General features: G+C 42.4%; 2 protein-coding genes and 1 long non-coding RNA gene across 3 annotated transcripts; all 3 read right to left on the bottom strand.

The window, feature by feature from the left end:
- Positions 1–16,698: 16,698 nt before the first annotated feature.
- LOC123429221 (probable protein phosphatase 2C 60) lies at positions 16,699–17,517 on the bottom strand. Its single transcript, XM_045113277.1, is given in 3 exon segments — positions 16,699–16,811; positions 16,814–16,987; positions 17,199–17,517. Coding segments are annotated over 3 exon segments (606 nt in total).
- Positions 17,518–25,026: 7,509 nt separating this feature from the next.
- Positions 25,027–25,521, bottom strand: LOC123429220. Its single transcript, XR_006622631.1, has 2 exons — positions 25,429–25,521; positions 25,027–25,315 (listed from the first exon to the last, which is right to left on the bottom strand). It is a non-coding gene; the product is annotated as an uncharacterized LOC123429220 (long non-coding RNA).
- A 25,431-nt stretch (positions 25,522–50,952) lies between these two features.
- Positions 50,953–51,771, bottom strand: LOC123429219 (probable protein phosphatase 2C 60). The gene is given in 3 exon segments (XM_045113276.1): positions 50,953–51,059; positions 51,062–51,241; positions 51,453–51,771. Coding segments are annotated over 3 exon segments (606 nt in total).
- Positions 51,772–71,801: the final 20,030 nt, after the last annotated feature.

Here is a 71,801-nt window from a genome sequence, read left to right as displayed (position 1 = left end):
TATGAACAAGTTCCCAGCAAGTTCTCCCATCACCGCAAACTAACTACAAGTTCATCCTAACATGTTCAGAGGGCGAAAGAAAGGTCACCGATGTAGATGTGCCTGCTGTAACACACCTTGCACCCGATGAAGCCGTCGTGGTTGTATATTTGAACCTTGAGTCCGAGGCCGAAAATTCGCAGCATGATGAGGTCACCGGGGACGATCCTATGGTGATGGCAGAAGTACTGCCGGCCCGGCCAAGCACCATTTGACCGTCGAAGTTCTGGACCTAAACCGAGAACTCGCACCACTTGTTTGCCGAGAGCTTGCCCACACGCGGGAGCCTGACCGTTAGCCACTCCTTCATCACCTCCACGAACATGGGAGGGATGACGAGCATGGCAGGATCCTCTTCGTCTCTGATTTGCATGTAGAATCGAAGGTGCTCTCGGGACCCCTCCTCATGGCCAGTCCTAGGAGCTCGTCCCCTTGAATGTGACATGCTCATGAAGGCGACCCTGCCATAGAGGTTCACCCTCTTTAGCCAGCATTTCGTGGGGATGAAGTCCAAGATGGCCTCGACGCCGGCGATGACATGGGCTCCTCCTCTGGCCATGTCCCACTCCATCTTCATCACTTTATCAGGTAATATGACATCGATTAGTAACAGGGCATTGACATGCTACATTTGTACTAATACTACCTAAAGTAGCAAACACATTAGTCCTACCGACCTTGAAAACCATGCACGTAACAAAATCATGCAACATAGCATGCCCATTCTAGCACCAATCTAGCTAGCATGCACATGAACACTAAGCATGAATATCGGAGACATCGCCAATATAGCTAACTAGCACATGAACCCTAAGCATGAACATCAAACACAATACTTTTCTAGCTAACTAGCATCATGAACCCTAAGCATGAACATCAAACACAACACCTATCTAGCTAACCAACACGATGCACACATTGTTGCGCCTGACCACTAAACATGAACATCAAACCCAACACATATCTACCATGCCCATGAACACAATGCACATCATGAGCACTAAGCACTAAGCCCTAAGTAGTATGCACTACACATGAACATGTAACACACAACAATCTTGCATGCCTATGAACAATGCTCTCGTGCTGATACGTCTCCAACGTATCTATAATTCTTGATTGTTCCATGCCATTATATTATAAATCTTACATGCATTATATGTATTTATATGCTGTTTTATATAATTTTTGAGAACTAAACTATTAACTCAGTGCCAAGTGTCAGTTGTTGTTTTCTGCGTGTTTTTGGCTTTTCAAGAAACCAGTACTAAACGGAGTCCAAACGCTATGATTTTTTGGCGATATTTTCTTGAGAAAGGAGGACCTGGAAGCTTCGGAAGGAGGCCAGAAGCTGCACGAGGAGACGACAAGGCAACAGGCCGCACCTTGTTACCTTGTGGGCCCCTCGTGGCTCCGTCTGACCTAATTCCCCGTCTATAAATTCTCAAATATTGGGAAACCAATAGAGAGCCACCCGAAACACTTTTTTCGCCGCCGCAAGCCTACATTCCATCGTGATCCCATGTGGAGCCCTATTCTGGTGTCCTACTGAAGGGGGGGGGACAATCACGGAGGGCATCTACATCAACCTTGCTGCTCCCATGATGTTACGTGAGTAGTCAACCACAGACCTACGGGTTCATAACTAGTACCTAGATGGCTTATTCTCTCTCATTGATCTTCAATACAACGTTCACCGTGATTCCCACGGTGATCTATTCGATGTAATCTTCTTTGTAGTGTGTTTGTTGGGATCCGTTGAATTGTGGGTTTATTATCGTATTATTCATGAATATTAACCGAGTCTTCTCTAAATTCTTATATGCATGATTATTATAGCTTTATATTTCTCTCTGATCTATCGGTTTGGTTTGGCCAACTAGATTGATTTGTCTTTAGTGGGAGTGATGGGTTGTGATGTGTTCAATCTTGCAGTGCTCAATCCTAGTGACAAAAAGGGACATGACATGTATTTGTATTGCTGACATTAAGGATAAAACGATGGGGTTTATTCATATTACTTGAGTTTACTTTGTCTACATGGCGTCATCTTTCCCCAAGCATTACTTTGTTTCATACTCAATACCCTAGATGCTTGCTGGATAGCGGTCGATGAGTGGAGTAATAGTAGCAGATGCAGGCAGTAGTCGGTCTACTTTCATATAGGCGTGATGCCTATATACATGATCATTGCCTTGGAATAAGATGTCATAACTATGCGCTATTTTGTCAATTGCCCAAGAGTAATCTGTCTATCCATCGTATGCTATCTTCAAGAGGTAAATACTTATATCTACTATGGTGCATCTCGTTTCCTCTTCGGAAAAAATCTAACGCAGTTTACAAGTAGCCGGAAGAATTTTGAGCACTGTTAGTAGGGAGTATCATCAAATTCTTATCAGGTTCCTTCACACACATTATCATTCAATTGTTCTAATTTTTATTTGCCTATATATTTGCTTGCTTAAAATTATCAAAAACACAAAAATATTTATCTTTGCTAGTTTACTTGCTTGCTTGTTATTATGGCTAGTTCTTTTCTTGTTGTGTGTACTACCGAGAATGAGGTGTTTAATTTTTTAAAGAAGGGAGGAGAAAGTTTAAAGATGCTTGGAATAGGATTCGCGATGCTCAAAATAGATCAACTCGCAAGCAATCCACCAACATCTTGCTTTGTAATTTCTATGCGGTATTACTACTTGGTATTATTATCGGTGGTCATTTCTTAATGAGTTGTACTTCACATGCTCTCAATGCCATGGAAAATTTAGTGTGATCACTACCTATTACTATTAATGAAACATAGTTAACTTTGGAGCATGTTATGCAAAGGCTAGAAATTACTGAAAATAAAATGCCTACCATAGAACACACCGAGGATTTAGATAAAAAGATCCAAAACATATTACTCAATTTGGATCAAAGGTAGGGATTAATTTGAATACACTAAAAGAGAAAGATACAATAATTAATGAGAGGGTGGAGCAAAGTCTTGATAGAATTGATAAAATGGAGAAAGTTATTGATAAAATGGGTTTCCCTTTCACTCCCGCTAAAACTAATGCTAGGACTTCTCCCAAGAAAAATCATAAAGTTATGTATGTCCTTAAGAATACTAGTATCACACCTATCAAAAGAAACGAAGATCTTAAAATGATTGTGCATCCCAATTTTATAAACATGATACGAGATCCTATCATCAAGTGTAATGCCCCAAGTGTAAAACCTACCCTTTTTGGACCTACTTCATGTGGGACCACCTTGTCAGAGATTATGATGTTTAAGTTGATACCATGATTTCATGTGTGTTCCTTACTATTTCCTTACAATTTCCTTCTCATGCATGCATGCATAGCATATCCTTGCATGCCCTTATCTTGTGTTGTTGCACTATGATTTCTTGTGATGTTAGTAATAAATGTAGGTGTTGATCTTGTGGTTAGCTACCTTGTGATTTCATGTGTTGATACCATGTGATGATGGTGTGTGGAGTGTAGGAGTGGTTGCTTGGGATTTTCAAAGCTCATTGCTAATTTCAAACCCTTTCCCTTTCCTATTATCTCTTGTTCAAAATTCCATCTTCCCAACAGCAACTCTAAAATGTCTTGTGTTTAGAGGTTATTGTGGGGATGATGATGTGATGATGTGGAGTTTTATTTTGGGTCTTGAGGGTGTATATAAATCACAAAACAGTATAATTAATTGTTGTTTTGTATTTATTTAAAAGCCCCATAAAAATTCCTTTTGCATTTTATTTTAAAAGCTTAGGTGTTTTTAGGCCCAGGGACATTTTTGTTTTGATTTTTATTATCAGCAGTAGTCCTGAGGGTTTCTTTTCTTTCTCTGTTTTTTTACCTAATTAGAAATATCTCCAGGGCTGTTTTCTTTTTTTCCTTCTCTGGTGGGCTCCCTCCCACCCAGAGAGGCCCAGTATCTCCTCCCAGGCCCATACCCCTTCGCGCAGCATGCAGCCCAGGAGACGATCGTCTTCCTCCTGGCGACGTCACCTCTGTACGAACGCAGCTCCACCTTCCGATCGCCTCCCCTTGATCCTGTGGCTCCAGCGTCTCCCCCGAGGTGATATAAGGTGGAGGGTACTTTCCTCCTCCCCTAGGGTTCCCTCTCCTTCTCCCCAGCGCCGCCACCTCCCTCCTTTTCTCTTCCCTCTCCCTGGTAAGCTCTCTGTAGGGTGAGCAGAGAGAGAGAGAGTTCGGCCGCCGCGTCTACCCCGTCTACTCCGTTGAGCAGCACCGGCGGCCATGTCCAGGGGCACGGGGACGGTGCCCGCGCCCCATTTTCGTCCTCGGTGAGGTCGAGGGTCGTCTACCACGTCGACCAGGAGCACGTCAAGGAGCCGGCTCCGGTGGTCTACCCCGTCTACCTACGTCGACATCAGCTGGCAGCAGGGCCTTCTCCCGCGCGCCTCCCTCCTCTTCGGCCGGCCTCCTCCACCGAGGTGAGCCGGCCCTCTCGTCCCTTCTCCCTCGTTGGTTCCGACGAGCCGGTTGCAGGTAGCCGTGCCATGCGGTTGCAGCAAGTGTACGTGCAGGGCGATAGTGGTGCATGCAGTAGCAGTAGCAGTAGGACGTCTCCCACCTCGTGGTGCAGCAGCTTAGCGTCTGGATCTTCTCGTCGCGCAGCAGCAGTAGAGAAGCTAGTGCCCTTCCCTGTCGTCGGCGCGTCCCTGGCGTGCAGGTGCAGAGCAGAAACCGAGAGGATGTGGTGGTATTCCTAGAATACCCCCCCCCCCTCGCGAAGTGGTGTTGTCTCTGTTTGTTTGCCGGCAGGTGCAGGGTTCGAGTCCCATTCGGCGCACCACCCCCCTTTTGCAGTATTTTTTTCCCATCGAATTGATAGTGGTGGCTCCAGCAGGTATCCTTAACTCGCCTGTTTCCCTCTGTTCTGTCGACTATATGGCAATAGCAGAGTGGTAAGGGTAGGTTGTTGCACCAGAGGGTACCGTGTTCGATTCCCACCAACACCCTGATGCATATTTTTGTTCTTTTTGCTGTCCTTTTATTTTTGTTCTTCCTCTTTCTTATGCATAGACAGCAAGGTGTCCTATGTATTTTTTCCTGCTAGTGTAGATGGGTGCAGAGTGTATTGTGTGTGTGTTTGCACACACTAGTATAGTGATAGTTGGTGTTGGTGGATTAAGTGATATATGTATGCATGTGGTCTTGTTAGTTTATGTTGATGGTGTGATTGCAAATAGGCATGGGTGCATAGGGGTTGTAAGTGTAGTTTATAGTGTAGGCATGGAGATGTGTTTGTTGTGAGTGCACACCACTTGTGGTACCTACTAAAAATGTTTGAGAGGTGATGCTTCCAAGTTACTTGCTTAGTAGTTATCCCCCTCATGTTGTTCTTGGTTTTAGGAGTTGATGTTGTGGTGAACGATGTGGAGTATGTGTGTGTGTGTGGAACTTCCCCACCTTTGCAAAATTATGCACCTTCACATGTCTATATGTGAGAGGGCATGGTGTTTGTGTGTGGGGATAGTTTGGTAGATGTGTTGGTGTTGTTGATGTGCATGACACAAACATGGGGTTCAAACCCCCATGTCACTTTTGTCATTGTGCACATGAACCCAAACTTTGTAGTTGTTGTCCTAGTAGGGTACCTTATGGAGTTGCATATTCAGTTTTGTTGCAAGTTTGATCTTTGATTCCATGGAATAGGTGGAGCCCAAGGGCATGAGTTTTTGTGTGTTAGTAGTAGGGGTTTTGCTCTACACCATAGTGGTGTCAATTACCTCTTGGTGTTATGTGTGTGCAAACTATGCCTAGACAAAGTGGGCATGTGGCTGAAAAATTCCAGATTAGTGAACTCTGAAATTTCACCAAGTGTGGGATGCTGGAAACATTTTCTTCTCTTATAGATGAGGATGTGCTGGTCATTCTGTTGAGAACTAGCCTTAGTTCAGTGCTAGGATTTTGAACCTGGTATGTTTGTGAAGCTCCCTGTCAAATTTCAAATCATTTGGAGTCCATTAGATTGTGTTTTGATTGCTGTCAAGAAGCTTCAGAACAGAGACAGAAATTCAGGTGCAGGAATTTTCACTATGTCCCTGAGATCTGATGGTTTTGGGAAAGTTTGTGGCCTTGTATCTTCTAGAGTTTTATTCCTTTTTCTGTGATTCTTGCTGGTGCTTGTAGTGTTCTTGGTTGGCAACAGCCACATATATTATTTGTCATATTTGAAGACCTGTAGCTATGTTGCATGTAGCTCCCAAATAACTAAGATGCAGTTTATGGCAGATTATGTAGTTTTGTCATTTTGATCAAAGTGTGTGCTTAATTGTTGTTGTGGTGTTCTTTCTTGCTCCAATACATTCATGTTGGGTTGATACATCTCTTGGCAACCTGGGAATACCAGATTTGTGCCAATTGTGAGTGTGGTGTTGATTCTTCCACGTAGAGCTTCATATCTTGTTCCGCTGATTCTCGTTGATCCGTAGCTCCGTTTGCAATGTTCTTTAGATGGTTTTGCATCGTTTTCACGAGCCGCATATGTTCATGCCATCCTCATGCATGGCAAAGTAGCTTAGTGTACAGTTCTGTCCAGAAACTTGCAGTAGTTTATTTTGCTTGTGCTAGTGATAGAAATAGTGGTGCATGCTCAAATTTCATCTCATGCATCATGTGATTGTTGCATCTTGTGGTGCTGCTGTTCATTGGCTGTTATTCTTATGTTGGGTAGCACCGCGATCGGAGAACGAATACGTGGAGTCAGGAGAGTACGTGCAGGACGATCCAGAACCATTCCAAGCTGAGGATATCACATGCAAGATGATATGACCTTGATTCCATCTCTAGACTTGTTATGTTAGTTTCGTTTCCATGTCCTATTGCTCGCTGCCTACCACTGAAATTAAATTGCCTCTTCATATGCCATGAGCCCAAACACCGTATTCCTTCCTAGCAAACTTGCATGGCTAAGTAGGCTTGCTCAGTTACTGTTGTTAGTGTTGCCAGTTGCAGGTGTTTTGACTCATGTGATAACATGAGCTTGATATCATTATATTAAATTCTGTTATTTATTTAATGCACCTACATACTTGGTAAATGATGGGAGGCCTAGCCTTTTGCCGGGTGCTTTGTTCCGTTATTGCCGCCTTAGTTACCGGTTACCCGTGTTTGATTCCATAATGATCGCTCCTAACACGTTCGGGGTTGTTATGGGGACCCCCTTGATAAATCGCGTAGTGCTAAGGCTTGTCCGGCAGGACCCAACATTGGTGTTAATTTGCTAATAACTTAATATTAATCTGCATAGGGAGTAGCTACCCCGAGGATCTTTAATCAACAAACCCGGGCCAGTGCTCCTCATGATTGTTGGTCCAAACTGGTCTGCCTGCAGGGCCACCACAAGGAAACTTGAGGTTTGGTACCTGTAGCTAGTTCCATCCAGCGTGTCCTGAGACTAAGATACGCGGCTCTTATCGGGGTCGTCGACACGTCGGGAGATCCTGCTAGCCTTGTCTTACCTAAGCGGTATATCTTGCGTATAGGAATCCCAGTGAAGCTTTGGTTTTCCCGAGAGTTGAGGTTTTCCTCTAAGCAATCCGACGAGATCACGAGATTTGTGATAGAGGATGCCTTTGCGGCCTGTGTTCATTTGTGATGGACTAGTTGGAGGACCCCTGCAGGGTTTAATCTTTCGAAAAGCCGTGCCCGCAGTTATGTGGCAACTTGGAATGTTTTGATGACATCCGGTATTAGAGAACTTAAACATAAATAAGTAAAACTGCCAACTGTGTGCGTAACCGTGACTGTCCCTTCGAAGACCCCTCTTCGATCGGGAACACGGTGGGGTTATGAATGCCGTAGGTAGGTGTTCAGGATCACTTACTGATCAAGTAGCTCCGACCGTTAGCGTAGACCATCTTCCCTTCTACTTTGCGTAAGTTATCCACTTAATCAAGCATAGGATGCTGCAGCCTCATACACTTTACCCCTACCTTACCCAATAACATGACTAGTTCTGGCACCAAGGTCTTAGATTGCTGAGTCCCCATGGCTCACGGATTCCTCCGAAACTCCCAGCAGGTTCAGGTACCCCAGAGACAGATGATCCCGACGACACCCAGCTGGCGTGGCAGTACGACGAGGAGACAGACCGCCTCTACGTGAACTATCCAGAGGACTGAGCCGTGGTCGTGATCGTGGGCCTGCAGCAGGGTAGCATAGCATTTTCCATGTTTTGTAATCCGTACCGGAACTACCTTGTTTGTATCTGTGTTGTACTCTGAGTTATTAATAAGAAGACAGTTGAATCCCGAATTGTCTACTATTATTATTATTGTTCTATGTTACTTGCTTGCGAAACGCTTAGATGCGCTTCTTTCCTATTCGGGGGCCTCGACCCCCAGATCGAAAAGGACCGCATCTTGGTCGTTACATCAAGCCTCCTCCCTTAATTCCTAGAAAGCATGGTTGTGTGATTTAGGAGCTTGATAAGAGGGATGACAACACTTGATGCTATGCATTATGCTTAGCTAGGGGCATAAAACGTTAGTGCTTGTTAGGAGGCAACCCAATAGTTATCTTAATATTTTTGTTCTGCATTCTATTATTTTGAGTTGACATGATTATTGCTACTATAATGATTGTGTTTTTTTGTTTTATTTAGTGTTTGGGCCAAATAAAGCCTTTGGGATGATTTGGATAATAGTAGATTTTGAACCTGTGCAAAAACATAAACGTTTACGTCGAGTGCAGAATTTCTCTGATTTTATCAGAACGCCTTTTTAATCTGAATATTTTACACAACATTTATATAAAAATTTCCCATTTTTTCATATTTTTCAGAAATTTTGGACTTACATAAGTATGGTTATAGTGCTTATCATTATAGAACGTTCTATTTTAGACATATTTTATTTTTTCTTGCATAGTTTGCTTGTTTTGATGATGCTATGAATTATATCGGGGGGTATAAGTCATAGAGATGTTAGAATACAATACTTTATGTAATAATTAAATATGAATTATTTTATAAAATTACCTAAATTTCATGATTTTCCTATTATACTAACAGATCCCATGAGGTTTCTGTTGAGTTTTGTGTGCTGAATTTTTGATGTTTTTGGTGAGACAACGATGTAAGAAGGAATAAGGAGTGGCAATACCCACCCCAAGGTAATATCCAAGGAACACTCAAGCGTCTAAGCTTGGAGATGCCCCGGAATGCATCCTCTCTTTCGTCTCCATTCTATCGGTATGTAACTCGGAGCTATATTTTTATTCATCACATGATATGTGTTTTGTTTGGAGCATTGTGTATTATAGTTTTCTTTTATTTTAGTTTACCACAATCATTGTTTACTGGACACACCTATTTGAGAGAGTCACATGATCACCATAATTTGTTAGAATACTCTATGTGCTTCACTTATATCTTTTGAGCTAGGCACTTGCTCTAGTGTTTCACTTACATCTTTTAGAGCATGGTGGCATGTAAATTTTGTATAAACAATTGTACTATCATGCTTCACTTAAATGTTTTTGAGAGGCTAAAGAATAGTAATGGCAATAAGTACGGGTTATAAGACTATTCCAAGAAGGTTAGGTATTCAAGGAGAATATAATAAACTCTTTCGTGTAGCTCACTAAAAGAGAACTATGGGTTAATTATATTGATTTAGTAATATGAAAGGACACAAATACATGATTAGTTGTTAGTAGAGGTATCGGTATTAAAGAATGTTATTAGTCACTAATCTAAATAGTGGTTATGGCATGATGATGATATGTGAGCATTCTTATGTGTGAATGAAATACTATGTGTTGTTTGGGTTGGAGGCACACGATTGTTAACTCCTAGGAACATTCTCCATAGAGCTATGCGGTAGTACTTTGCTTCGAGAGAGCTAATAGGCTTTGCAATAAGTATATGAGTTCTTTATGATTAATGTGAATGCATGAATATGTGCACTCTCACCTTCCATATTTTCTAGCCTTTTCAATATCGTGCATTACCCATGCTCACCTCGAGGATTGGCGCAACCTTCGCCGGTGCATCCAAACCCCGTGATATGATAATGTCTATCACACATAAGCCACCTTATATGTTCCTCAAAACAACCACCATACCTACCTATCATGACATTTCCATAGCCATTTCGAGATATATTTCCATGCAACTTCCACCATTCCGTCACATGACTTGTGTGTTCGTCATCATATTGCTTTGCATGGTCATGTAGCTGACATAATATTTATGGAAAAACAACCGCTCATCGTTAAATACATGTTACACTAGATCATTGCACATCCTGGTACACTGCCAGCGGCATTCATATAGAGCCATTTCATACCGTCATTGAGTTGTTATATCGAGTTGTATGTAAATAAAAGTGTGATGATCATCATTATTAGAGCATTGTTTGAGCGAGGAAAGGATGATGGAGACTATGATTCCCCTATGAGTCGGGATGAGACTCCGAATTAAAAAGTAAGAAAGAAAAGAAGGAAAAAGAAAGAAGAGAGAGAGAGAGAGAGAGAGAGAAAAGAGAGAAGGGGCAGTGCTACTATCTTCTTTTTCAACACTTGTGCTTAGAGAGAGCACCATGTTCTTCATATAGAGAATCTCCCGAGTTGTCATTTTCGTATGCTAGTGGAAATTTCTCATTATAAAACTTGGCTTGTATATTCCGATGACGGGCTTCCTCAAATGCCATATATCTTCATGAGCATGCAAGTTGGATGCACACCCACTTAGCTTCTGTTGAGCTTTCATACACTTATAGCTCTAGTGCATCCGTTGCATGGCAATCCCTACTCCTCACATCAATATTGATTGATGGGCATCTCGATACCCTGTTGGTACGCCTAGTTGATGTGAGAGTTTCTTTCCACTTTGACTCCTTTTTATCCCTATCACCATATTCTATTCCACCCATATGCCATATCCATGGTTCACAGTCATGTATTGATTGAGGTTGAAAATGATGAAGCGCGTTAGAAGTATGATCCAATTACCTAACTTCACACCGAGGTGCTCATGATTTATATTTACTCGGTGAGGACAGAGTCATGCCATGCTAATATGATAAAATGAGTAGGGAATAACATTCATTAAGGATAATATAGTTCGAATATGAATGATTATGTTGTTTTTGTTTATGGATATTATTATGTTGATATCAATTAGTTCATCGTTTCTCAATATCATACCTAAAATAGATTACATGTTGGGTAGCATGTCGCATCAAAAATTCTATTTTTATCATTTACCTACTTGAGGACAAGCATGAATTAAGCTTGCGAATGCTGATACGTCTCCATCGTATGTATATTTTTTGATTGTTACATGCTATTATATTATCAATCTTGGATGCTTTATATGCATTTATATGTCATTTTATATCATTTTTGAGAACTAACCTATTAACCCAGTGCCAAGTGACAGTTGTCGTTTTCAGCGTGTTTTTGCCTTTTGAGGAAACTAGTACCAAATGGAGTCCAAATGCTACGAAACGTTTTGACATTTTTTTCTCAACAAAGAGGACCTGGAAGCTTCGGAAGGAGGCTAGAAGCAGCACAAGGAGATGACAAGGTAAGAGGGCACGCCCAGGGGGGTAAGCGCGCCCTGTTACCTTGTGGGCCCCTAGTGGCTCCGTCTGACCCAATTCCACCCTTATAAATTCCCAAATATTGGGAAACCAACAGATAAGCACCCAAAACACTTTTTTCGTCACCGCAAGTCTCTGCTTCGGTGCCCTGTCAGAGGGAGGGGGATCAATAGTGGAGGACATCTACATCAACCTTGCTGCTCCCATGATGTTGTGTGAGCAGTCTACAAAAGACTTACAGTCCATAGCAAGTATCTAGATGGATTCTTCTCTCTCTATTTGATCTTCCATACAAAGTTCACCGTGATTCCCGCGGTGATCTATTTGATGTAATCATATTTGTGGTATGTTTGTTGGGATCCGATGAATTGTTGGTTTATGATCAGATTATTCATGAATATCATCTGAGTCTTCTATGAACTCTTTTATGCATGATTATTATAGCTTCGTATTTCTCTCTCATCTACCGGGTTGGTATGGCCAAATAGATTGATTTATCTTTAGTGGGAGTGGTGCGCTGTGATGGGTTCAATCTTGCGGTGCTCAATTCCAGTGATAGAAAGGGACATGACATGTATTTGTATTGCTGGCATTAAGTATAAAATGATGGGTTTTATTTATATTGCTTGATTTTACTTTTGTCTACATCATGTCATCTTGCCCCAAGCATTACTCTGTTTTCGACTTAATACTCTAGATGCATGCTGGATAGCGGTCGATGAGTGGAGTAATAGTAGTAGATGCAGGGAGGAGTCAATCTACTTACTTATGGAAGTAATGCCTATATACATGATCATTGCCATGAATAAGATGTCGTAACTATGCGCTATTTTGTCAATTGTCCAACAATATTTTGTCTACCCACCGTATGGTATTTAAGCGAGAAGCCTCTAGCGAAAACTATGCCCCCAGGTCTACTCAAATTATATTATAAAAACTACAAAAATATTGATGTCATTTTTCTATTTACTTTTATATTATATTATCTATCTACCAATATTCAATCCTTGCAAGTAACGAGTTCAAGGCGGCTTGACAACCCTCTTGCCCATGTTGGGTGCAAGTGTTTGGTTCTATGTGTGCAGGTGCTGACGATCAGAGTTTGCTTAACACTCCTATTGGTTCGATAACCTTAGTTCTTACTAAAGGAAATTCTTATCTCTACTATGTTGGATCTCCTCTCCTCTTCAGGGAATATCCGAGTTTACAAGTAGCACCTGCCTATGAACATTACTAAGCATGCACATCAAACACCTAACAAGCATGCACACTACTATCCTTCCTATGAACAGTACTGCACAAGAAGGGATCCAATCCAATCAATTCGATTTGATTGGAATCGAATCAAATCAAATCGAGTCGAATCCAACCAATGCTAATGCTAAAAACCCTAATCTACACATCTACGAACAGAGAGGGGATTTCATTTTTCCCGGAGTAGATGGAGCGTACGCCGACCAAGGAGAAACCCCCGACAGGAAGGAGATGGCTAGTGAATAGGAGGAGGAGCCTCCAGTGCTGACGGTCATTGACATTGGTGCTATGCTCGTGGCCACGCGCACTATCGAGGTGTAGGGCGCAGATGTCCATGGAGCAAAACCCCGGATGAGGGTAAAAAACCCCACCAATAGGGTTCCGACCAACGGCGCAGTGGCCGCTCCCTTGGGTGGCGCCACCGAACCTAGTACCACGAGATCCGAAAACGGGGGTGTAGTCGGAGTGTCCATCACCGCATTGGCCGGACGTGGTGGATTGGTGTAGAGCGGATACGACGCCCGCAGAGCCCGCATCAGGTCCACCCTAGAGTTCGCCAAGCCGGCAACCCACCGCTCATGGATGCGGTTCTAGTCGACACTGATGGGGGTCAACGAACGACACGATGACGGATGACTCATCGGAGGAGAGGAGAGCAACAAGCGGTGAGAAGAGTGAGAGGGAGTGGTGTGAATGGAGGAGTGGACACTGACACGATAGGGAGATGGAGTTATGAAATGCCCCGTCCGTCTCCTGCGATCCCTGAGGTATGCAACAAAGTGCCACACGCGACCGCGCTTAGCCTGGCTGGGAAAAAACTACCGATTCAGCAATAGATCGCGGGCGAAACTCGGGACTGCTTTAAGTTCCGTGCGGGCCGATACGAGGATGCAACTGTGGTACCAAACATCTTATATTTGTCCCGTGGGGGTCTGGTTGGTCTAAATGCGAGCAACTAAACACGTCCTGATTGTCCGGAGCCGCACATTCATGATTCACATATACAATCTAGTTACCATCGAGGAAAAAAACATACACATATTTACATGTTCGATGGAAATGGACAACTACATTTACGTCATTTGTTTCTTGTCTCAATTATAAAATCGACAAATAAATTCATGTATTAGGAAACAATCTAGAGGAAAAAGTTAAAAATGTTAATAAAACAATATAAAAAATAATGCTGGCATCACTTGACTTAGACATAACCAAGTCTGAGTTGACCGGGATATTAGCCACACCAAATTTCAAAAGCATGCGAAATATGCACAAATTATCAAATCTCATGAATAAGATTATCCCCTCATTTCGCTCATTCGTGGGAACATTTGAATGCAAAAAAATAATCCTTGCCTTGACTAGGAATGATGATCATGATTAACTTTTTGGGATCATGTGAAAGAAATCCAAATTACCTACTAAATCTACATATCAGTTGCTAGAATGATATTGTTGGGGGAATTACAATTGGATTTGTAAAGTTAACCTTCCTCTTAAGAGCATATCCACATGCAATGGACAAATCAATGATTCAAACATGATTCACGATAAGTAGTTCAATAATCCATACATAGTTGATAAAACGAACGAATCCAACATTTTCGTGCACATGTTGATGTCTTTGAGCATTCCTATGGTCCATTCCTTGACATTGTCATCTATGAGGCTAGTGTCGTCCAACATGATCTAGGAATCCTCAATGATCCTCGACAGCCTCATCTTCTTTCTTTGAATCTCAATGCTCTCCACACCTTCATCTTCTCAAGCTACACCCCACCTCTCAAATATCAACCTCTCCCTACCCTCTATTCTCAAACTCCATCCACTCCATTTAGACATTAGAGTAGGGCTTGTATGTTTTCCCCTTCTCCTCCTCCTTGATGACACTACAAGAAATATGCTAACTTGTGACCATCAATATTGGTCACCGAATGATCATTGTTTTTCATATATGACCTTTTTATGACCAAAAAAAGTTTGTCAAAAGCTGAGCGTCTTTAATGGAAATTAACGATCTTTCTTCTGGATTGGTCGTAGACGTTTACGAACAAAAAAGGTTGTAGGTTCTACGACCAATCATTTTGGTCGTTGTAAGTCTGCCCACACCATGTCAAATCCAAGGCAAGCCGACCTCGCAAAATTACTACCAATTGGATTGGTCGTTGATAAGAATCGGCCCGGTCCAATTCGACAATTTAGTTGTGCCAAGCCCAACAGTTCATCCTTTTTACATTTTTTCTGTCAATTTTTTGTGAGCTTCATGGGCCAAGCCCAACATTATAGCCTTTTGTATTGTTGGGATGTGGCCTCTTTGTCTAAACAATTTCATTTTCTTTTTTAATTAAATGGGTCCCAGTTGTCAGGTTCTGCTAACTGGGTCCCATTTGTCATGTTCTGGTAAGTGGGTCCCATCTATCAGGCTCATATTCTTCATGTTTCAACCAGTATTTAAATTAGCACAGACAAAAAACACTATCAATGGAAACCAAATAAACCAGGACTTCAAATAAGAGCAACCACATCATGTAATACAATGGAAATCACAGTAACGAGCTCACCTCTACAAGTGTAATACAATACTGCTTTACAAGTTCTACAAGCTCCTTCCATAGCGATCACAAACTAGGCAGCTGCTACTGTCATGAACAACATGACGGACTCGCTGCACTACCATAGTGAGGGCTGGGAACAAACAAAACAACAACATGTTGCACGACCATAGTTCGAGGAACAACATGCTAGACTCACTTGACAACCATAGTCAGGGCCGGGAACAAACAAAACAACAACAGGGCTTCCTCTGTCACCTGGTTACCTGAATCAGAGAAGAATAAAAAAAACTGGAGCAAATATATTATGAACAGACCATTCAAGAAAAGGACATTTATTCTACCTTCACCTACAAGACATCCAAGGCAGTTATAGAAGTGCTAATAGGAGCTGTCTAGAAAGCTGTGTAACATAATATTACAGGAACAGAAGTAGGAATACATCAAAACCACTATATAAATATTAAATGTAGCTTTCATTCTTACAAAGGTTAAGAAACATAGGTATGCAATCATGACAAGTAAAGGAAACAAACAAATGATGAACTAGTTAATTGACACACAGTGGCAACAGGGATTTGCTACAATGTAAAAAAAAGATATTTATAATGATCTACATAATCAAAGAGAAGCATGGCAAAATCGATAGAGAATAGAAAGCTTCAGGAGGTGCTCCAGTATCTGTAGTACACCGCCATGTATCGGGCCCCTTCGAGTTGATCGCTCGATCGAAATGTTAGGGGCAGAGAGTTGCACTTTGGAGGAGACGGCGGGTGCGCTTGAGTATATATAAATATACCGCTAGCTACAACACCTCCTAAACCTCCTAAGATATAAATTCTGGAGTATAATTAGTCCAACCTGAACTCAGACACAAAAACAAAACGGTATATTACTTGAACTTTTACATGGACGTGGACTAGTACTCGTACACGGTTGGCTACAACTTCTAGGCGGACCATACAAAACAAAAGCTAGTGAACACAATTCAGGTAAAAAACTAAAAACTAAACCTCAAACTATCTAAGATTATTTCAGAAAATTCTGTACGAAGAAAATGCAAACAAGCAAACTTAATATCTTTTTGGTATTTTCGCTTTATTGGAGGAATTTAAGCACTCACACAAGCAGGAGTCAGTGACACAATAACTAGCCATCATGTAAGATAATAAACAAATAATAAATACACAAAGGTGGACAAACATATATGCTAGCAGACCATTAATTCACAGATGAAATCAAACATATCAACTATTTTCCAAAGCAAGTAGATCCTTAATCCCTTACAGCCTCGACGCTCGCGTTATGCTCGGACGAGAGCTGAACGGCCTTAATGTCTTTGATGCCCCTTTCGAGTCTCCGGAGGATAGCACGAGAATCATGGGTTTCGCTATGTATAGGACCCCTTAGTTGATGATTCCAACCAAACAACATGTACCGACCAAGGCAATCTGCGGTTTGATGAGCCGCTGCTTCCTCACAAGGTTGAGAAACCCTTCCTCTATGGCAGCGTAGGATCTGTCTATCACGTCGGATGAGATGGTTTGTCGTTCCATCGCAAACTCTGCATCGAAGCAATCATCAATCAGGTGTGAGTACCAATCAAACTAACTAATTGACAGTACGAGTCCATGAAACTAGAGTCGAGGGAACCAACAAATAGGATGAGCTACCATCACATTTGAAGCTAGGGCGATTTCATCATGTAACTACTGACTCAGCAACATAAGATCTTTATGTGAATCCCCTTGAGCATGGTGATGAACACTACTTACTCTTTAGGTGGTGGAAGAGGTTGTCGGCGATGAAGCGGGCGGTCTCGGGCCCGCCGTGTCCATTGTAGATGTCGACGAAGGTGCTGTAAGGCCCGTCGGTGGCGATGAGGGGGCCGGCCTCGAGCGGGCTGGCATCCTCGAGCAGCTGGTTGGCCTGCACGACGACCATGGAGAAGTTGCCGCATGGGTGCCTCCCAGCATCCCTGTACCAGAGGAGGCCCTCCCTGGTGCCACCCCCGGCGGAGACAACCTGCGTGTCGTCGGGCAGCGAGGGCTTGAAGTAGGGGCGCACGATGCGCATCATGGTCTGGCCCATCATGCTATGGATCGATGTCGGGGATCGGGAGGGGGCCGACGAGATCTAGCAAGAAGGGATGGGTTTGACCCGAGCGAGAATCAACCTAGTGCTTGTTGGAAATATGCCCTAGAGGCAATAATAAATTGGTTATTTTTATATTTCCTTGTTCATGATAATCGTTTATTATCCACGCTAGAATTGTATTGATTCGAAACTCAAATACATTTGTGGATACATAGACAACACAATGTCCCTAGTGAGCCTCTAGTTGACTAGCTCGTTGATCAAAGATGGTCAAGGTTTCCTGGTCATAGGCAAGTGTTGTCACTAGATAATGGGATCACATCATTAGGAGAATGATGTGATGGACAAGATCCAAACTATACACGTAGCATATGATCGTGTTAGTTTATTGCTACTGTTTTTTGCATGTCAATGTATCTGTTCCTATGACCATGAGATCATGCAACTCTCGGACACCGGAGGAATACCTTGTGTGTATCAAACGTCGTGATGTTGAAAGAAACAAGCATGTTCTAGCACATATGACATACTACTCCCTCCGTAAACTAATATAAGAGCATTTAAAACACTAGTTTAGTAATCTAAATGCTCTTATATTTGTTTACAGAGGGAGTATAACAGAAAGAGAATTCAACGTAAATACAAGGCATACCAAACTTTGACGTCTTAACGAGATCTCACTGTCGGTGTCAAAACCGGCGGATCTCGGGTAGGGGGTCCCGAACTATGGACCTTGGATCGATGGATTATAGAGTTGATCTACTTCGAGATCCTATGATCTAAACCCTAGATGATTCAACTTGTCTATGGGGATGTGATACATCCAAAACGTATCTATAATTTTTGATGGTTTCATGCTACTTTTACGCTTTTGATAATTGTTTTTATATTAAGTTTATGATTTATTTGGACTAACCTATTAATAGTTAAAAAGTGCACAATGTTCTTGTTTTACACTTTGATGTGTAGGAACTATCAAAAATAGAAGAGGAAAACTTGTTGGAGTGGGACTCTGACTTTCATGAAATCTGTTCCCCCTACGGATTTTAGAGATCATCTGTTTCCGCTTCGAAGATGACATCAGATGGAAAAATAATAGATGCAAAGTTGTGGGGAATTTTATGCTGATAATTCTAGACATAAAATTCGGCCCATTTGGAGTTCGGACGCGCGAGGAAAGTCCGTTTTACTGGAGGACACATATCTGATTACAGGATTACGGGAATCGGTGACGTGATTGAGTCCAACTCTTCTCATATTAGATGGATTCGGGAGAGGGGTTCCTAGGAAAGTTCTAGAGGTGCCCAAGAGCCCTTGGATCAAAGGGGCATCCATCGGAGGGCCAAGGATGATCGTCCCGACTAATATAAGGAGAGGTAAAACCTGATTTCTGGAGGGCCACCAAGAGATATGAGATTTCCTCCTCCCAGACATCCGCCTTGGGATGGAGAACCACCTCCATACCAGCACAATATCGAAGGAAGAAGGGGGCCAAGGGCCGCTGGCCCCAAGGGTCGTGGCTGCCGTCGACCGCCGTCTCCTCTCCGGGCTGCACCTCTCCATCAACCTCTTGCTCACCATGGCCATGTGTGAGTAGTCCCCCTCGGGGCTGAGGTCTTCTACATGTAGCTATGTGGTCATCTCTCTCTCCCATGATGTGATCTTGATTGTGATCATAGGCTATGTTAATCTAGGGTGATCCCATGATGTTTCCCCTTCTTCTATGTATTGGATTGATGTACTTACTTGATCTTTATTTAGTATAATCCCCGAGACCATGGTGACAGCGGTCTATTGGACATGGATTAGAAGAACAATTTCATGAGTGATTTCCTCTTTTGTGAATTGATTGAAGATTGAGAGTCTCTTGGTGCCTGTCTTTGACTATCCTTCAGATATGTTATGGTAATTGTGGTACTCTCTTTGGGTGGCCGCGGTGACATTGGGAAATCCATAGATGAGAACTATGAGCTTCAAGGTGTGCTTTTGTAGCCCTACATAATTCTCGTCCTCTCTTGATCACAAAGGAATGATCTCCAAGTACGTCTCTATATCATGTTTTAGTGGAAATATCATGTGATTAGATTATGTTAATGTTGTTGGGAGTTGCCACTAGTGAAAGTATGAAGCCTAGGCCTTGTTTTCCACCACTGAACACCGTTTACTTTCAGTTTTGTTTCATGTTTTCTTGCTGCCATTTTTATTTAAGATTTATATTACCTTGTTTTACCATCCATATCACTTGTCTTTTAACATATCTTCGTCGAACTAGTGCACCTATACAACTGACAATTGTATTAGGTGTGTTGGAGACACAAGAGACTTCTTGTATCTTAATTGCAGGGTTGCTTGAGAGAGATCATCTTCAACCTCTACTTTCCTGAGTTCGATAAACCTTAGGTCACCCACTTGAGAGAAATTGCTGCTGTCCTACAACCCTCTGCGCTTGGAGGCCCAACATAGTCTACAAGAATAGAAGCGTCCGTAGACATCAGGATGAAACCCTCTGATTTATATAGACACCAGGGGTCCCTGGTTACATACAACCGACCTTAGCCGGGGTAATTGTGCCAGTCTAGCCTACACAACTTGGATGACATGTGAGTCTTTGGAGCTTTCCTACTTGTTTACGATATCGTCATGTAGTCCGATCTTAAATAATGCGGCCCATTAGGTCGGCCCACGAACAACAGCCCGACCGCCCGAGGACCCCTTAATCCCGGATTCCCTCACTCACGAAGGCAGCTGTTCGTCCATCCCCACTATAAACCAAGGCCCGGGTACCTATAAAAAACAAATCTGTTTGTCTAAGGGTTATATAATTCAAGAACGGCTATAAATTGGAAAATGTTAATTCAAAATAAATCAAAGTTCCTCTTTCCTAAAAAACAGCTTTGCAATATCAAATTAATTACAGTTTTCATGAACATGACTCAACTTGCGAACAGATCACTTGTTCCTCTGTCATCAAGATGTCACTTGTTTGTGTACATTATAATTATTATTTGACTCTTTACTGTCATCTTCTATAATCTGCAAATGATGTATCAGTAACGAAACAATTCGAGGTTGTACTGCTGTTGTAACTAGTAGATGTTTCTGGGTAGTGAACTAAACTAAATTGTTGCATTTCACTTCTTAGACTTATCTCACTTGTTATTGAATTTCCAACTAGTAAATTTGCATGCTAGCCTCATCAAAGACACATGAATTGTTTGTAAAACGTAGTGTTACTGTACTTATGTTGTAATTTAGTATATCAGATGTTATGTAAAATAGCTCTTGTGATATCAAGGTTCAAAGAGAGATGCAGTTTAAGTTGTCTGGTGAGCACACACACACACAACAACCCATAGAAAACCTGTAGTGGTGCATTTTAATCAATCTAATCAGACGCCATTTTCTTTTCTACTTTTCTACTAAGATCATTGTTGTCGAAAGGAAAAATTGAACACACAACCATGAGTACGTGTCCTAAAAATAAGAATACAACAATTATAAGTCATGAGGAGAAAAATCCATCAATGTGTACACGAAAACTGTTGTCTCCGTTACATGATTAAGCAAATCAGAAACTCTCTCCAACCCCCAATCAACCAAAGACCGAGGATGATTTGCATGCGTTCAACTTACTGTTTACAATGCACAACCATATTAGACTACAAGCTGCAGACCAGATCTTGTTATCATGTAAACAACTCACATCTGCATAGCCCCAAGCAAGCATATTAGCAAGAACTCTGTCCAAGCAAGCACACCCATGATCAGACCGACGACTAAAACCCTAGACAAAGGGTAGGGGGGATGAGGTGGAACCAGTCCTTACGGGCGAAAATTCCAGGCTGCCGAAAGGATTTGGACGTCCGAGGCATCAGGGGCTGAGGCGGCGTGTACGGCGGAGGCAATGACGTGGATGGCAGGTGGCAAGAGCCAAGAAGCCCCGGGACCGGAGGCAGGACCGACAGATGGTCTGGCTCGGTTTGGACGGGAGTCGACGAAGACGGCGAGCCGCCGACGAACTTCTGGCCAAAGGGCGGAGGGCGGAGGAGGCTACGTCGTCATAGTCGAGGAGAAATTTCGCGCAGGAAGGGGAGTGTCTCCTCACACGCGAATATTAGGAGGGTTCGGGTTGTAATTTTTGGGATGAAGGGTTCGGGATGTAATTTTTGGGATGGACCGGTCCAATACGGGGATACCGAATGGGCCAGGAATTTTCGGAATTTCTATACCGGGTGGTAAAATACTCGTTGAAACACGCAAATACTGAACGAGGCCTCAATGTGCAGCAAATTAACGTTGGCCTGCCACCGAGTGCCCCAAACAAACAAGAGCCCGCACGCTCTGCTTCCCCCTTCCATCTCTCGACAAGTGTCTACCTAGGGTTTCATCGCCGTCTCCTCCCGCCGCCGCCGCCTCCTCCCGCGGCCGTATCCTTCCTTGGATCGACATGCAGGGCGACGATGGAACAAACAAGGCGTGGACAGGGGAGAAGAGGCGCCGCAAGCACCTGCCCCCATCTCCTGCAACTGCCGTTCGTGATCATAACCATGGGTGTTTCGTTATCATAACCATGGGTGTTCACAAACCATTTCGAAACACACCGTGAAAACCGACAATCAGTGAGGTAGTTCATTTTGCTTCAGTGGCTCCAACAACAGCTGCAACGTTAGTATAGAATATTGAGCCATGGGTTTATGGTATGAGTTAAAATTGTTTTCGACAGCTTATTCTTAATAGAGGATGATGATGATGATGATGATTGAGCCCTTGCTTCGTGGCTACTGATGGATGCTTAGTACTTGTGGTGTTGGATTCGAAAAGGTGGCCAGTTTTTTGGGCAAGCCTTCCTCCTGATTTTAATGAGTGATCCCTTAAAATCGGTCGGTTCTTAGCCGTTTCATATGTAACCTTAACTCGGGGCGAAATGCTAGGAAGGGTATCCCACTTAGTTCTTGAACCTCCTTGATTGCCTTAGTTTTAAAGCTGAGGTTTAGCATTAGAAGATAAAAATATCATGATTTCTGTGACTGCGGGGAGCAGTCCAAGGTTCAAAGCTATGTTACCTTATATGTTTTGACAAACATTACTATTTTCAAATTTCTTATCTGTTTGATTTTGTGCCGTTAAATTTGGCTGCTGAAGTTAGTTGACGTTTGAATTGCTTCTGAATTATATCACGACCGTGTCTGAGTGGATTAACTTGTTAAAGGTCATTTAGTTATACATTACTATTTTTTAGCAAGCTAGACTATACTAGAAGGAAAAAATGTGGATCTTTAGTCAGTTACTTCTATAGACAGTATCTGCACTTTTGTGCCTTTTCAGACGTGTCATCTGATTCTTGTCCCTTTCTTTTTCGTAGCTGCCTGGTACGAGTGGAAGCCTGTACGGCTATCACGATGAGTATCGCTCGCGTTATCATACATATAAAATTGATGATGCTTATGTCAAGTACTATGCAGAAATTTCAAAGAAAATCAAGGTATGCATTATGTGATCAAGCTGTTGGAATGAAAAATACTACGAGTGGCTGGAATGTTTTTAAAGTGATAGATTTATTCTTGTAACAGTGGATTGCAGATTATTTGCATCTGGATCGCAGGACTAAGGATGTAAGTATGCCCCACAGAAAATTACAAAATTAGTCATATACATACACATGATCATTAACTTCTTTTCACTTCAGTGGATAAAATGGGATACTAGAGCATGGAGGCAAGCATTGAGGATTGCAACCGGCATTCCTCATATGACTGAAGATTTAGCTGGTTATGCTTATGGTGTAGGATATGTTGTCTTCTGCTAATTGAGGTGGTGTTATTTGCTGGTGGTACTCACAATCTGGTCCATTTGATTCAGGAGTACATTACGGAGCTGAAAATGGATGCGTCCCTCAAGGACATAGATCTCCTCTATTTTGAGATCTGTAGGCTTGTCACTAAAGGAAATGTTAGCAGCCTACTACATCAAAACGTTTGTGCAATAGAGCACGGCTGACATGCTTTTGTGATTTTCCGTGTTTCTTACGGTTTCACAAATATTTCAGAGAACTTACAAAGATGCTGTGAGGGAAGTATATGAGTCTGACAATTTCCATGTGCACAAACCAATACTACGTGCTGAACTCAATGGGGGCGCATGCTATATCTTTGTAACAATGCAACAAACTGTATAGCCACTAACTGTGATTTTATGTTGTGAAAATGGAATGTGCAACATATAGCCAAATGTTTAATTTCATCTGTTTTCCTTTGTAGATTTACTCTATTGTCCTGGACGGTGGCATTAAGCCGACTGTAAGTAGGATATTGTACATGTATGTTTGACATGGTGATACATACCTAACTGCAATAGGTTGTTGACATTGATAAGACCTTAGTGTAGGATGAAGAGGAAAAGGCTCGGGCTGTGTTTAATGAGTTATCTTTCACTAGGGTATTGTCTCAATGAATCATCTATGATTTTGTTTTATTTTCGTTTTGAAAAAAATTCTCTATGAATTTATATGTGGTCATGATTGTTGTTGTTATATAATTGGATCGCTTGTTTCAGCATAAATCAATGAACAGGGCTCACTATGCTAAGAAGAAGGTGGAGATAGCAGATCAGTTGAAGTTGGACAAAAAGATATGCTAATAAATGTATTTATTGTTAAAGTAAGGTTAATTCTCTCCCGAGATAAAGAAACCCAGTAACTTATGTGCGTGCCACTTTGCAGGGTGGATTTGTTCCCTTTAGACCCTACGATTGAGCAAGGAAAAAACTAGATTTGTCCCTTTTGGCCTGAAATGAGCCGTTGTTTTCTCATATAACAGCAAGACGGAAGTATTAGGAAGATTGTATTACATACATAACTAGCCCAGCTCAGCAGTCTCACATTGTGGATGATGATTGATTCATGTTTTTAAATTAGTGGACATCCCCTGTTGTAATGTTATTCACTAGTACGTATGCGTGATGCTTGGTTTGTTTTCTGTACTTGCCATCAATAATAGTAAGATAGTGGTCACATAATGAGCAGGTCTTTTTCGGACCTGTCTGAGTAGCAATATACTAGTATTATGCAATGGATGTATGTTGGAGTGAAAGACTATATTTTGATTGTGGTAAAAAATATGCTTAGCTGCAAACATGATTCATGATGTTTGACTCGACAGAGTGAAAGGATCAATCACTTGATTCATGTTGAAAAGTCACTTGCTGTCCCAAACAGCAAGCCAGCCAGGCAAGTACCAAAATAGTACTTCCTCCGTCCCAAAATTCTTGTCTTAGATTTGTCTAGATATGAATGTATCTAGTCACGTTTTAGTATTTTGGTACATCCATTTCTAAACAAACCTAAGACAAGAATTTTGGGACGGAGGTGTTTGCGACAGACAGTTGTAGGTTGATTCAAACTGAGACACGAAACAAACACAATTCCTGGTTTCATTTTCAACCCCCGAACACCAATACATTCATTCATCGTTGCTTAGAAGATGCCCCGGTACGATGTCGCACCATCAATCAAGGAAAGATTGCCAGGAGATGGAGATATCCCAGTACAAGACATTGGTGTTGGTCGCGTCAAGCTGGGCAGCAGAATCCTCCTCTAGTTTGTTTGTTTGTTTGGCCGTTTGTGTGTTTGTCTGTTTACCAACCCGCCAAATAAAGAAAAAGTACTAGATCTATTGATAGATAGATAGATAGGATTACAATAACTAGTGCGATCTAGTCTATATAATTAGTTAAGCTACTCTTAATTTCATCTCCATTCCATGCACCAACCCGGCTTCTTGGTCAGCAACCACACATCCTGTGTATATGGATAAAAACAGAGTGAGTACATACATTTCAGGGCTTGTGATCAGATAGATACAGAAATTTTTAGTACAGTATGTTGTATGATATTCATGGTCTTCTACTTACAGCGAGCTCAGGGCATGTGAAGTGCCACATACAGGACGTGCCAGATACGAGGCGACCACTCTTCGATCTGACGTAGGAGTCCATCCGTATTGCCTCCAAGCAATTCCTGCAACAAAACAACATTCAGCTGAATTTCTAATATCCAATCTCTTGTCACTCAAGCTCCTCCTCCAACTTAGGATGACTCCGTTTCACCATTTGGATGCTACAATTAACACTATAAATACTACTCTACTTCAGCTGAAATGAAGGCAATTTAAATCACGCACCTTAATATGTTTTGGCAGCGCGTTGAAGTGCTTGTAGCTGTTCCTCAGCAAGCAGCCTCACGTAGTCATTTGCATATTCCTTGTTGTACATCCCGTATTTCTTTCCATGAAAAAGTAAATCCGACAGCAACCGTGGAGTAGTTACTCCATCTGCTCCCAGAGGCCACTTCAGTTTTGATGAATTGATCCTACGAGACACTTGCTGGGAGTACGAGTAATTTTCCGCGAGAAATACGCCTTTTTTCATGTTATCCCACTCCACCGGGTGGTCCTCCAAGAGAGCTTGTGTGTTTCTTGTCAGAATCCTAATACATGAGATGAAGTCTTCACTGCTTGAGCTTGGATCGACTTCATGCCTGAGAAACCACTCTTTAACAATCCCCCTTACATTTTTCCAAGCCTGCTCCTCGGCTATAGTGCTCAAGTTTTCAACTACGATAAACCAAAAACATCAAGAAGCAAAAATTATGAATTTTACTAGTACATGTATCATCGTAGAATACCAAAAGAAAAAGAACATACTAAAACGGCACTTGAACAAACACCACACCCACATGATTTTCCTTTTCTTCTTTTGCATCGTAACAAAACCTCACAATCGTCGAGCTAGTTTGGGTGCTATGCGCATTACTCGTTTTTGTGCAAATATCTGCATTATGTTGTGTGCAAACGAACTGAGAGTTATTATTTTTATCTGTTCATCCTTGTCTTTTTCTGCACAGGACAACATTTATCTGTACAAACCCAATGCAAGTGCATATAGTACTTGCACATGGCAAATGCACATCTGCATTTATTTGGATATACTCCAATAATCTTTACCCCCCCTCCCTCTCTTTTCCACTACAAGAAATGTGCAGGAACTGTAAAAAAACAAATATGGATTGTGGCAATGCTACAAAATGTAATGTACTCGTACACGGTTTGGTGCTAAAACATGTAAATGCCCAAAGCTGTGTTACAGAGCCTGCTGCAAGCCAGGCTACCATCAAAATGACCATATGTGTCCTAACAAAAAGACCAAAATGCACATGTTTTGAATAGCTAGCACAATATTCATCGTTTAGGTTGAACCAATTTAATTATTTTGCGTAGCACAAAATATTAAGGCATACATCTTATAGTTTTTCTTAACAACCATGCTTGTTTCAAACATAAATTCATGACCTTTTATAACAAGGTGCACATGATTAAATTGTTTCATCATATATCTGTTCAAAAACTGAAAACCAACTTTTTATGTTAATTTTAATGTGTAGTGAAATCAGTGCCAAACATCCACCCATATAAATTTTTCCTGTTTTAAGAAGAAACCTACCATTAAGTATCAACACCTGTAGCTTAGGTATATCACCAGAAAGCCGCTTGATATATAAGTCTTCCATTGAAAGATCCGTGGGACACTTTTTCTGGGCAATTATGCTTTGCACAAGACCTACAAGTTGGCTACATAGGGCAACAACAAGAAATTTAACAACTGTGTAGAAAACGGAAGGCATATATAGCAGAGTTTAAGGCAAAACTCACCTGAGCATATTTCTTAGGATAGGGCGCATATCGCCTTCATCGAACAGTTCTATGCTTTTCTTGGTATCCAGCCATTTGTCCAATGAGCCATCCACTGCAGAAACGACCACACACTCTGAATGGAAGTAATTTTCCACTTGCATAGCTGCTGGATGTTGCAAAGCACTGACAAAATGGTAGTTCATAGCCCAATCCTTGGAATTTCTGACCCCCCCTCTTGACAAATCTTGTTAATTTCAATGTACCAACTTGGTAATTGCACTTCTGGAACTCCATTTTCGTGCCATCAAAATCAAGGACCTCATCATTATCACAGGGTTGTAGTTTAACGTTGCCTTTGATTGTCCCCAGAAAACGATAGCAATCCCTAATGGCTTGAACTGTTTGAAACAAAGTGACTTGTCAATTAGGAACTCAATTATGGAAGACTACTGCAAGTCTGCAACAAACAAACAAACAACACTTAGATCTTGGGGCATCAGTATTACTAGCTCTTGAGTTTACTTCATTCTTCATTTTATATGTAAATACATACACAACATACATATACAACCACACTAGTTTGCTGACCCAGTAGATGCTGATGCTGGAAAACCATAGGTACGTATGATTTCATACATACCTATGGTTTTCTGTTTGTACTAGTACAAACAGGGGACTCTGCTCATGACTACCAGAGGGACATGAAGTAGCTGATATTTCCAGCATCAGAAGGCAGGATTGGCTCATCCAGATGGCAGCAATGGCGATGCTTGCCGGTCGATGTCCCTCTAACACCTCTCCCCTGACCCTCGCTGATCCTGCTGTTGGGCATGGGCCTTTGCCTAGATCAAGGCCCTTTGCTGCTATGTAGACGGCCGACTTGACATGATGCTCGGTGCAAACGTCACTTAACTCGGCGCGCGGTGGCTATGAGAGAGACCGGCCGGCTGCGAGCAGTTGCTGATGTCCGGGGTCGTAAAGGCGTCAGCTTTAAAGTAAGAAAATTGCCGCCGGCGAGCGATTGCTAATGTTCGGGGTCGTAAAGACCAAAACCTTAGGTAATCCGCCACCAATGGCCGACCGGCGGCAAGCGATTGCTAATGTTCGGGGTCGTAAAGACCAAAACCTTAGGTAATCGGCCACCAATGGCCGGCGCCGCAGCATCGAAAAGGAGACAATGCCGTGAAGGGCACCAGTCGGCCATCGGCTGGCCGGCCGGTTCACCACCACATGTCGATCTTGCGCTCCCTCGTGGCGTCGACCTCACCCCTTGTCCCCTGCCCTGCATCTCTTTGCCATCGCTCGGCTACGGCACGCTGTTGGTGGCCGGCCGCGGCCGGTGATGGACGGCGCGGCAGCGCAATGCAAATACTAGAAAAAGTTGGTACATGTGCTTTACCTGTTACGGGATCTGGCTCCAGGGGTTCCAGAGGGTCGGGGGCATCGGCCATCCTTGGAGCTGCGGATGCGCTCGGCCGGAGAAGAAAGAGGAGGAGGGGGAGGGGGAATACTCCGGCGATACCAAAGGACAAAGTGAGCCCCAAACCAGTCAGTATAGGCTTGCCTCTTAACTTTCTCTATGGCAGACAGACCCACAGTCCCGTTTTGGGCAAGATAAGTACGGAGTATTTTGGTTATTGACCGGTCTACAACGCCTCGTTCAAATTTCAAACTGTTTTGCAAAGTGTTAAATCAAATGCCGCAACATGTTATTTCTTCTTAATTGTTATAATCATTATGTTTCCTTGTCTATTAGGGCATCTCCAACTCCAACTCGTAAATTTTCTACCGTATCCCTGTGCAGACATGGATGCGGGAGACTGCCACCCAACCCACGAGCGGAGCCAGGCAGACACCAAGCTCCGATCCACCTTAAAAAAATGCATGGATTTGGGCCTCATATTCTTAATAATTTCTACAATCAAGAATGAAGATGGGCTTCAGGACCCGGGGTTTGGGTCCTGTTTTCGCCCCTGATCTAACCCGACATGTATATGTCTACAAGTAAATTTAAATTTAAATGTACTCCGATCCACGCAACGCATCGGATCACACTAGTACCGGATTGCATGCCTGATCACAACCAAAAGAACATGCCCGAATTCAAAAAACATCAGTCCGACAGTCTGTGCATTTCTGCCCTATTGGATCGGCAATCCCAACTGTCTGCTCCCCGATTAAGGAGGTGCCTACGCAACCATCTAGGTAGCTTCCGTCGCGTCCTCATAGTCCGCCGCCAACTCAACTTTCTGCCTTGCAACGTCTGGTAGCAGATGGATTGCACACACATTTTTTGCGTCGGCATCCAAAGAGTCGACATTGAAGGTCAACATCTTGGTGTCCTCCGCATTGGCGGCGATTTTTTACTCTCTTTTTCCTCGAACACAACCTTCTTCTCTTGATCATGGTCCTCCTCTCTTTAAGGTTGAGCTTCTTGTTCGTCGCCTCCATCAAAAAATTTATGCTCTCCGCCTTCTCCTCCTCCTCGATGTCCGAGTGCCTCACGCATGCCTCCTCCTTCACCAAGATGTCCTCGAACCTCTACATCAGCTTGGCCGCCACACCTTCTCGCTTCGCCCTCTCCACGCGCAACAATAGTTGCATATCTACCGATCGTGCACAACTGGTTGTCCACCAACTGTGTGCAACTCTTGCATGCCTGCACACCGATGCACAATCACAATTGTATATCCACTGAGAACGCATTTGGTTGCCTCGACTGAATAGTATCTACATTTCATGCACATCTCAAGCCAGCCTGGTTTAACAAAAGCAGGCAATAAACCAACATCTGCATGTTGTTTGGTTGCCTGCATTGCGTCAAAGGCCACTTTAGACTGGCTGTTTGGTTGCTCGCATTTGTGCTTAAAGGGTGAGCGGATGCAAACCACACCTGTTTGGTTGGATACACGTTTGTGTTCTGCTCACCACATTCAAATGTGATGGTCTTCCCACCACATTATGCATAAAAACAGGTATAACACTAAAGTAGGAGGTAAACAACAGCTAATAGCAGATAAACAAGCAACTAAATAGTCATACTGCTAAACAAGATTAGGTTTAAAGATAGTAGGAGCATCCCATGCCCCCTGCGTGAACACGAGGTGCCGAACCCTAGAAAAAATATGAACAAGTTCCCAGCAAGTTCTCCCATCACCGCAAACTAACTACAAGTTCATCCTAACATGTGCAGAGGGCGAAAGAAAGGTCACCGATGTAGATGTGCCTGCTGTAGCACACCTTGCACCCGATGAAGCTGTCGTGGTTGTATATTTGAACCTTGAGTCAGAGGCCGAAAATTCGCAGCATGATGAAGTCACCGGGGACGATCCTATGGTGATGGCAGAAGTACTGCCGGCCCGGCCAAGCACCATTTGACCGTCGAAGTTCTGGACCTAAACCCAGAACTCGCACCACTTGTTTGCCCAGAGCCTGCCCACACGCGGGAGCCTGACCGTTAGCCACTCCTTCATCACCTCCACGAACTTGGGAGGGATGACGAGCATGGCAGGATCCTCCTCGTCTCTGATTTGCATGTAGAATCGAAGGTGCTCTCGGGACCCCTCCTCATGGCCAGTCCTAGGAGCTCGTCCCCTTGAATGTGACATGCTCATGAAGGCGACCCTGTCAGAGAGGTTCACCCTCTTTAGCTAGCATTTCGTGGGGATGAAGTCCAAGATGGCCTCGACGGCGGCGACGACATGGGCTCCTCCTCTGGCCCTGTCCCACTCCATCTTCATCACTTTATCAGGTAATATGACATCGATTAGTAACAGGGCATTGACATGCTACATTTGTACTACTACTACCTAAAGTAGCAAACATATTAGTCCTACCGACCTTGAAAACCATGCACGTAACAAAATCATGCAACATAGCATGCCCATTCTAGCACCAATCTAGCTAGCATGCACATGAACACTAAGCATGAATACCAGAGACATCGCCAATATAGCTAACTAGCACATGAACCCTAAGCATGAACATCAAACACAATACTTTTCTAGCTAACTAGCATCATGAACCCTAAGCATGAACATCAAACACAACACCTATCTAGCTAACCAACACGATACACACATTGTTGCGCATGACCACTAAACATGAACATCAAACCCAACACATATCTACCATGCCCATGAACACAGTGCACATCATGAGCACTAAGCACTAAGCCCTAAGTAGTATGCACTACACATGAACATGAAACACACAACAATCTTGCATGCCTATGAACAATGCTCTCGTGCTGATACGTCTCCAACGTACCTATAATTTTTTATTGTTCCATGCCATTATATTATAAATCTTACATGCATTATATGTATTTATATGCTGTTTTATATAATTTTTTAGAACTAAACTATTAACTCAGTGCCAAGTGTCAGTTGTTGTTTTCTGCGTGTTTTTGGCTTTTCAAGAAACCACTACCAAACGGAGTCCAAACTCTATGATTTTTTGGCGATTTTTTCTTGAGAAAAGAGGACCTGGAAGATTCGGAAGGAGGCCAGAAGCTGCACGAGGAGACGACAAGGCAACAGGCCGCACCTTGTTACCTTGTGGGCCCCTCGTGGCTCCGTCTGACCTAATTCCACGTCTATAAATTCTCAAATATTGGGAAACCAATAGAGAGCCACCCGAAACACTTTTTTCGCCGCCGCAAGCCTACATTCCATCGTGATCCCATGTGGAGCCCTATTCTGGTGTCCTACTGAAGGGGGGGGGGACAATCACGGAGGGCATGTACATACACCTTGCTGCTCCCATGATGTTACGTGAGTAGTCAACCACAGACCTACGGGTCCATAACTAGTACCTAGATGGCTTATTCTCTCTCATTGATCTTTAATACGACGTTCACCGTGATTCCCACAGTGATCTATTCGATGTAATCTTATTTGTAGTGTGTTTGTTGGGATCCGTTGAATTGTGGGTTTATTATCGTATTATTCATGAATATTAACCGAGTCTTCTCTAAATTCTTATATGCATGATTATTATAGCTTTATATTTCTCTCTGATCTATCGGTTTGGTTTGGCCAACTAGATTGATTTGTCTTTAGTGGGAGTGATGGGTTGTGATGTGTTCAATCTTGCAGTGCTCAATCCTAGTGACAAAAAGGGACATGACATGTATTTGTATTGCTGACATTAAGGATAAAACGATGGGTTTTATTCATATTACTTGAGTTTACTTTGTCTACATGGTGTCATCTTTCCCCAAGCATTACTCTGTTTCATACTTAATACCCTAGATGCTTGCTGGATAGCGGTCAATGAGTGGAGTAATAGTAGCAGATGCAGGCAGTAGTCGGTCTACTTTCATAAAGGCGTGATGCCTATATACATGATCATTGCCTTGAAATAAGATGTCATAACTATGCGCTATTTTGTCAATTGCCCAAGAGTAATCTGTCTATCCATCGTATGCTATCTTCAAGAGAGAAGCCTCTAGGGAAAACTATGACCCCGGGTCTACTCAAATTATATTATAAAAACTACAAAATATTGCTGCCATTTATTTTCTTTATATACTTCTATATTTATATTATCTATCTATCAGTATTTAATCCTTGCGAGTAACGAGTTCAAGGGGCTTAAGAACCCTCTTGCCCGTGTTGTGTGCAAGTGTTTGGTTCTATGTTTGCACGTGCTGACATTGAGAGTTTTCTTAATACTCTGATTTGTTTGGTAACCTTGCTTATCACCGAGGTAAATACTTATATCTACTATGCTGCATCTCGTTTCCTCTTCGGAAAAAATCGAACGCAGTTTACAAGCAGCCGGAAGAATTTCGAGCACTGTTAGTACGGAGTATCATCAAATTCTTATCATGTTCCTTCACACACATTATCATTCAATTGTTCTAATTTTTATTTGCCTTTATATTTGCTTGCTTAAAATTATCAAAAACACAAAAATATTTATCTTTGCTAGTTTACTTGCTTGCTTGTTATTATGGCTAGTTCTTTTCTTGTTGTGTGTACTACCGAGAATGAGGTGTTTAATTTTTTTAAAAAGGGAGGAGAAAGTTTAAAGATGCTTGGAATAGGATTCGCAATGGTCAAAATAGATCAACTAGCAAGCAATCCACCAACATCTTGCTTTGTAATTTCTATGCGGTATTACTACTTGGTATTATTATCGGTGGTCATTTCTTAATGAGTTGTACTTCACATGCTCTCAGTGCCATGGAAAATTTAGTGTGATCACTACCTATTACTATTAATGAAACATAGTTAACTTTGGAGCATGTTATGCAAAGGCTAGAAATTACTGAAAATAAAATGCCTACCATAGAACACACTGAGGATTTAGATAAAAAGATCCAAAACATATTACTCAATTTGGATCAAATGTAGGGATTAATTTGAAAACACTAAAAGAGAAAGATACAATAATTAATGAGAGGGTGGAGCAAACTCTTGATAGAATTGATAAAATGGAGAAAGTTATTGATAAAATGGGTTTCCCTTTCACTCCCGCTAAAACTAATGCTAGGACTTCTCCCAAGAAAAATCATAAAGTTATGTATGTCCTTAAGAATACTAGTATCACACCTATCAAAAGAAACGAAGATCTTAAAGTGATTGGGCATCCCAATTTTATAAACATGATACGAGATCCTATCATCAAGCCTCCTCCCTTAATTCCTAGAAAGCATGGTTGTGTGATTTAGGAGCTTGATAAGAGGGATGACAATACTTGATGCTATGCATTATGCTTAGTTAGGGGTATAAAATGATAGTGCTTGTTAGGAGGCAACCTAATAGTTATCTTAATATTTTTGTTCTGCATTCTATTATTTTGAGTTGACATGATTATTGGTACTATAATGATTGTGTTTTTTTTGTTTTTTTTAGTGTTTGGGCCAAATAAAGCCTTTGGGATGATTTGGATAATAGTAGATTTTGAACCTGTGCAAAAACATAAACTTTTACGTCGAGTGCAGAATTTCTCTGATTTTATCACAACGCCTTTTTAATCTGAATATTTTACACAACATTTATATAAAAATTTCCCATTTTTTCATATTTTTCAGAAATTTTGGACTTACATAAGTATGGTTATAGTGCTTATCATTATAGAACGTTCTATTTTAGACATATTTTGTTTTTTCTTGCATAGTTTGCTTGTTTTGATGATGTTATGAATTATATCGGGGGGTATAAGTCATAGAGATCTTAGAATACAATACTTTATGTAATAATTAAATATGAATTATTTTATAAAATTACCTAAATTTTATGATTTTCCTATTATACTAACAGACCTCATGAGGTTTCTGTTGAGTTTTGTGTGCTGAAGTTTTCAAGTTTTTGGTGAGACAACGATGTAAGAAGGAATAAGGAGTGGCAAGACCCACCCCAAGGTATTATTCAAGGAACACTCAAGCGTCTAAGCTTGGAGATGCCCCGGAATGCATCCTCTCTTTCGTCTCCATTCTATCGATATGTAACTCGGAGCTATATTTTTATTCATCACATGATATGTGTTTTGTTTGGAGCATTGTGTATTATCGTTTTCTTTTATTTTAGTTTACCACAATAATTGTTTACTGGACACACCTATTTGAGAGAGTCACATGATCACCATAATTTTACATCTTTTGATCTAGGAACTTGCTCTAGTGTTTCACTTACATCTTTTAGAGCATGGTGGCATGTAAATTTTGTATAAACAATTGTACTATCATGCTTCACTTAAATGTTTTTGAGAAGCTAAAGAATAGTAATGGCAATAAGTACGGGTTATAAGACTATTCCAAGAAGGTTAGGTATTCAAGGAGAATATAATAAACTCTTTCGTGTAGCTCACTAGAAGAGAACTATGGGTTAATTATATTGATTTAGTAATATGAAAGGACACGGATACAAGATTAGTTGTTAGTAGAGGTATCGGTATTAAAGAATGTTATTAGTCACTAATCTAAATAGTGGTTATGGCATGATGATGATGTGTGAGCATTCTTATGTGTGAATGAAATACTATGTGTTGTTTGGGTTGGAGGCACACGATTGTTAACTCCTAGGAACATTCTCCATAGAGCTATGCGGTAGTACTTTGCTTCAAGAGAGCTAATAGGCTTTGCAATAAGTATATGAGTTCTTTGTGATTAATGTGAATGCATGAATATATGCACTCTCACCTTCCAAATTTGCTAGCCTTTTCAATATCGTGCATTACCCATGCTCACCTCGAGGATTGGCGCAACCTTCGCCGGTGCATCCAAACCCCGTGATATGATAATGTCTATCACACATAAGACACCTTATATGTTCCTCAAAACAACCACCATACCTACCTATCATGACATTTCCATAGCCATTTCGAGATATATTTCCATGCAACTTCCACCATTCCGTCACATGACTTGTGTGTTCATCATCATATTGCTTTGCATGGTCATGTAGCTGACATAATATTTATGGAAAAACAACCGCTCATCGTTACATACATGTTACACTAGATCATTGCACATCCTGGTACACTACCAGCGGCATTCATATAGAGCCATTTCATACCATCATTGAGTTGTTATATCGAGTTGTATGTAAATAAAAGTGTGATGATCATCATTATTAGAGCATTGTTCGAGCGAGGAAAGGATGATGGAGACTATGATTCCCCTATGAGTCGGGATGAGACTCCGGATTAAAAAGTAAGAAAGAAAAGAAGGAAAAAGAAAGAAGAGAGAGAGAGAGAGAGAGAGAGAGAAAAGAGAGAAGGGGCAGTGCTACTATCTTCTTTTTCAACACTTGTGCTTAGAGAGAGCACCATGTTCTTCATATAGAGAATCTCCCGAGTTGTCATTTTCGTATGCTAGTGGAAATTTTTCATTATAGAACTTGTCTTGTATATTCCGATGATGGGCTTCCTCAAATGCCATATGTCTTCATGAGCATCCAAGTTGGATGCACACCCACTTAGCTTCTGTTGAGCTTTCATACACTCCTCACATCAATATTGATTGATGGGCATCTCCATACCCTGTTGGTACGCCTAGTTGATGTGAGAGTTTCTTTCCACATTGACTCCTTTTTATCCACCCATATGCCATATCCATGGTTCACAGTCATGTATTGATTGAGGTTGAAAATGATGAAGCGCGTTAGAAGTATGATCCAATTACCTAACTTCACACCGAGGTGCTCATGATTTATATTTACTTGGTGAGGACGGAGTCATGCCATGCTAATATGATAAAATGAGTAGGGAATAACATTCATTAAGGATAATATAGTTCGAATATGAATGATTATGTTGTTTTTGTTTGTGGATATTATTATGTTGATATCAATTAGTTCATCGTTTCTCAATATCATACCTAAAATAGATTACATGTTGGGTAGCATGTCGCATCAAAAATTCTGTTTTTATCATTTACCTACTCGAGGACAAGCATGAATTAAGCTTGCGAATGCTGATACGTCTCCATCGTATGTATATTTTTTGATTGTTACATGCTATTGTATTATCAATCTTGGATGCTTTATATGCATTTATATGTCATTTTATATCATTTTTGAGAACTGACCTATTAACCCAGTGCCAAGTGACAGTTGTCGTTTTCAGCGTGTTTTTGGCTTTTGAGGAAACTAGTACCAAATGGAGTCCAAATGCTACCAAACGTTTTGACATTTTTTTCTCGACAAAGAGGACCCGGAAGCTTCGGAAGAAGGCCAGAAGATGCACAAGGAGATGACAAGGTAAGAGGGCACGCCCAGGGGGGTAAGCGCGCCCTGTTACCTTGTGGGCCCCTAGTGGCTCCGTCTGACCCAATTCCACCCCTATAAATTCCCAAATATTGGGAAACCAACAGATAAGCACCCAAAACACTTTTTTCGTCACCGCAAGTCTCTGCTTCGGTGCCCTGTCAGAGGGAGGGGGGTCAATAGTGGAGGACATCTACATCAACCTTGCTGCTCCCATGATGTTGTGTGAGCAGTCTACAAAAGACTTACAGTCCGTAGCAAGTACCTAGATGGCTTCTTCTCTCTCTATTTGATCTTCCATACAAAGTTCACCGTGATTCCTGCGGTGATCTATTTGATGTAATCTTATTTGCGGTATGTTTGTTGGGATCCGATGAATTGTTGATTTATGATCAGATTATTCATGAATATCATTTGAGTCTTCTATGAACTCTTTTATGCATGATTATTATAGCTTCATATTTCTCTCTGATCTACCGGGTTGGTATGGCCAAATAGATTGATTTATCTTTAGTGGGAGTGGTGCGCTGTGATGGATTCAATCTTGCGGTGCTCAATTCCAGTGATAGAAAGGGACATGACATGTATTTGTATTGCTGGCATTAAGTATAAAATGATGGGTTTTATTCATATTGCTTGATTTTAATTTGTCTACATCATGTCATCTTGCCCCAAGCATTACTCTGTTTTTGACTTAATACTCTAGATGCATGCTGGATAGCGGTCGATGAGTGGAGTAATAGTAGTAGATGAGGGAGGAGTCAATCTACTTACTTATGGAAGTGATGCCTATATACATGATCATTGCCATGAATAAGATGTCATAACTATGCGCTATTTTGTCAATTGTCCAACAATATTTTGTCTACCCACCGTATGGTATTTAAGCGAGAAGCCTCTAGCGAAAACTATGCCCCCAGGTCTACTCAAATTTTATTATAAAAACTACAAAAATATTGATGCCATTTTTTTATTTACTTTTATATTATATTATCTATCTATCAATATTTAATCCTTGCAAGTAACGAGTTCAAGGCGGCTTGACAACCCTCTTGCCCATGCTGGGTGCAAGTGTTTGGTTCTATGTGTGCAGGTGCTGACGATGAGAGTTTGCTTAACATTCCTATTGGTTCGATAACCTTAGTTCTTACTAAAGGAAATACTTATCTCTACTATGCTGGATCTCCTCTCCTCTTCAGGGAATATCCGAGTTTACAAGTAGCACCTGCCTATGAACATTACTAAGCATGCACATCAAACACCTAACAAGCATGCACACTACTATCCTTCCTATGAACAGTACTGCACAAGAAGGGATCAAATCCAATCAATTCGATTTGATTGGAATCGAATCAAATCAAATCGAGTTGAATCCAACCAATGCTAATGCTAAAAACCCTAATCTACACATCTACGAGCACATAGGGGATTTCATTTTTCCCGGAGTAGATGGAGCGTACGCCGACCAAGGAGAAAACCCCGACAGGAAGGAGATGGCTAGTGAATAGGAGGAGGAGCCTCCAGTGCTGACGGTCATCGACATTGGTGCTATGCTCGTGGCCACGCGCACTATCGAGGTGTAGGGCGCAAATGTCCATGGAGGAAAACCTCGGATGAGGGTCAAAAACCCCACCAATAGGGTTCCGACCAACGGCGCAGTGGCTCCTCCCTTGGGCGGCGCCACCGAACCTAGTACCACGAGATCCGGAAACGGCGGTGGAGCCGGAGTGTCCATGACCGCATTGGCTGGACGTGGTGGATTGGTGTAGAGCGGAGACGACGCCCGCAGAGCCCACATCAGGTCCACCCCAGAGTTCGCCAAGACGACAACCCACCGCTCATGGATGCGGTTCTAGTCGACACTAATGGGGGTCAACGAACGACACGATGACGGATTTCTCATCGGAGGAGAGGAGAGCAACAAGCGGTGAGAAGAGTGAGAGGGAGTGGTGTGAATGGAGGAGTGGACACTGACACGATAGGGAGATGGAGTTATGAAACGCCCCGTCCATCTCCTGCGATCCCCGAGGCATACAACAAAGTGCCACACGCGACCGCGCTTAGACTGGCTGGGAAAAAACTACCGATTCAGCAATAGCTCGCGCGCGAAACTCGGGACTGCTTTAAGTTCCGTGCGGGCCGATACGTGGATGCAACTCTGGTACCAAACATCTTATATTTGTCCCGCGGGGGTCTGGTTGGTCTAAATGCGAGCAACTAAACACGTCCTGATTGTCCGGAGCCGCACATTCGTCATTCACATATACAATCTAGTTACCATCGAGGAAAAAAACATACACATATTTACATGCTCGATGGAAATGCACAACTACATTTACGTCATTTGTTTCTTGTCTCAATATAAAATCGACAAATAAATTCATGTATTACGAAACAATCTAGAGGAAAAAGAAAAAAATGTTAATAAAACAATATAAAAAATAATGCTGGCATCACTTGACTTAGACATAACCAAGTCTGAGTTGACCGGGATATTAGCCGCACCAAATTTGAAAAGCATGCGAAATATGCACAAATTATCAAATCTCATGAATAAGATTATCCCCTCATTTCGCTCATTCGTGGGAACATTTGAATGCAAAAAAAATCCTTGCCTTGAATAGGAATGATGATCATGATTAACTTTTTGGGATCATGTGAAAGAAATCCAAATTACCTACTAAATCTACATATCAGTTGCTAGAATGATATTGTTGGGGGAATTACAATTGGATTTCTAAAGTTAACCTTCCTCTTAAGAGCATATCCACATGCAATGGACAAATCAATGATTCAAACATGATTCACGATAAGTAGTTCAATAATCCATACATAGTTGATAAAACAAACGAATCCAACATTTCGTGCACATGTTGATGTCTTTGCGCATTCCTATGGTCCATTCCTTGACATTGTCATCTATGAGGCTAGTGTCGTCCAACATGATCTAGGAATCCTCAATGATCCTCGATAGCCTCATCTTCTTTCTTTGAATCTCAATGCTCTCCACACCTTCATCTTCTCAAGCTACACCCTACCTCTCAAATATCAACCTCTCCCTACCCTCTATTCTGAAACTCCATCCACTCCATTTAGACATTAGAGTAGGGCTTGTATGTTTTCCCCTTCTCCTCCTCCTTGATGACACTACAAGAAATATGCTAACTTGCGACCATCAATATTGGTCACCAAATGGTCATTGTTTTTCATATATGACCTTTTTATGACCAAAAACAGTTGGTCAAAAGCTGAGCGTCTTTAATGGAAATTAACGACCTTTCTTCTGGATTGGTCGTAGATGTTTACGAACAAAAAAGGTTGTAGGTTCTACGACCAATCATTTTGGTCGTTGTAAGTCTGCCCACACCATGTCAAATCCAAGGCAAGCTGACCTCGCAAAATTACAACCAATTGGATTGGTCGTTGATAAGAATCGGCCCGGTCCAATTCGACAATTTAGTTGTGCCAAGCCCAACAGTTCATCCTTTTTACATTTTTTTCTGTCAATTTTGTGTGAGCTTCATGGGCCAAGCCCAACATTATAGCCTTTTGTATTGTTGGGATGTGGCCTCTTTGTCTAAACAATTTCATTTTCTTTTTTAATTAAATGGGTACCAGTTGTTAGGTTCTCCTAACTGGGTCCCGTTTGTCATGTTCTGGTAAGTGGGTCCCATCTATCAGGCTCATATTCTTCATGTTTCAACCAGTATTTAAATTGGCACAGACAAAAAACACTATCAAGGGAAACCAAATAAACCAGTACTTCAAAGAAGAGCAACCACATCATGTAATACAATGGAAATCACAGTAACGAGCTCACCTCTACAAGTGTAATACAATACTGCTTTACAAGTTCTACAAGCTCCTTCCATAGCGATCACAAACTAGGAAGCTGCTACTGTCATGAACAACATGACGGACTCGCTGCACTACCATAGTGAGGGCTGGGAACAAACAAAACAGCAACATGTTGCACGACCATAGTTCGAGGAACAATATGCTAGACTCACTTGACAACCATAGTCAGGGCCGGGAACAAACAAAACAACAACATGGCTTCCTCTGTCACCTGGTTACCTGAATCAGAGAAGAATAAAAAAAACTGGAGCAAATATATTATGAACAGACCATTCAAGAAAAGGACATTTATTCTACCTTCACCTACAAGACATCCAAGGCAGTTATAGAAGTGCTAATAGGAGCTGTCTAGAAAGCTGTGTAACATAATATTACAGGAACAGAAGTAGGAATACATCAAAACCACTATATAAATATTAAATGTAGCTTTCATTCTTACAAAGGTTAAGAAACATAGGTATGCAATCATGACAAGTAAAGGAAACAAACAAATGATGAACTAGTTAATTGACACATAGTGGCAACTGGGATTTGCTAGAATGTAAAAAAAAGATATCCATAATGATCTACATAATCAAAGAGAAGCATGGCAAAATCGACAGAGAATAGAAAGCTTCAGGAGGTGCTCCAGTATTTGTAGTACACCGCCATGTATCTGATGGGGAACGTCGCATGGGAAACAAAAATTTTCCTACGCGCACGAAGACCTATCATGGTGATGTCCATCTACGAGAGGGGATGAGAGATCTACGTACCCTTGTAGATCGTACAGCAGAAGCGTTTAGAGAACGCGGTTGATGTAGTGGAACGTCCTCACGTCCCTCGATCCGCCCCGCGAACAATCCCGCGATCAGTCCCACGATCTAGTACCGAACGGACGGCACCTCCGCGTTCAGCACACGTACAGCTCGACGATGATCTCGGCCTTCTTGATCTAGCAAGAGAGACGGAGAGGTAGAAGAGTTCTCCGGCAGTGTGACGGCGCTCCGGAGGTTGGTGATGATCTTGTCTCAGCAGGGCTCCGCCCGAGCTCCGCAGAAACACGATCTAGAGGAAAAACTATGGAGGTATGTGGTCGGGCAGCCGTGAGAAAGTCGTCTCAAATCTGCCCTAAAAGCCCCATATATATAGGAGGAGGGAGGGGGACCTTGCCTTGGGGTCCAAGGGAACCCCAAGGGGTCGACCGAGCCAGGGGGGAGGACTCTCCCCCCCCCCAAACCGAGTCCTACTTGGTTTGGTGGGAGGGAGTCCTTCCCCCTTCCCACTTCTTCCTCCTTTTTTTTTCTTCCTTTGATTTTTCTTCCTTGGCGCATAGGATTTGGTGGGCTGTCCCACCAGCCCACTAAGGGCTGGTGTGACCCCCACAAATACCTATGGGCTTCCCCGGAGTGGGTTGCCCCCTTCCGGTGAACCCCCGGAACCCATTCGTCATTCCCGGTACATTCCCGGTAACTCCGAAAACCTTCCGGTAATCAAATGAGGTCATCCTATATATCAATCTTCGTTTCCGGACCATTCCGGAAACCCTCGTGACGTCCGTGATCTCATCCGGGACTCCGAACAACATTCGGTAACCAACCATATAACTCAAATACGCATAAAACAACGTCGAACCTTAAGTGTGCAGACCCTGCGGGTTTGAGAACTATGTAGACATGACCCGAGAGACTCCTCGGTCAATATCCAATAGCGGGACCTGGATGCCCATATTGGATCCTACATATTCTACGAAGATCTTATCGTTTGAACCTCAGTGCCAAGGATTCGTATAATCCCGTATGTCATTCCCTTTGTCCTTCGGTATGTTACTTGCCCGAGATTCGATCGTCAGTATCCGCATACCTATTTCAATCTCGTTTACCGGCAAGTCTCTTTACTCGTTCCGTAATACAAGATCCCGCAACTTACACTAAGTTACATTGCTTGCAAGGCTTGTGTATGATGTTGTATTACCGAGTGGGCCCCGAGATACCTCTCCGTCACACGGAGTGACAAATCCCAGTCTTGATCCATACTAACTCAACTAACACCTTCGGAGATACCTGTAGAGCATCTTTATAGTCACCCAGTTACGTTGCGACGTTTGATACACACAAAGCATTCCTCCGGTGTCAGTGAGTTATATGATCTCATGGTCACAGGAATAAATACTTGACACGCAGAAAACAGTAGCAACAAAATGACACGATCAACATGCTACGTCTATTAGTTTGGGTCTAGTCCATCACGTGATTCTCCCAATGACGTGATCCAGTTATCAAGCAACAACACCTTGTTCATAATCAGAAGACACTGACTATCATCGATCAACTGGCTAGCCAACTAGAGGCATGCTAGGGACGGTGTTTCGTCTATGTATCCACACATGTAAATGAGTCTTCATTCAATACAATTATAGCATGGATAATAAACTATTATCTTGATACAGGAATTATAATAATAACTATACATTTATTATTGCCTCTAGGGCATAATTCCAACAGTCTCCCACTTGCACTAGAGTCAATAATCTAGCCCTCACATCACCATGTGAATTACATTGTAATAAATCTAACACACATACAGTTCTGGTGTCGATCATGTTTTGGCCGTGGAAGAGGTTTAGTCAGCGGGTCTGCTACATTCAGATCCGTGTGCACTTTGCATATATTTACGTCCTCCTCGACGTAGTCGCGGATGAGGTTGAAGCGTCGTTTGATGTGTCTGGTCTTCTTGTGAAACTTTGGTTCCTTTGCTAAGGCAATGGCACGAGTGTTGTCACAGAACAAGGTTATTGGATCCAGTGCACTTGGCACCACTCCAAGATCCGTCATGAACTGCTTCATCCAGACACCCTCCTTAGCCGCCTCCGAGGCAGCCATGTACTCTGCTTCACATGTAGAATCTGCTACGACGCTTTGCTTGGAACTGCACCAGCTTACTGCACCCCCATTAAGAATAAATACGTATCCGGTTTGCGACTTAGAGTCGTCCGGATCTGTGTCAAAGCTTGCATCGACGTAACCTTTTACGGCGAGCTCTTCGTCACCTCCATACACGAGAAACATCTCCTTAGTCCTTTTCAGGTACTTCAGGATATTCTTGACCGCCGTCCAGTGATCCACTCCTGGATTACTCTGGAACCTACCTGCCATACTTATGGCCAGGCTAACATCCGGTCTAGTGCACAGCATCGCATACATGATAGAGCCTATGGCTGAAGCATAGGGGACGGAGCGCATATGCTCTCTATCTTCATCAGTTGCTGGGCACTGAGTCTTACTCAATCTCGTACCTTGTAACACTGGCAAGAACCCTTTCTTGGACTGTTCCATTTTGAACCTCTTCAAAACTTTATCAAGGTATGTGCTTTGTGAAAGTCCTATCAGGCATTTTGATCTACCCCTATAGATCTTAATGCCTAGAATCTAAGCAGCTTCTCCTAGGTCCTTCATAGAGAAACTTTTATTCAAGTAACCTTTTATGCTCTCCAAAAGCTCTACGTTGTTTCCAATCAGTAATATGTCATCCACATATAATATTAGAAATGCCACAGAGCTCCCACTCACTTTCTTGTAAATACAAGATTCTCCAACCACTTGTATAAACCCAAATGCTTTGATCACCTCATCAAAGCGTTTGTTCCAACTCCGAGATGCTTGCACCAGTCCATAAATGGATCGCTGGAGCTTGCATACCTTGTCAGCATTTTTAGGATCGACAAAACCTTTGGGTTGTATCATATACAACTCTTCCTTAAGGAAACCGTTAAGGAACGCCGTTTTGACATCCATCTGCCAGATTTCATAATCGAAAAATGCAGCTATTGCTAACATGATTCTGACGGACTTAAGCATCGCTACGGGAGAGAAAGTCTCATCGTAGTCAATTCCTGGAACTTGTGAAAAACCCTTTGCCACAAGTCGAGCTTTATAAACGGTTACATTACCGTCAGTGTCCGTCTTCTTCTTAAAGATCCATTTGTTCTGAATAGCCTTGCGGCCCTCAGGCAGCATCTCCAAAGTCCACACTTTGTTCTCATACATGGATCCTATCTCGGATTTCATGGCTTCTAGCCATTTGTTGGAATCTGGGCCCACCATTGCTTCTTCATAATTTGCAGGTTCATTGTTGTCTAACAACATGATTGATAAGACGGGATTACTGTACCACTCTGGAGCAGCGCGTGATCTCGTCGACCTGCGTGGTTCAACAGAAACTTGAACTGGAGTTTCATGATCATCATCATTAACTTCCTCCTCAACCGGCGTCGCAATGACAGAGGTTTCCCCTTGCCGTGCGCCACCATCCAGAGGGATGAGAGGTTCGATAACCTCGTCAAGTTCTATCTTCCTCCCACTCAATTCTCTCGAGAGAAACTCCTTCTCGAGAAAAGTTCCATTCTTAGCAACAAACACTTTGCCCTCGGATTTGAGATAGAAGGTATACCCAACTGTCTCTTTTGGGTAACCTATGAAGACGCATTTTTCCGCTTTGGGTTCCAGCTTTTCAGGCTGAAGCTTTTGACATAAGCATCACATCCCCAAACTTTAAGAAACGACAACTTTGGCCTTTTGCCATACCACAGTTCGTATGGTGTCGTCTCAACGGATTTCGATGGTGCCCTATTTAAAGTGAATGCAGCTGTTTCTAATGCATAACCCCAAAATGATAACGGCAAATCAGTAAGAGACATCATAGATCGCACCATTTCTAACAAAGTACGATTACGACGTTCGGACACACCATTACGCTGTGGTGTTCCAGGCGGTGTTAACTGCGAAACAATTCCACATTGTTTTAAGTGAGTACCAAACTCGAAACTCAGATATTCACCCCCACGATCAGACCGTAGGAACTTGATCTTCTTGTTACGATGATTTTCCACTTCACTCTGAAATTGCTTGAACTTTTCAAATGTTTCAGACTTGTGCTTCATCAAGTAGACATAACCATATCTACTTAAATCGTCAGTGATGGTGAGAAAGTAACGATATCCGCCGCGTGCCTCCACGCTCATTGGACCACACACATCGGTATGTATGATTTCCAACAAGTCACTTGCACGCTCCATTGTTCCGGAGAACGGAGTCTTAGTCATCTTGCCCATGAGGCATGGTTCGCACGTGTCAAGTGACTCCAAAAGTCCATCAGCATGGAGTTTCTTCATGCGCTTTACACCAATATGACCCAAGAGGCAGTGCCATAAAAATATGGAGCTATCATTGTTTACTCTAACTCTTTTGGTCTCAATGTTATGTATATGCGTATCTCTATCAAGATTCAATATGAACAATCCTCTCACATTCGGTGCATGACCATAAAAGATGTTACTCATAGAAATAGAACAACCATTATTCTCAGACTTAAAAGAGTAACCGTCTCGCAATAAACAAGATCCAGATATAATGTTCATGCTCAACGCAGGCACTAAATAACAATGATTTAAGTTCATCACTAATCCCGATGGTAGTTGAAGTGACACTGTGCCGACGGCGATTGCATCAACCTTGGAACCGTTTCCTACGCGCATCGTCACTTCGTCTTTCGCCAGCCTTCGTCTATTCCGCAGTTCCTGCTTCGAGTTGCAAATGTGAGCAACAGAACCGGTATCGAATACCCAGGCACTACTACGAGAGCTGGTTAAGTACACATCAATAACATGTATATCAAATATACCTGATTTTTCTTTGCCCGCCTTCTTATCTGCCTGATACTTGGGGCAATTGCGCTTCCAGTGACCCATACCCTTGCAATAGAAGCACTCTGTTTCAGGCTTAGGTCCAGCCTTGGGTTTCTTCGGCGGATTGGCAACAGGCTTGCCGCTCTTCTTCGAATTGCCCTTCTTGCCTTTGCCGTTTCTCTTGAAACTAGTGGTCTTGCTCACCATCAACACTTGATGCTCTTTACGGAGTTCAGACTCTGCGACTTTCAGCATCGCAAACAACTCGCCGGGAGACTTGTTCATCCCTTGCATGTTGTAGTTCAACACAAAGCCTTTATAGCTTGGCGGCAGTGATTGGAGGATTCTGTCAGTGATAGCTTCTTGCGGGAGTTCAATCCCCAGTTCAGCTAGACGGTTTGAGTACCCAGACATTTTGAGCACATGTTCACTGACAGACGAGTTTTCCTCCATCTTGCAAGCATAGAATTTATCGGAGGTCTCATACCTCTCGATCCGGGCGTTCTTCTGAAAGATGAACTTCAACTCCTGGAACATCTCAAATGCTCCATGACGCTCAAAGCGACGTTGAAGTCCCGGTTCTAAGCCATACAAGACTGCACATTGAACTATTGAGTAGTCCTCCTTACGCGCTAACCAAGCGTTCTTAACATCCTGATCAGCCGTAGCGGGTGGTTCATCTCCTAGCGCAGCATTAAGGACATAATCCTTCTTTCCAGCTTGTAAGATTAGCTTAAGATTACGAGCCCAGTCTACAAAGTTGCTTCCATCATCTTTCAACTTAGCTTTCTCTAGGAACGTATTAAAATTGAGGATGACACTTGCGTGAGCCATGATCTACAACACAAATATATTCAAAGTGGACTTAGACTATGTTCAAGATAATTAGAGTTCAACTTAATCAAATTACATGCTAAACTCCCACTCAAAAAGTACATCTCTCTAGTCATTTGAGTGGTTCATGATCCACCTACACTATCCCAAGTCCGATCATCACGTGAGTCGGGAGTAGTTTCAGTGGTAAGCATCCCTATGCTAATCATATCATCTATATGATTCATGATCGACCTTTCGGTCTCATGTGTTCCGAGGCCATGTCTGCACATGCTAGGCTCGTCAAGCTTAACCCGAGTGTTCCGCGTGCGCAACTGTTTTGCACCCGTTGTATGTGAACGTTGAGTCTATCACACCCGATCATCACGTGGTGTCTCGAAACGACGAACTGTAGCAACGGTGCACAGTCGGGGAGAACACAATTTCGTCTTGAAATTTTAGTGAGAGATCACCTCATAATGCTACCGTCGTTCTAAGCAAAATAAGGTGCATAAAAGGATTAACATCACATGCAATTCATAAGTGACATGATATGGCCATCATCACGTGCTTCTTGATCTCCATCACCAAAGCACCGGCACGATCTTCTTGTCACCGGCACCACACCATGATCTCCATCATCATGATCTCCATCAACGTGTCGCCATCGGGGCTGTCGTGCTACTTATGCTATCACTACTAAAGCTACATCCTAGCAAAATAGTAAACGCATCTGCAAGCACATATGTTAGTATAAAGACAACCCTATGGCTCCTGCCGGTTGTCATACCATCGACGTGCAAGTCGATATTTCTATTACAACATGATCATCTCATACATCCAATATATCACATCACATCGTTTGGCCATATCAGATCACAATCATACCCTGCAAAAACAAGTTAGACGTCCTCTAATTTTGTTGTTGCATGTTTTACGTGGTGACCAAGGGTATCTAGTAGGATCGCATCTTACTTACGCAAACACCACAACGGAGATATATGAGTTGCTATTTAACCTCATCCAAGGACCTCCTCGGCCAAATCCGATTCAACTAAAGTTGGAGAAACCGTCACTTGCCAGTCATCTTTGAGCAAAGGGGGTTACTCGTAACGATGAAACCAGTCTCTCGTAAGCGTACGAGTAATGTCGGTCCAAGCCGCTTCAATCCAACAATACCGCGGAATCAAGAAAAGACTAAGGAGGGCAGCAAAACGCACATCACCGCCCACAAAACCTTTTGTGTTCTACTCGAGAAGACATCTACGCATGAACCTAGCTCATGATGCCACTGATGGGGAACGTCGCATGGGAAACAAAAATTTTCCTACGCGCATGAAGACCTACCATGGTGATGTCCATCTACGAGAGGGGATGAGAGATCTACGTACCCTTGTAGATCGTACAGCAGAAGCGTTTAGAGAACGCGGTTGATGTAGTGGAACGTCCTCACGTCCCTCGATCCGCCCCGCGAACAATCCCGCGATCAGTCCCACGATCTAGTACCGAACGGACGGCACCTCCGCGTTCAGCACACGTACAGCTCGACGATGATCTCGGCCTTCTTGATCCAGCAAGAGAGACGGAGAGGTAGAAGAGTTCTCCGGCAGCGTGACGGCGCTCCGGAGGTTGGTGATGATCTTGTCTCAGCAGGGCTCCGCCCGAGCTCCGCAGAAACACGATCTAGAGGAAAAACTATGGAGGTATGTGGTCGGGCAGCCGTGAGAAAGTCGTCTCAAATCTGCCCTAAAAGCCCCATATATATAGGAGGAGGGAGGGGGACCTTGCCTTGGGGTCCAAGGGAACCCCAAGGGGTCGACCGAGCCAGGGGGGAGGACTCTCCCCCCCCCCCCAAACCGAGTCCTACTTGGTTTGGTGGGAGGGACTCCTTCCCCCTTCCCACTTCTTCCTCCTTTTTTTTTCTTCCTTTGATTTTTCTTCCTTGGCGCATAGGATTTGGTGGGCTGTCCCACCAGCCCACTAAGGGCTGGTGTGACCCCCACAAATACCTATGGGCTTCCCCGGAGTGGGTTGCCCCCTTCCGGTGAACCCCCGGAACCCATTCGTCATTCCCGGTACATTCCCGGTAACTCCGAAAACCTTCCGGTAATCAAATGAGGTCATCCTATATATCAATCTTCGTTTCCGGACCATTCCGGAAACCCTCGTGATGTCCGTGATCTCATCCGGGACTCCGAACAACATTCGGTAACCAACCATATAACTCAAATACGCATAAAACAACGTCGAACCTTAAGTGTGCAGACCCTGCGGGTTCGAGAACTATGTAGACATGACCCGAGAGACTCCTCGGTCAATATCCAATAGCGGGACCTGGATGCCCATATTGGATCCTACATATTCTATGAAGATCTTATCGTTTGAACCTCAGTGCCAAGGATTCGTATAATCCCGTATGTCATTCCCTTTGTCCTTCGGTATGTTACTTGCCCGAGATTCGATCGTCAGTATCCGCATACCTATTTCAATCTCGTTTACCGGCAAGTCTCTTTACTCGTTCCGTAATACAAGATCCCGCAACTTACACTAAGTTACATTGCTTGCAAGGCTTGTGTATGATGTTGTATTACCGAGTGGGCCCCGAGATACCTCTCCGTCACACGGAGTGACAAATCCCAGTCTTGATCCATACTAACTCAACTAACACCTTCGGAGATACCTGTAGAGCATCTTTATAGTCACCCAGTTACGTTGCGACGTTTGATACACACAAAGCATTCCTCCGGTGTCAGTGAGTTATATGATCTCATGGTCACAGGAATAAATACTTGACACGCAGAAAACAGTAGCAACAAAATGACACGATCAACATGCTACGTCTATTAGTTTGGGTCTAGTCCATCACGTGATTCTCCCAATGACGTGATCCAGTTATCAAGCAACAACACCTTGTTCATAATCAGAAGACACTGACTATCATCGATCAACTGGCTAGCCAACTAGAGGCATGCTAGGGACGGTGTTTCGTCTATGTATCCACACATGTAAATGAGTCTTCATTCAATACAATTATAGCATGGATAATAAACTATTATCTTGATACAGGAATTATAATAATAACTACACATTTATTATTGCCTCTAGGGCATAATTCCAGCAGTATCGGGCCCCTTCGAGTTGATCGCTCGATCGAAATGTTAGGGGCAGAGAGTTGCACTTTGGAGGAGACGGCGGGTGCGCTTGAGTGTATATAAATATACCGCTAGCTATAGCACCTCCTAAACCTCCTAAGATATAAATTCTGGAGTATAATTAGTCCAACCTGAACTCAGACACAAAAACAAAACGGTATATTACTTGAACTTTGAGATGGACGTGGACTAGTACTCGTACACGGTTGGCTACAACTTCTAGGCAGACGATACAAAACAAAAGCTAGTGAACACAATTCATGTAAAAAACTAAAAATTAAACCTCAAACTACCTAAGATTGTTTCAGAATATTCTGTACAAAGAAAATGCAAACAAGCAAACTTAATATCTTTTCGGTATTTTCGCTTTATTGGAGGAATTTAAGCACTCACACAAGCAGGAGTCAATGACACAATAACTAGCCAACATGTAAGATAATAAACAAAGAATAAATACACAAGGGTGGACAAACATATATGCTAGCAGACCATTAATTCACTGATGAAATCAAACATATCAACTATTTTCCAAAGCAACTAGATCCTTAATCCCTTACGGCCTCGACGCTCGCGTTATGCTCGGACGAGAGCTGAACGGCCTTAATGTCTTTGATGCCCCTTTCGAGTCTCCGGAGGATAGCACGAGAATCATGGGGTTTGCTATGTATAGGACCCCTTAGTTGATGATTCCAACCAAACAACATGTACCGACCGAGGCAATCTGCGGTTTGATGAGCCACTGCTTCCTCACAAGGTTGAGAAACCCTTCCTCTGTGGCAGCGTAGGATCTGTGTATCACATCGGATGAGATGGTTTGTCGTTCCATCGCAAACTATGCATCGAAGCAATCATCAATCAGGTGTGAGTACCAATCAAACTAACTAATTGACAGTACGAGTCCATGAAACTAGAGTCGAGGGAACCAACAAATAGGATGAGCTACCATCACATTCGAAGCTAGGGCGATTTCATCATGTAACTACTGACTCAGCAACATAAGATCTTTATGTGAATCCCCTTGAGCATGGTGATGAACACTACTTACTCTTTAGGTGGTGGAAGAGGTTGTCGGCGATGAAGCGGGCGGTCTCGGGCCCGCCGTGTCCGTTGTAGATGCCGACGAAGGTGTTGTAAGGCCCGTCGGTGGCGATGAGGGGGCCGGCCTCGAGCGGGCTGGCATCCTCGAGCAGCTGGTTGGCCTGCACGACGACCATGGAGAAGTCGCCGCATGCGTGCCTCCCAGCAGCCCTGTACCAGAGGAGGCCCTCCCTGGTGCCACCCCGGGCGGAGACAACCTGCGTGCCGTCGGGCAACGAGGGCTTGAAGCAGGGGCGCACGATGCGCATCATGGTCTGGCCCATCATGCTATGGATCGATGTCGGGGATCGGCAGGGGGCCGACGAGATCCAGCAAGAAGGGATGGGTTTGAACCGAGCGAGAATCAACCTAGTGCTTGTTGGAAATATGCCCTAGAGGCAATAATAAATTGGTTATTTTTATATTTCCTTGTTCATGATAATCGTTTATTATCCACGCTAGAATTGATTTGATTGGAAACTCAAATACATTTGTGGATACATAGACAACACACTGTCCCTAGTGAGCCTCTAGTTGACTAGCTCGTTGATCAAAGATGGTCAAGGTTTCCTGGCCATAGGAAAGTGTTGTCACTAGATAATGGGATCACATCATTAGGAGAATGATGTGATGGACAAGACCCAAACTATAAACGTAGCATATGATCGTGTTAGTTTATTGCTACTGTTTTTTGCATGTCAATGTATCTGTTCCTATGACCATGAGATCATGCAACTCTCGGACACCGGAGGAATACCTTGTGTGTATCCAACGTCGCAATGTTACTGGGTGACTATAAAGGTGCTATACAGGTATCTCCAAAGGTGTCTGTTAGGTTGGCATGGATCAAGACTGGGATTTTTCACTCCGTGTGACGGAGAGGTATCTCGGGACCCACTCGGTAATACAACATCACAACAAGCCTTGCAAGCAATGTGACTAAGGAGTTAGTCACTGGATCTTGTATTACGGAACGAGTAAAGAGACTCGCCGATTACGAGATTGAACTAAGTATGGAGATACCGACGATCGAATCTCGGGCAAGTAACATACCAAAGGACGAAGGGAATAGTATACGAGATTATATGAATCCTTGACATCGAGGTTCAACCGATAGAGATCTTCATAGAATATCTAGGAGCCAATATTGACATCCAGGTTCCGCTGTTGGTTATTGACCGGAGAGTGTCTCAGGTCACGTCTGCATAGTTCTTGAAGCCGCAGGGTCTGCACACTTAAGGTTCGGTGACGTTTCGGTATAGTTGAGTTATATGTGTTGGTGACTGATACGTCTCTAACGTATCTATAATTTTTGATCATTCCATGCTATTATATTATCAACTTTGGATGTTTTATATGCATGAATATGCTATTTTATATTATTTTTGGGACTAACCTATTGACCTAGAGCCCAGTGCCAGTTTATGTTTTTTCCTTGTTTTTGACCTTTTTCAGATAGGAATATCAAACGGAGTCCAAACGGAATAAAACTTTCGCCGTGACTTTTTATGGAAAATATCAAAAATAGCAGAAGAAAAAGATACCGAAGAGGAGTCCCGAGGAAGCCACGAGCCAGGGAGGCGCGCCCACCCCCTGGGCGCGCCTGGGGGGCTCCTGACTCATTCTTGATGCCATCTGGTCTTATAAATACAGAAACATCCAGAAATAAACCTAGATCGGGAGTTTCGCCGCTGCAAGCCTTTGTAGCCACCAACAACCAATCGGGAGCCCGTTCCGGCACCCTGCCGGAGGGGCAATCCATCTCCGGTGGCCATCTTCATCATCCCGGCGATCTCCATGACGAGGAGGGAGTAGTCCACCCTCGGGGCTGAGGGTATGTACCAGTAGCTATGTGTTTGATCTCTCTCTCTCTCTCTCGTGTTCTTGAGATGTCATGATCTCGATGTACCACGGGCTTTGCTACTATAGTTGGATCCTATGATGTTCTTTCCCCTCTCCCTTCTTGTAATGAATTGAGTTTCCCCTTTGAAGTTATCTTATCGGATTGAGTCTTTAAGAACACTTGATGTATGTCTTGCACGTGTTTATCTGTGGTGACAATGGGATATTCATGTGAGTACTTGATGTATGTTTTGGTGATCAACTTGTGGGTTTCTTGACATCGGGAACCTATGCATATGGGTTGGCACACATTTTGACTCTCCAGTAGAAACTTTGGGGCACTCTTTGAAGTTCTATGTGTTGACTGAATAGATGATTCTGAGATTGTGTGATGCATATCGTATAATCATGCCCACGGATACTTGATGTGACAGTGGAGTATCTAGGTGACATTAGGGTCTTGGTTGATGTGTGTCTTAAGGTGTTATTCTAGTACGAACTCTAGGATAGATTGAACAGAAATAATAGCTTCGTGTTATTTTACTACAGACTCTTGAATAGATCGCTCAGAAAGAATAACTTTGTGGTGGTTTCGTACCCGACAATAATCTCTTCGTTTGTTCTCTGATATTAGTGACTTTGGAGTGACTCTTTTTTGCATGTTGAGGGATAGTTATATGATCCAATTATGTTATCATTGTTGAGAGAACATCACTAGTGAAAGTATGAACCCTAGGCCTTGTTTCCACGCATTGCAATACCGTTCGTGCTCACTTTTATTATTAATTACCTTGCTGTTTTTATATTTTCAGATTACAAAAACTTATATCTATAATCCATATTGCACTTGTATCACCATCTCTTCACTGAACTAGTGCACCTATACAACTTACCATTGTATTGGGTGTGTTGGGGACACAAGAGACTCTTTGTTATTTGGTTGCAGGGTTGCTTGAGAGAGACCATCTTCATCCTACGCCTCCTGCGGATTGATAAACGTTAGGTCACCCACTTGAGGGAAAATTGTTACTGTCCTACAAACCTTTGCACTTGGAGGCCCAACAACGTCTACAAGGAGAAGGTTGCGTAGTAGACATCAAGCTCTTTTCTGGCGCCGTTGCCGGGGTGGTTAGCGCTTAAAGGTATATCTTTAGGTCTTGCAATTGAATCTTTTAGTTTCTTGTTTTATCACTAGTTTAGTTTATTAATACAAAACCACAAAAAAATGGAATTAAGGTTGCCTCATATGCTTCATCTTTTTAATGTCTTTCGTGAAAATGATGGGAAGGAAAATTGTGCTCAAGTGCTAGAAGAAGAATTACATAGAATGCTTGGCATAAAATATGTGAATGATGAGAATGATTGCAATGTTGTTAGTATGAATTCTTTGAATACCCATGATGCTAATGGTATGCAAAGCCACAAGCTTGGGGATGTTATGTTTGATGAAGATGATATTTTTAGTTCCCCCACTTTGAATGATCAAATTTATTATGATGAAAGCATGCCCCCTATTTATGATTATTATTGTGATGATAATTATGCTATAAAGAATAAAGATGATAAAACTTGTGACAATTATGAGTACCCTTTTACCGAACATTACTCTTTTAATGTGGAAACAATTCGTAGTGTTCAAGTCTTTTACGATACTCCCACTATTAATCATGAGAATAAATTTGCTATTGTTGAGAGTAGTAAAATTTCTATGCTTGTAGATCATGAAAAGAATGTTGTAGGTGCTGGTTATATTGTTGAATTCATTCATGGTGCTACTGAAAATTATTATGAGAGAGGATCATAGGCTTCTACGTATTGCAACAATATCAAGTTTCCCCTCTATGTGTTGAAATTTTTGAAGCTATGCTTGTTTTACCTTCCTACGCTAGATGATTCTTGCTCCAATAAGTTTTTTGTTCACAAAATCCCTATGCATAGGAAGTGGGTTAGACTTAAATGTGTTAGTCATATGCTTCATGATGCTCCCGTTATGTTTCAATTCTTATTTTCTATGTGAGCATCATTGAAATCATCATGCCTAGCTTGAAAGGCATTAAAGAAAAGTGCTTGTTGGGAGACAACCCAATATGTATCCTTACTGTTTTTGTGTCTTCACATGATTAAGCTACTGTATTAATCATGTTTTATTGCCTTAGTTTCAATAAAGTGCCAAGTAAAGCCTTTATGATTAGTTTGGGTGATAGTTGTTTGATCATGCTAAAAAAGACAGAAACTTTGCACTCGCGAGAGAGTGCTTTTAGGTTGATTCCCTTTTCTTCTGATTGATATACAAATTTCCTTAATTGTCATAATTGTTTCAGAATTTTTGGAAGTGCATAAGTATGGTTATTATTCAGATCATTACAGACTGTTCTGTTTTTGACATATTCTGTTTTCAATGCATAGTTTGCTTGTTTTGGTGTTTCCATAGATTATATTGAGTAATATAAATTTTGGAAATAGTAATATACAATAGGAATTGTGTGAAAATAATTATGAGTCTTGTTTTGACAGTACCCAAGTGATTGATTTGCTCGTTATCATACTAACCCATCTCACGAAGTTCCGTTAAGTTTTGTGTTGTGAAGTTTTCAAGTTTTGGGTAGAGTTTCGATGGACTATGGAACAAGGCACCCCAAAAACATATTCAAGGACACCAAAGAGCCTAAGCTTGGGGATACCCCGGGAAGGCATCCCCTCTTTCGTCTTCAATCCATCAGTAACTTTACTTGGGGCTATTTTTTTATTCACCACATGATATGTGTTTTGCTTGGAGCATCATTTTCTTTTATTAGTACTTGCTTGCTGTTATTTATATTAATGTTTTGCATCATTTACTTCAATAAAAATGTCAAGGATAGCCTTTACCATGCTTAATTTGCAAGTATAGGAGTTGCTGTTCTAAAACAGAAAGTTTGCTTGTAGTGCAAAAATTCCCTAGAATTCTCTATATGTCAGAATAATTTGAAATATGGACACAGTATGATATTATAAATTCTCTACAGCGTGGAGTGTTTTCAGATTTTTTGGAGTTAATTAAGTATGGATCTTGCTGCATTCTTCACAGACTATTCTGTTTAGGCAGATTGCTGTTTTGTTTGCATTGTTTGCATATGTTTGCTTGTTTAATGATTCCATTTGAGGATGAGAGTTTTAAATACGCAGAGGCATTTAGTATGCAATGTGAAATAATAATTTTAGTGATTTGCTACAGTATAGGATGATATAGTTTTGCATTGATTTATACTAAACTATCTCACGAGTTCTTGTTGAGTTTTGTGTGGGTGCAGTTTTTAAGATTTTGGAAACCACCATATGAGAGGAATTAAGGAGACACAAAAGCTCAAGATTGGGGATGCCCAGGACACCCCCAATTCATATTTCAAGAAGTCTCAAGCACCTAAGCTTGGGGATGCCCCGGATGGCATCCCACCTTTCTTCTTCAAACAATTATCGGATACTATCGGTTGAACCTAAGTTTTTGCTTCTTCACATGATTCGTGCTATCCTTGAAGTGTCATTTTATTTTGTTTGAATAAGGTAATTAAGGTCTAAATTCTTAGATGGGAGAGTATTCACATAGCCAAATAATTATTCACTACTCATTGAGCTTCACTTATATCTTTTGGAGTAGTTTTTCTTTTACTCTCATGCTTCACTTATATCATTTTGAGAGTCTTAAACAGCATGGTAATTTGCTTAGGTTATGAATCTAGTCCTAATATGATGGGCATCCAAGAGGGATATAATAAAAACTTTCATATAGAGTGCATCGAGTACTATGAGAAGTTTGATTCTTTGCATATAGTTTTGAGACATAAGGATGGTGATATTAGAGTCATGCTAGTTAGTAATTATGGATTAGTAGAAATACTTGTGTTAGAGTTTGTGATTCCCGTAGCATGCACATATGGTGAACCGCTATGTTTGGAAGTCAGAGCATGATGTTTTTATTGAGTGTCATCCTTTGCGTGGAGGTCGGGATCGCGCGATGGTTAACTCCTACCAACCCTTCCCCTAGGAGCATGCGTCTAATACTTTGTTTCGATTACTAATAAAACTTTTGCAATAAGTATGTGAGTTCTTTATGACTAATGTTGAGTCCATGGATTATACGCACTCTCACCCTTCCACCATTGCTAGCCACTCTAGTACCGCGCAACCTTTGCCGGTGCATTACACCCACCATATATCCTTCCTAAAAACAGCCACCATACCTACCCATCATGGCATTTTTATAGCCATTCCGAGATATATTGCCATGCAACTTCCACCGTTCCATTTATTATGAGGCGCACCATCATTGTCATATTGCTTTGCATGATCATGTAGTTAACATCGTATTTGTGGCAAAGCCACGTTCATATCTTTCATACATGTCGCACATGAGTCATTGCACATCCCGGTACACCGCCGGAGGCATTCATATAGAGTCATATCTTTTGTTCTAAGAATCGAGTCGTAAGTAAATAAAAGTGTGATGATCATCATTATTAGAGCATTGTCCCATGTGAGGAAAGGAAGTAAGCTATGATTACCTCACAAGTTGGGATGAGACTCCGGACTATAAAAATAAAATAAAAGAGGCCAAAGAGCCCACAAAAAAAGAAAATGAAAAAAGAGAAAAAAGAGGCCAAAGAGCCCAAACAAAAAGAATGAGAGAAAAAGAGAGAAGGGACAATGCTACTATCCTTTACCACACTTGTGCTTCAAAGTAGCACCATGATCTTCATGACAGAGAGTCTCATATATTGTCACTTTCATATACTAGTGGGAATTTCATTATAAAACTTGGCTTGTATATTCCAATGACGGGCTTCCTCAAATTGCCCTAGGTCTTCGTGAGCAAGCAAGTTGGATGCACACTGATCCGTCTCCAACGTATCTATAATTTTTGATGGTTCCATGCTATTATCTTGTCAAACTTTGGATGTTTTGTATGCCTTTTATATCTTTTTTGGGACTAACTTATTAACTCAGTGCCAAGTGTTGGGGAACGTCGCATGGGAAACAAAAAATTTCCTATGCGCACGAAGACCTATCATGGTGATGTCCATCTACGAGAGGAGATTTCCGATCTACGTACCCTTGTAGATCACACAGCAGAAGCGTTAGTGAACGCGGTTGATGTAGTGGAACGTCCTCACGTCCCTCGATCCGCCCCGCGAACCGTCCCGCGATCCGTCCCACGATCTAGTGCCGAACGGACGGCACCTCCGCGTTCAGCACACGTACAGCTCGACGATGATCTCGGCCTTCTTGATCCAGCAAGAGAGACGGAGAGTTAGATGAGTTCCCGGCAGCGTGGCGGCGCTCCGTAGGTTGGTGGTGATCTGATCTCGGAAGGGCTCCGCCCGAGCTCCGCAGAAACGCGATCTAGAGGAAAAACCGTGGAGGTATGTGGTCGGGCTGCCGTGGCAAAAGTTGTCTCAAATCAGCCCTAATACCTCTGTATATATAGGTGGGAGGGGAGGGGCCTTGCCTTGAGGCTCAAGGAGCCCCAAGGGGGTCGGCCGAGCCAAGGGGGGTAAGTCCTCCCCTTCCAAACCGAATCCAACTAGGTTTGGAAGGTGGAGTCCTTCTCTCCTTTCCCACCTCCCCTTTTTTTCTTTCTCTTTGATTTCTTATCCTTTGGCGCATAGGGCCTTCTTGGGCTGTCCCACCAGCCCACCAAGGGCTGGTGCGCCACCCCCAAGGCCTATGGGCTTCCCCGGGGTGGGTTGCCCCTCCCCCCCGGTGAACACCCGGAACCCATTCGTCATTCCCGGTAACTCCGAAAACCTTCCGGTAATCAAATGAGGTCATCCTATATATCAATCTTCATTTCTGGACCATTCCGGAAACCCTCGTGACGTCCGTGATCTCATCCGGGACTCCGAACAACATTCGGTAACCAACCATATAACTCAAATACGCATAAAACAACGTCGAACCTTAAGTGTGCAGACCCTGCGGGTTCGAGAACTATGCAGACATGACCTGAGTGACTCCTCGGTCAATATCCAATAGCGGGACCTGGATGCCCATATTGAATCCCACATATTCTACGAAGATCTTATCATTTGAACCTCAGTGCCAAGGATTCATATAATCCCGTATGTCATTCCCTTTGTCCTTCGGTATGTTACTTGCCCGAGATTCGATCGTCAGTATCCGCATACCTATTTCAATCTCGTTTACCGGCAAGTCTCTTTACTCGTTCCGTAATACAAGATCCCGCAACTTACACTAAGTCACATTGCTTGCAAGTCTTGTGTGTGATGTTGTATTACCGAGTGGGCCCCGAGATACCTCTCCGTCACACGGAGTGACAAATCCCAGTCTCGATCCATACTAACTCAACGAACACCTTCGGATATACCTGTAGAGCATCTTTATAGTCACCCAGTTACGTTGCGACGTTTGATACACACAAAGCATTCCTCCGGTGTCAGTGAGTTATATGATCTCATGCTCATAGGAACAAATACTTGACATGCAGAAAACAGTAGCAACAAAATGACACGATCAACATGCTACGTCTATTAGTTTGGGTCTAGTCCATCACGTGATTCTCCTAATGACATGATCCAGTTATCAAGCAACAACACCTTGTACATAATCAGAAGACCCTGACTATCTTTGATCAACTGGCTAGCCAACTAGAGGCTTGCTAGGGACAGTGTTTTGTCTATGTATCCACACATGTATATAAGTCTTCATTCAATACAATTATAGCATGGATAATAAACGATTATCTTGATATAGGAATTATAATAATAACAATATTTATTATTGCCTCTAGTGCATAATTCCAACAGTCTCCCACTTGCACTAGAGTCAATAATCTAGCCCTCACATCGTCATGCGAATTACATTGTAATAAATCTAACACCCATACAGTTCTGGTGTTGATCATGCTTTGCTCGTGGAAGAGGTTTAGTCAGCGGGTCTGCTACATTCAGATCCGTGTGCACTTTGCATATATTTACATCCTCCCCTTCGACGTAGTCGCGGATGAGGTTGAAGCGTCGTTTGATGTGTCTGGTCTTCTTGTGAAACCGTGGTTCCTTTGCTAAGGCAATGGCTCCCGTGTTGTCACACAACAAGGTTATTGGATTCAGTGCGCTTGGCACCACTCCAAGATCCGTCATGAACTGCTTCATCCAGACACCCTCTTTAGCCGCCTCCGAGGCAGCCATGTACTCCGCTTCACATGTAGAATCTGCTACGACGCTTTGCTTGGAACTGCACCAGCTTACCGCACCCCCATTAAGAATAAATACATATCCGGTCTGCGACTTAGAGTCGTCCGGATCTGTGTCAAAGCTTGCATCGACGTAACCCTTTACGGCGAGCTCTTCGTCACCTCCATACACGAGAAACATCTCCTTAGTCCTTTTCAGGTACTTCAGGATATTCTTGACCGCCGTCCAGTGATCCACTCCTGGATTACTCTGGAACCTGCCTGCCATACTTATGGCCAGGCTAACGTCCGGTCTAGTGCACAACATTGCATACATGATAGATCCTATGGCTGAAGCATAGGGGACGGTGCTCATATGCTCTCTATCTTTATCAGTTGCTGGGCACTGAGTCTTACTCAATCTCGTACCTTGTAAAACCGGAAAGAACCCTTTCTTGAACTGTTCCATTTTGAACCTCTTCAAAACTTTATCAAGGTATGTGCTTTCTGAAAGTCCTATCACGCGTTTCGATCTATCCCTGTAGATCTTAATGCCTAGAATGTAAGCAGCTTCTCCTAGGTCCTTCATAGAGAAACTTTTATTCAAGTAATCCTTTATGCTCTCCAAAAACTCTACGTTGTTTCCAATCAGCAATATGTCATCCACATATAATATTAGAAACGCCACAGAGCTCCCACTCACTTTCTTGTAAATACAAGATTCTCCAACCACTTGTATAAACACAAATGCTTTGATCACCTCATCAAAACGTTTGTTCCAACTCCGAGATGCTTGCACCAGTCCATAAATGGATCGCTGGAGCTTGCATACCTTGTTAGCATTTTTAGGATCGAAAAAACCTTCGGGTTGCATCATATACAACTCTTCCTTAAGGAAACTGTTAAGGAACGCCGTTTTGACATCCATCTGCCAGATTTCATAATCGAAAAATGCAGCTATTGCTAACATGATTCTGACGGACTTAAGCATCGCTACGGGTGAGAATGTCTCATCGTAGTCAACTCCTTGAACTTGTGAAAAACCCTTTGCCACAAGTCGAGCTTTATAAACGGTCACATTGCCGTCAGCGTCCGTCTTCTTCTTAAAGATCCATTTGTTTTGAATAGCCTTGCGACCCTCAGGTAGTACTTCCAAAGTCCACACTTTGTTTTCATACATGGATCCTATCTCGGACTTCATGGCCTCCAGCCATTTGTTGGAATCTGGGTCCACCATTGCTTCTTCATAATTTGTAGGTTCATTGTTGTCTAACAATATGATTGACAAAACGGGATTACCGTACCACTCAGGAGCAGCACGTGGACTCGTCGACCTGCGTGGTTCGACAGGAACTTGAACCGGAGTTTCATGATCATCATCATTAACTTCCTCCTCAACCGGCGTCGCAACGACATAGGTTTCCCCTTGCCCTGCGCCACCATCTAGAGGGATGAGAGGTTCGACAACCTCATCAAGTTCTATCTTCCTCCCTCTCCATTCTCTTGAGAGAAACTCCTTCTCGAGAAAAGCTATGTTTTTAGCAACAAAAACTTTGCCCTCGGATTTGAGATAGAAGGTGTACCCAACTGTCTCTTTTGGGTAACCTATGAAGATGCACTTTTCCGCTTTGGGTTCCAGCTTTTCAGGCTGAAGCTTTTTGACATAAGCATCACATCCCCAAACTTTAAGAAACGACAACTTTGGCCTTTTGCCACACCACAGTTCGTATGGTGTCGTCTCAATGGATTTCGATGCTGCCCTATTTAAAGTGAATGCAGCTATTTCTAATGCATAACCCCAAAACGATAACGGCAAATCAGTAAGAGACATCATAGATCGCACCATTTCTAATAAAGTACGATTACGACGTTCGGACACACCATTACGCTGTGGTGTTCCAGGCGGTGTTAACTGCGAAACAATTCCACATTGTCTTAAGTGAGTACCAAACTCGAAACTCAGATACTCACCCCCACGATCAGACCGTAGGAACTTGATCTTCTTGTTACGATGATTTTCTACTTCACTCTGAAATTGTTTGAACTTTTCAAATGTTTCAGACTTGTGCTTCATCAAGTAGACATAACCATATCTACTTAGATCGTCAGTGAAGATGAGAAAATAACGATATCCGCCCCGTGCCTCTACGCTCATCGGACCGCACACATCGGTATGTATGATTTCCAACAAGTCACTGGCACGCTCCATTGTTCCGGAGAACGGAGTTTTAGTCATCTTGCCCATGAGGCATGGTTCGCACGTGTCAAGTGAATCAAAGTCAAGTGACTCCAAAAGTCCATCGGCATGGAGTTTCTTCATGCGCTTTACACCAATATGACCTAAGCGGCAGTGCTACAAAAATATGGCGCTATCATTGTTAACTCTAACTCTTTTGGTCTCAATGTTATGTATATGCGTATCTCTATCAAGATTCAATATGAACAATCCTCTCACATTTGGTGCATGACCATAAAAGATGTTACTCATAGAAATAGAACAACCATTATTCTCAGACTTAAAAGAGTAACCGTCTCGCAATAAACAAGATCCAGATATAATGTTCATGCTCAACGCAGGCACTAAATAACAATGATTTAAGTTCATCACTAATCCCGATGGTAGTTGAAGTGACACGGTGCCGACGGTGATTGCATCAACCTTGGAACCGTTTCCTACGCGCATCGTCACTTCGTCTTTCGCCAGCCTCCGTCTATTCCGCAGTTCCTGTTTCGAGTTGCAAATGTGAGCAACAGAACCGGTATCGAATACCCAGGCACTACTACGAGAGCCGGTTAAGTACACATCAATAACATGTATATCAAATATACCTGATTTTTCTTTGCCCGCCTTCTTATCTGCCTGATACTTGGGGCAATTGCGCTTCCAGTGACCCATACCCTTGCAATAGTAGCACTCTGTTTCAGGCTTAGGTCCAGCTTTGGGTTTCTTCGTCGGATTGGCAACAGGCTTGCCGCTCTTCTTTGAATTACCCTTCTTGCCTTTGCCGTTTCTCTTGAAACTAGTGGTCTTATTCACCATCAACACTTGATGCTCTTTACGGAGTTCACACTCTGCGACTTTCAACATTGCAAACAACTCGCCGGGTGACTTGTTCATCCCTTGCATGTTGTAGTTCAACACAAAGCCCTTAGAACTTGGCGGCAGTGATTGAAGGATTCTGTCAGTGATAGCCTCTGGCGGGAGTTCAATCCCCAGCTCAGCTAGACGGTTTGAGTACCCAGACATTTTGAGCACATGTTCACTGACAGCCGAATTCTCCTCCATCTTGCAAGCATAGAATTTATCGGAGGTCTCATACCTCTCGATCTGGGCGTTCTTCTCAAAGATGAACTTCAACTCCTGGAACATCTCATATGCTCCATGACGCTCAAAGTGACGTTGAAGTCCCGGTTCTAAGCCATACAAGACTGCACATTGAACTACTAAGTAGTCCTCCTTACATGTTAACCAAGCGTTCTTAACATCCTGGTCAGCCGTAGCGGGTGGTTCATCTCCTAGCGCAGCATTAAGGACATAATCCTTCTTCCCAGCTTGTAGGATTAACTTAAGATTACGAGCCCAGTCTACAAAGTTGCTTCCATCATCTTTCAACTTAGCTTTCTCTAGGAACGTATTAAAATTCAGGATGACTGTCGCGTGAGCCATGATCTACAACACAAATATATTCAAAGTGGACTTATACTATGTTCAAGATAATTAGAGTTTAACCTAATCAAATTACTTGCTAAACTCCCACTCAAAAAGTACATCTCTCTAGTCATTTGAATGGTTCATGACCCACTTACACTAACTCAAGTCCGATCATCACGTGAGTTGAGTATAGTTTCAGTGGTAAGCATCCCTATGCTAATCATATCATCTATATGATTCATGATCGACCTTTCAGTCTCATGTGTTCCGAGGCCATGTCTGCACATGCTAGGCTCGTCAAGCTTAACCCGAGTGTTCTGCGTGTGCAACTGTTTTGCACCCGTTGTATGTGAACGTTGTGTCTATCACACCCGATCATCACGTGGTGTCTCGAAACGACGAACTGTAGCAACGGTGCACAGTCGGGGAGAACACAATTTCGTCTGGAAATTTTAGTGAGAGATCACCTCATAATGCTACCGTCGTTCTAAGCAAAATAAGGTGCATCATACCAATCACAATTAAAGAACACCACCTTGTAATCATTGTATGACAGTTCAAATATATCAGTCAATCTGCCATAATATCTAACACAATTTTCTGCAATGTTCAGTACGCCACTATTTTGTGTGACATGCCCTGACTCATGACTTATTGTGTGGAACCTGAAGCCGTTGATGACATAGCCACTATAGCGCACCCTGTATCTGTTTGGTTTTGCAGCCAAAGCTCTTACCTTTTCTGTAATATTTGGTCCATCGCTTTGTAAAACCTGTATGTACAATTAGTTAAATTCTGGTGCCAGTATAATTCAGAGTACATGAATAGGGTAAAATGTACCTTTTGTTCCAACCAGTCAGCAAAGTGTTCATTAATTAACATAGTGGTATCAGCTTTTGTCAAATTAGCTGAGTCACATCGTTTGCTATTCTCTTCGGCCAGAAATTCTCTGTAAACATCAGATTATGTGTATTACAACTTCTCGGCAATCTCTAAGCATATTAATTAAAGATAGGAGTGATACATACGTGCGAAAATCTGCAAGTTCATCACAATGTCGCAAGACATATCGATGTGCTTGAATAAGAAGCCGGCTATTAAACTGCCCAACTGGGATAGCCTTTCCAATTGGTTCACCAGCACTATCGAACATGTACAAATCTTTTATCTTGTCTTTAGGAGCAGGGTTTCTTGATGGCCTTGTAAAACGTGTAGTTCCATCTAGAAATCTTGAACAAAATGTCAAGCATTCTTGAGCAAGATACCCTTCAGCAATTGAACCTTCAGGAAATGCTCTATTGCGGACAAGTGCTTTCAGACGGACAAATGATCTAAATTTAATTAAGTAGGATGTTACTTCTCAACACTATTGAAGATAAAGAAAATCAAAGTTAAGTTCCATACCTCTCTAGAGGATACATCCACCGATAGTGCACTGAACAACCAAGCTTAACTTCTTCAACCAGGTGCACCATTAAATGCACCATGATAGTAAAGAAAGATGGAAGAAAAATTCTCTCCATGTTGCAAAGTGTCATCACAATACTCTCTTGAAGATTGTCAAGCTCACAGACATCTACCACTTTCGAGCATAGCTTCTTGAAGAAATTAGACAGCCCGATAACTATTGTCATGACCTCTTTGTGTGGGTAACAGGATCGAAGTGCTAGAGGATGAATGTCTTCTAGAATAACATGACAGTCATGACTTTTCAGACTTGAGATTGTGCAATCTTTCATGTTGACATGCCTAGAAAAATTTGATGCATAACCATCGGAGGTCCTAATATTGTGCATCACTGAACAAAGTATTTCTTGTTGTTTTCTAGACATAGTAAATGGTGCATCAGGCAACTGTGTTTTTCCATTAGCATCTTCAACGGGATGAAGATTTTGTCGGATTCCATTTTCACCAATTTCTGCCAAGTCAAGTCGTGCATTAAGGCCATCCTTTGTTTTACTATCAATATCCAACAACGTTCCTATTAAATTATCAAACACATTCTTTTCTATGTGCATTACATCAAGATTGTGCCTTAACTTGTTAAGTTCCCAATATGGCAAGTCGAAAAATATTGATTTCTTTTTGAACCAATCTTCGGGTTTCTTCTCAAGCTTACCTTGGTTCTTAGCTGACTTCTTTTTGCTCGCCTTCCTTTTACGCTTATGTTCTTCACTGTTTTTTACCGTCTTCCTGCCCTTTGCTTTGTTGGCTACATTGACATTTTTGCCTAACACAAACACTCTGCGTTGCAACATTTTCAAAGTTGAGCTACCACTCATAGTTGTCGGTGCCAGTTCTGTCTCTTTAGTGCCATCAAATTCCTGCCTCCTTCGGTTTCGAAATACGTGACCCTGAGGTAACCAGCGACGGTGACCCATATAACAAAGTTTCTTACTCTTATTTAGGCGAAATGATCTTGTAGAAGGACCACATGATGGACACCCATATTTACCACTTGTGCTCCAACCGTACAGGTAACCTAATGCCGGAAAATCATTTAAAGTCCATAACAATGCAGCCTTGAGAGGAAATATCTCCTGTGAGGAAGCGTCAAATGTGTCTACACCATCCCATAACTGTAAGAGCTCATCAATCAATGGCTGCAAATATATATCAATGCTATTACCAGCGGAAGCTGGTCCAGGAATGATCATTGATAAAATTAGAGATGTTTCTTTCATGCAAATCCAAGGTAGTAGGTTGTACGGGATAAGCATCACTGGCCAAGTACTATGTTTTGAACTCATATTCCGAAAAGGGTTAACTCCATCACTCGCAATGCCAAGGCGTGGATTACGAGGATCAGCAGCAAATTCAGGGTATCTAGCATCAAGATCTTTCCAACACTCGGCATCGGCTGGATGTCGTACCTTTCCATCTTTGATACGACCTTCATCGTGCCAACGCATGTCATCAGATGTTTTTGTTGTTGCAAAGAGCCTTTGAATCCTCGGTATCAAAGGAAAGTAGCGCAGCACCTTGGCCGGTTTCTTCTTTTTCTTAGATACAGGTTCAGCTTGGGAGTCTTTCTTGTCATCTGTAACCCACCGCGAGCTTCCACACACATGGCAGGACTCTTGATCAGCTCGTTCACCTCGGAAAAGCATGCAGTCATTGCGGCATGCATGAATTTTCTCGTAGTCAAGAGCTAAGCCACGGATGATTTTTTGTACCTCATAGTACTTCTTTGGTAGTTCTGCCTCTGGAAGTGCATCAGACAAAACACCAAGCAGCGTTGTAAAAGATTCTTGTGACCAACCATGTAAGCATTTCATGTGATATAAGGTGATGAGAAATGACAACTTAGAAAATGCATTACATCCAGGGTATAACTCTGTGTTTGCATCCTGCAAGAAGCTTGCGTATGTATCAGGTTTCTTCCTTGTTTCAGCATCTACATTCTCATCCTCAACTATATTAGGTTCCATACTCTCCAATTCAAGACCATCTAATTAACCATCAGATGTGCTTGATAAAGATTCACAACTGTTAGCCATAGCAAAGACAACACTTAATAGTCCTGTCATGTCATCCAACCTTCCATGGCTGCCTTCTCCAACAACATTCCTTGGGATGCCAGGCATAGAAAGATTGCCGCTGTTATCTGATACATGAGCAAATGCAAATGATGGTTCACTGTAATCATCTCCATGGCAAACCCACTTAGTGTAACCTTGAAGAATACCATCACATCTCAACTGAGTCTTCACTCCATCATAACTCTGCATAGCTTTATTTCGGCAGTTTACACAAGGACAAAGAATTCTATCACCAGCCGGTACATCACGGAATGCAAAAGACAGAAACTTCTCGACACCATCTTTGTAAGCAGCACTGGCTCTTGGTTGACTCATCCAACCTCGATCCATCGCCTTCGATATGCCCAAGTACTGAAACGAAAAAAATGTCAATTTATAAATTTACATGTGTTACTTAAGAGATCAAAGATGGTTCCAATATTCTTGCAAGAAAAGCATGGATAAATTTTTCAAGATTAGGGAGACGGAAGGAGAAAGGAACAGGGGAAATGTTCCTTCAGTTCATCGTCAATTCTGTTTACTAGGAGGACTTCTTTTCTTGCCACGGATCTAGACACCACTATCCAGCCATATTAAGGTGCTTTTATTCCTTGTGTTGATCATTTTTAAGCATTGTGTCTGCTGATGCTTCCAGAATATCTAATCTTAAAAAAGCTGTGTCTGAATGAATCTTCTGTACAGACAAGACCATAGCCCAATGAAAATTATCATAGCTTCTAGTACATTCACTTCCTAGTCACTGATGCATAGGTAAAAAAAAAGTCTTTGTCCGGTCACATACACGGGCCGGCAAGGACGCTCACAGATTTTTCTTGCACCATTGTGAAAAATGCACATTCCCGATCATGCCTAAACTACGAAAAAAAACAAGTAAATTATTTCTGTCAGATAACCTGGATTGGGATTGTTGTGGATTTACCATTGACGACTTGCCTTGAGCTTGACCTTAACTGGGTACGGGAGTACAACAAACAAAGGGGAAAACCTATTTTTTCTTGAGACAAAAGAGGGGTAAACGTAATCGCCACACTCGTACCCAGGGCCTTATATTGTGCGTGACTGCCCTTATGCCCAGGGCCTTTTATGTGATAGTTACTGCTGAAAATAATTTGGACCCTGATGCCTGTGCCACAGGGTCAGCCCACTGAGCTCTGCCCCTGATCATATTCTGAAAGCATCAAGATTTGAACTGAACTGAATCTATCCGATGTACTGGTTAAAGCTTCTTCAGTCCCAGTTCAGTGCTTTTGTGTGTTCTATTTGGTTCAGTTCAAACGAATATGATAAGACATCATTGAATAAGAAAGAGTAAACATATGTGATCATCTCCAATACCAGATTGAAATTTAAGACTAATTTAACACCCTAACATGTCAGCAAAAATACTAACCAGTGTCTGCTGCATAATACGATTAGTGTAAGATTCAGACATAAACATCGACCATAGCTCGGCTGTCTTGATTTTCAAACTTTTATGGTGGTTATTGAAATTAAACAAGGGAATCGATTGATTACCACTGATAGGGCTATGTGTTGGCGGAGAAGCAAGCGGCGACGTTGCTGAAATTACTGAAGCGGACACATGTACAACGTTGCCGACGGTGGCGCCCCTGACACCTTCTTCTTGCCCAGATCCAACAGGGTACGAGAGGCCTTCAACTCATATGATCCTTCTGCAATGGAGTGGGCAAGGTGGCGGCGTGGGGAAATCCCGTTGCGGTGAAGATTTGCAAGAGGATGCAAGAGGGGATGCAAGAGGTGCTAGCACGGCGGCGGCCTAGCGGGCGGATATGGCAGTCCGCCGCGGTGGAGATTGGCGGGGCGGACTAGGCAGCACTGGGGTGCGGGAGGAGCTAGCCCAACGGCGCCATGGATGGGCAGCGGGAGGTCGTGGCGGCGGGATTGAAGGACACGCACAAACATATTCTGTTGCGTTTGTGGGCAGGGATGGGCCATGTAATTTTCATTTTTCTGCCTCTTTTCTATTTATTTTTTATTGTTAAACTCATGTATGTAACCTAAAACGTCTTAAAAATCGTGTCTATTTATTTGCACATGTAAAAATTAGAAATGTGATATACCTAAAAAAATAAGATTTGTGACGCTCTATATATCGTCTCAAGAAGTGTGTCTACATAGTAGATGATTCCCAGTATAGGGACGAATATAAAAGCGTCTTAGAAAATACGTGCCTACTGACATGTTTTGTTGTAGTGGTATGGCGTAGCAGTACTAGCGTTATATATAGATATATCTGCTATTTGCATAGTACTCCCTCCGTAAGGAAATATAAGAGTGTTTAGATCACTAAAATAATGATCTAAACACTCTTATATTTTTCGACAGAGGGATTTAGGTGATCGAATATCAGTATATGTTCAGTAGTGGCAATGCCATATTCATGATTATTACCTGAACTAAATTAATCAAAAATTTGTTAATATACTCAACAAGATGCAGGGTTGCGGCGTCCGATGTTGGCGCGGATGCGAGAAGCTGGTGCCGACTGCGCTCAGGGTGTCCTCGGGTTGCTTTTTTGAGGGCTTCGCGCTGCTTTTGCTTTTTTTAGGGGTTGGGACTTGGGGTTGCTAATGTCGTTAAAGAAAACCCTAGCTTACTATTATTTGCTAAAAAGAAAATTGTATGCACTTTCTTTTTGCGTGGAAAAATTGTATGCGAAGAGCGAGAGAACTGCATCAGCGAGGTCTATTATACATGATATGACAAACTTTTATGTGCTTTTTTTTAGTAGAGTTTTGTTTGCGGGGTGCTGGTAATAAGAGTTTTATGCAGAACTGTGGAAGGGCTTGTATATATCGGAACTATCAAGTTAAGATACATTAACAGAGCGTGCATGTGTGCATTTGCTTTCCCATCTTCCTCGTGAGAACAGCTAGGTGGTCTGTGTTGTTTAATAGGGGAAATGGGAGTTATAAGTACGTACCAACCTGAGGTGTTGTAGAGTTATAAAAAGTGCTTGAAGGAATCAAATTCGTTCCGCTTGATGGGAGAAGCCAACAATGAAACGCATTAGCCCAAGTTTTGTGTTAGTTTGGTATATTTTCATGTCACAGAAATAGAACAGATGTGTTTCTCTTGCTACATGGAATGATAGTCCTTCGGTATGGAGTACTCTCCATGATATTAGGGCCCACAAATTACGCCGTTTTCATTGGAATGGAAGGAGTAGATTCCAGGGTTAGGAGGCGTTGGGAATCGAGACACTACTAATTTGGTAAGCATTACGAAGTTGAAACGTGAGATGGACCTAGAGCCCATATGACAATTTCAGTAAAATCTCTAAGGACCCATGTTGGTGGCATGACACGAAGTGGTGGAAAGTTTAGTCCCACCTTGCTAGTGAAGTACGAGTTGGACCTCCTTAAAAGGGTTTCTGTTTCACATGATATTGGAGTTTGAGAAGAGAAGAGACCCTCGCACACTCCTCCTCTTCCGCTCGTCGAGTCACGGTTTGCGGGATTGAGCCAAGCCGAGCTCATCCCTATGCACATATTTAGGGTGATCAAAGATAAACTAATTGATGCATACTTACATGTGTGGGTTGCCAAGTATTTATGGGAGGAGCTTGAATCTAAATTCGGGATGCTGAAAACAAGATGTATGTTATGGAGCAGTTCCATGATTACAAAATGGTCAAGAACCATTACGTGTTGGAACAAGCTCATGCAATAATATTAATCACTAAAGAGCTTGAGGTTCTTAAGAGGCGTGAATTTTCAATAGACGATGTCATCGGCCATCTGAGTGTTGACCCGAACTCGAGAGGAAAGGACTTGCATGGAAAAGAGGTGGAAAGTCCTTCTGTCACCAATAATTCACTTGTGGTTCCCATCTGAGTGTTGAACAAAACTCGAGAGGAAAGGACTCCCTTGATCCTTGCAACGGAATACCGACTTTAAGAAGAAGATAAAGACGACCTTCAAGAAGAACAAGAAGGGAGATGGTTGATTCTCTTATGGTTCGGAGGAACATTGAGCAAACAAGTTTCCAAACAAGTACAAGAAGCCCGGGTCGGACTCCAAGTCCAAAAATATGATTGTGAACAACAAAGAAAGTGGTGCATCCGGTACGGTAATTTTTTTACTATATTTTTAG

This window comes from Hordeum vulgare, chromosome 2H, assembly GCF_904849725.1.
Source record: "Hordeum vulgare subsp. vulgare chromosome 2H, MorexV3_pseudomolecules_assembly, whole genome shotgun sequence".
Taxonomy (NCBI): domain Eukaryota; kingdom Viridiplantae; phylum Streptophyta; class Magnoliopsida; order Poales; family Poaceae; genus Hordeum; species Hordeum vulgare.
This window is presented reverse-complemented; position numbering and strand designations above follow the sequence as displayed.